The following is a 69,972-nucleotide window of genomic DNA, read 5'->3' on the forward strand; positions in this document are numbered from 1 at the left end:
TCAAAACATTCCGGTCTTACAGCTTCACTTCGCCTTCTCTCCCCGCTCCGCCCCAGAGAGCGCGCTTAGGCCCGACAGCGCGTCTCAGCTCAGCGACACAAGTCCACCCCGGCGGGAACTTCCGCGCAACGTCCCGTTTTTCCTCAATCCTTTTTTTTTTTTTTTTTTTTTCCGCCGTTTCCACGTCCCAGCCAAGCTCAGCCGCCCCGGGACACCTCCCGGCAGAATCTAGGCCACACCCCCCTCAAGAGGAGGCACCGGGTTGGCTCTAGGCAGTGTGGCAGGCCCGCGTTGCCTAGGAAACCGGGGCGGGACTTGGGAAATGACGGCAACTCCCCGCGCGGGATTTGCGCAGGCGCCTGGGCTGACCGCTGACTATCGCGAGAATCGCCTCCCGGAAGTTCCACGTCAGTAAGACGGCTGGTCAGCGGGTCGGTGGGTTTCTCAGGTCCTGCGTTGCCGGCAGCAAGTGAGGACGCCCGGCCTCGGACCGACAGAGCCATGGTAGGTCCAGACCCCGCAGGAGGGAGCGGCGTACCATCGGCTGCGGCCAGTTCCTTGGGCTCCTGGACTGAGGGCCGCGGTAAGCAGCGGTCTAGGCCGCCGCTGTGGCCGCCGCCCTCGGCCTTGCGGGGTCCGGGTCGAGTTTGGAGCCCAGAGAGGGGAGGGAGTGTGGGGCTTAGGAGACTGGAGTGGTTCTGGGAGGCAGTGCCTGCGAGTAAGGGGTTCCTGGCTCCTGTGGGACTTCACGGCTCTTGGCCGAGCTCCTGCAGTCTGCAGCGGGGTTCGTGGTGTAGGGAAAACATAAGGCGGCTTTAGTAAAACGGCTTAATTCTGCCTTTAAAAATGGTCACAGCTGATCTTGCAGTCCTGTTGGGCTGCTTCCTGTAGCGGGATGTGCTGATGGAAAACTAAAGCAGAGGAGCCAAGAAGAGAAAAAGTGAAAGTGTGTATGGAGGAAGGAAATGGAATTTCAAATGCTTTGGGATCCCGGGTGTTGGATTTCTAGGGGGAACGTTCCTAAAACCGGCCTGTTTGCGTTTGCCGGTGCAGTGCCTGGTAAGAATAGCGGTCATGGTAGCATCCTCCAGCAGGCCCCGAACTGCTTTCAGACAAGAATGTTAATAAGTAGTGCAAAGAGAGCCTTTCCAAAAGAAAGCGACAAAATCAACATCTTTATGCACCTTTTCACTTCTCTATTACGAAGCACAGGATCAAAGATTTGGGAGCTTGAGGAGTTCCAAGTCCCTCCTCTTGCAGTTTAAAAACAAAAACTCAAATTTGTACAAGGCTAATTGCCGTTGAGTTGGAGCTAAAATAGAAGCTGCCTGGTGAACACTGTGGCTGTTCCCAGAATGCCGCTGTGGGTACACTGTGGTGCCTTCACTCGCAGACAGCTCCCCCACACCCTCCTCATCCTGAGCTTTCTTGGGGCCCCAGGTTAAGGGCCCCCGGGCTGGAGACCCTGAGTCTCTCAGTTACACTGCTCCCTGTTAGCCACAGTCTGCTGTGGTGTGGGCATGCTGCGCTTGCGGCAATGGCAGTGGGCGTCTCTGAACAGGACCCTTGGGTCTGCCTTATTCGGCTTGTGTTGCAATCTTTGTATTTAAGGCTGCATTTTTCTGATGAAGCATTGCCTTCATTCTTCGATATATTTTAAATCCTTTGTGCAAAACACAGAGTGTGCATTTGTTTTCTCATTTCTGTATTTAGTACCAGCACTTTCCTAAACGTTTGCTACCCGATTCTCACAATACCTGAGAGAGAATTGTAAGTAATGTTTATGGTGTGACTACTATGGGCCAGGCACCATTCTTACTGCTTACCTCTGCATTTAATGTTCATTAGCATTGAGAGATATAGTGCTAGCCCTGTCTTACACAAGACAAACTTGAGAGACTGATTTACCTAGTGTTGCACATCTGAAATGAATGACGAAGCTGCAGTTTGAATCTAGTCTGACTCCATGCAGCTGGGTCAGGCAGGCTGTCCCGAAACCCCCGTATCCAAATATGAAAGCCCTGTGGCGTTGAAGGTGTGTGTAAGCAGTGACCTTGCTTTTACAGAGCATCCCCTGGGGAAAGCAGGAAGGGCGGGCTACACAAATGCGCCATGAATGGTTAAAATGAAGTCCTGTAGGGTTCCCTGTGAAATGGTATTTCAGGCTAGCATAATCATAAAGATCTTATTGGTGGCATTGGCATTTGAGCTGGGTTCTAAAAGCATCCAGCGTTTGGAAGAGGCTTTTAGAGGATCCGGTATGAGCATCTCGATCATTTTAGTCTCAGAGTGTCTTGTACGGTGTCTTATTCGAAGTGGCCGCCTGAATGTTGGGGGAAATCTCAGAGCCAGCTTTCGTGCCTGTGCTTTTTAAACTGGGATTTGTGTTTTGGGGGTGTGTAAAAAATATATGGGGATCCTTCTGGGTTCCCTGGCCCACTTCCTGGAACATCTCTTTCATAGAATAATCAATAGTTTTAAACATTTTCACACTAAAGCACACATGGTTTGTTAAGTGTCCAATCTCAGTTTCTACAGGAAGAGTATGAGACGTGCTGGCTTATGTCAAAGCCCCACCCTGGTCGTGGTGCTTTGTGTTTGTTGAATCTGAGAAGTTAAACTTTGTGGTAGTAATTAGTGGGGCAAGATTCAGAAATGGACAAAGTAAAGTATAAGATCTCATTTCCTTCCTGGCTTAGCAAGGAATATGATGGTGGTTTGACAGTAGAAAGTTTGAGAAGGAGGAAGATATAAGAGTGGAACCATTTGAGGCATTGCAGAGGTAAAGGTTTTTTCTTAAAAGTGGAGCAGGCGTGTATGAAGGTACTTCAAAAAGGGTGTGGAAAATGGAATTAGCAGATGAGTTTATTTTGGTGAGAAAAAAGTTTAAGCCCTTGTATAAGGGATTATTGAAAAATTTTGTGGAAATGTGTATTATGAAAAACATGCATGAATTTCAGTAGACTTTTCTCCACCAAAATAAACTTTAGGTACATTTGCCATGTACATGAACTTTAAAAAAATATATATATATGTTAATTTATTTGAAAGGCAGAGTTAAAGAGAGGCAGGAAGGGTGGGGAGAGAGAGATCTCTTCCATCTGCTGGTTCTCTCCCTAAATGGCCGCAACAGCCAGAGCTGGGCCTATCAGAAGCCAGGAGCCAAGAGCTTCTTCCAGGTCTTCCATGTGGGTACAGGGGCCCAAGGACTTGGGCCATCTTCCACTGCTTTCCCAGGTCACAGCAGAGAGCTGGATTGGAAGAGGAGCAGCTGGGACTCAAACTGATGTCCATATGGGATGTCGGCACTGTAGGCGGTGGCTTTACCCACTAAGCCACAATGCCGGCCCCCATACATGAACTTTTTAAAGTGCTCAAAAGAGCACTTATAAAAATAAAAGTAAGAAAAAAGTTTGGAGTAGTAAATAATGCAAATTTGATAGAGATCCAGACAAATGAGTAAAAACCTTGTGAAGCATTTGCTTTGTGTCGGGAAATTACCTTTCTTAGATCTTCATTTGTGTTGAAAAGTAAGCCTAAGTTTCTGTCCCATTCATGATCATCGTGGAAGATTACAACAGTTAAATAGTAATTTAACTTGCCATATCAGCTTTTAGTTATGTTTAAAACCTATTGAAAGAGAAATATATTTTAAATCAGTCTTTCTCAGCCTACCTCTAAGAAAGAATTAAACCTCCTGCCCTAAATCATCATTGTTTGGGAATGAATTAAGTCTTGGGAGAGTTAAGAAAATATAGGTTGAGCAACACTAATATGAGAGCCATATTTTAGAAAATCTGAAACTTTTTGGGACAGATATGAGACCACAAGAGGAATATTACACACCTGACCTCAGATATCATAAAATTGCCTTCAGGCTGTGTGTGAGTGGGTACTTCCAAAAGTTCATGGAAAGTGGAATTAAGAGGAAAGTTGGAATCCAGCAGGTTAGGTTACTGCTTGCCTTCTGGCATCCCATATCAGAGTGCCTGTTTGAGTACTGCCGATTCTGCCTCAGCCAATTTCCTGCTAATGATCCTGGGAAGGTAGTAGAAGACGGCCTGGGTGCTTGAGCCCCTGCACTCATCTGGGAGACCAAGATGGGGTTCCTGGCTTCTTCCTGACTGTTGGAGCCGTTTGGGGAGTGAACCAGCAGATGGAACATATGTCTCTCTCTCTGTCACTCTTTCAAATAAGGCTTTTTTTAAAAAAAATGAGGTGGCCATTTGGCACTGTGGTTATGCTTCGGACACCTGGGTCCCATGTGAGAGTCCCTGGATTCTAATGACTCTGCTTCTGCTTCCAGCTTTCTGCCAGTGTGCACCTTGAGAGGTAGCAGGGGATAGTTTAAGTACTTCGGTTCCTGCCTCCCATGTGGGAGACCCAGGTTGAATTCCAGTCTCCGTCCTGGCATTGACTTGGCCCACCCCTGGCTGTTTGGAGCAAAAAATTTTGAAATCCGCACATGGAGCACTCTTGAAAAAGTTCATGGAAGTGTATATTATGAAAACTGCATGAATTTCAAGATTTTTTGCACAAAAATAAATTTCTTTTAATTACATTTTTCCTTGATTTTTTTTTGAAGTACTGTTACATAAGATGTACGTAAAACAAATGTGAATTTCGTGTTTAGACTTGGGTCCCGTCCTCAGGATACCTCGTCATATAAGTACAAGTATTACAAAATATGGAAAACTCCAAAGTAGTACTTCCGAAACATTTCAGATAAGGAATTCTCAATTTGTAGTTAAATTGTTTTCTGTTCTGTGATTGAGTGATGAATCTAGTTTGAAAAAGACTGTTTTAGGCTGGCGCCATGGCTCAATAGGCTAATCCTCCACCTAGCGGCACCAGCACACTGGGTTCTAGTCCCGGTCAGGGCACCAGATTCTGTCCCGGTTGTCCCTCTTCCAGGCCAGCTCTCTGCTGTGGCCGGAGAGTGCAGTGGAGGATGGCCCAAGTGCTTGGGCCCTGCACCCCATGGGAGACCAGGAGAAGCACCTGGCTCCTGCCTTCGGATCAGCGCTGTGTGCCAGCCACGGCGGCCATTGGAGGGTGAACCAACGGCAAAGGAAGACCTTTCTCTCTGTCTCTCTCTCTCACTGTCCACTCTGCCTGTCAAAAAAACAAAACAAAAGACTGTTTAAACTACAAATTGAAACTTTATTATCTGAAATGTTTAGTATCAAAAGTGTTTGACATTTTGGAGTTTTTCAGATTTTGACTTATTTGTATAAACTATTTAACTTGAGATTCCCTAATCTAAAAATTTATATTAGAAATACTCTGATGAGTCTGCTCAGAAGTTTCAGACTTCAAGCATTGTGAAGCATTGGAGACTTTTGGGTTTTCTGATTGAGGATAAATAATCTGTATTAGTATTTTCTTAATCAGAGTATTTCATTTTTGATGAAAATGTTTCTAATTTTCTCGAGGTTCCTGTAACTTAAATGCATTAAACTATTGAATACATTCCCCTTGGCTCCAAAGGCTGTCATGTGGATAGAACTCTTACTGATCACCATTACATTTCCTATTATTTACTAATGTTTAAAAATTATTTTTTCTAAAGTAAATTTTTTCTCTAAAGAACTCCTTTAGTATTATGGTTACTAGTTATTTTAATTTAATGAATAATACTTCTTTAAAATATTTTTGATATGACACTCAAATCATAGATAGTATATAGTCAAAAAATTGTGATTTTATAGATACTTTAAATTTTGTTTACTAAATATTCTTAAGCCAAGGAGCTCTTTCTGACTACATATTTGTGGTATACAGTGTGATAATTTGATGCATGTGTACAGTGTATAAATATCGAATCAGATTCGTTAGCATTTCCTCCTTAGACATTATACTGTTTTTGATGAACACTCAATGTGCATACTGGTGTGGCACAGTGAGTGAAGTTTCCACCTGCGATGCCAGCATCCCACATCAGAGCACCAGCTGGAGTCCCATTGCTCTGCTTCCAGTCCAGCTCCCTGATGATGCTCCTGGGAAAGCAGAGGAAGACAGTCTCAGTTCTTGGGCCCTGCCACTCATGTGGGAGACTTGCATGGGGTTCCTGGCTCCAGCCTGGCTCAGCCCCACCCATTGTGGCTATTTGGGGAGTGAACCACAGATGGAAGATTTCTGTCTCTCCCTCTCTATCACTCTGCCTTCCAAATAGATCAAAGTAAATAGTTTAAAAACACTTATATGTACTTACAGGGTGCAGTGTGATATTTCAGTAGATGTAAACCAGGGACTCCTAAAGTTTGGTCTCAATCCTTAGGAGTCCCCAGTTACTCTCATAAGAGGTACACAGATGAAAAGTTTTCCTAGTTGTAAAACACTGTTGACCCTTTTCATTACGCTGATAATTGCACTGATGGTGTAAAAGTGATGGAAGGTAAAACTGTTGGCACACTGGTACCAAGTTGTACTGATGGTGTGGGTATTCTTCATTACCACATAGTTTTTTAAAAGCAGATTTCACTTCAGAATGTCATTAATGAAACAGTAAAAAAGTTTATTACATCTTGACACAAGTATCTTTTAAATGTGTGTGGTGAAATGGAGAGTATGCATAAAGTGCTTTTTTAAAAAATTATTTATTAGAGCTACACCGAGAGAGGTATCTTCTATCCATTGGTTTATTCCCCAGGTGGCTGTATCCACCAGGGCTGGACCAGGCCAAAGCCAGGAGCTACTTGTAGGTCTCCCATATCCCATATGGGTGGCAGGGGTCCAAACACTTGGATCATCTTCCACTGCTCTTCCCAGGCCATTAACAGGGAGCAAGAATGGAAGTGGAACAGCTGGGACATGAACCAGCATCCATATGGGATGCTGGTGCTGCAGGTGGTGGCTTTACCTGCTATACCACAACACTGCCTTATAAAGTACTTCTCTGTAGTGAAGTTTGATGGTTGTCTGAAGGTTATATGGTTTTAATTTTCAAATTTAACTTGAAACAGTGAGAAGCTGTGGTAGTTATTCAGGCAGGTTATTGGCAGACATTTTCTGAAAACAGAAGTTAGCTGGTTAGACGGTATGTTTTGCTGATAATAAAATTACACCTTTTAAGTTAAAATTAGAATTTTAGAAATCTATCACTGAACTTGATGGATTTATAATACTTAAAAAGTCTTACCATGAGGCCGGTGCCGTGGCTCCCACTTGGTTAATCCTCCGCCTGTGGCACCGGCATCTCATATGGCTGCCAGGATCTAGTGCCGGTTTCTTCTCTTCCAGTCCAGCTCTCTGCTGTGGCCCGGGAATGCAGTGGAGGATGGCCCACGTCCTTGGGCCCTGCACCTGCATGGGAGACCAGGAGAAGCACCTGGCTCCTGGCTTCGGATCAGTGCAGCACGCTGGTAGCAGCGGCCATTGAGGGGGTGAACCAACAGAAAAGGAAGATCTATCTCTCTCTCTCTTTCACTGTCTAACTCTGTCAAAAAAAAAAAGTCTTACCAGATGAGATTGATGAATGATCTTTGTTTAAAAAAATAATTTTGTTAGACATTTATTAGTCTTTTTTTTGGGGGGGGTGGGGCAGACAGAGTTAGAGACAGAGAAAAAGGTCTTCCTTCCATTGGTTCACCCCCCAAATGGCCGCTATGGCCGGCGCACTGCGCCAATCCGAAGCCAGGAACCAGGTGCTTCCTCCTGGTCTCCCATGCGGGTGCAGGGCCCAGGGACTTGGGCCATCCTCCACTACCTTCCTGGGCCACAGCAGAGAGCTGGCCTGGAAGAGGGGCAACTGGGACAGAATCCGGCGCCCCAATCGGGGCTAGCACCCTGGGTACCAGCGCTTCAGGTGGAGGATTAGCCTAGTGAGTCGTGGCACCGGCCCATTTAATTAGTCATTTGTTTGAAAGGCAGAGTGACAGAGGGGGTTAGGGTTTGAAATATAATACTTCCATCAGCTGATTCACTCCCCAAATGCCCCAACAGCCAGGGCTGGGCCAGGCCAGGGCCAGGCCAAAGCCAGGAACCCAGAGCTCCATTCAGGTCTCCCAAATATGTAATGGGAACCCAGTACTTGGGCCATCATCTGTTACTTCCCAGGTACATTAGCATGAAGCTGGATTGGAAGCAGAGGAAAAACTCAATCCCTGATGTGGAATGTTAAGCAGCAATAGTGGCTTAACCTCCTGGGCCACCAAATGTGATCTTTCAGTGCAGTATAGGCAACACTTGGAAGATCTGTATAATTCAATGGACTAGTGATTTCCTCAGTGCAGTACGTGATGTTACAAAATCCTTGCATGAATGAAAAGATACTGGCAAGATGCAGAGTAGACCAATCGATTTCAATATAACAATATAAAGGGTTCGTTGATATGATTTTAGGTTCTACATTGCAAGTAACTATTAAGAAACTACAACTTAACCAATTTTAGTATGATGGCAAAGAAAAATATTCTGTTATTTGAAAAACTATTAAAATGCCAGTCATCCAGCTACATATCTGTGTGCAACTGGGTTTAGTTTTCTTTTTGTTATGTGTCAACCAGAACAACAGCTCACAACATACTGAAGGCAAGAGCAGATATGAGAAGCTAATTATCTTGTATAAAGTCAGAATTACAAGTGTTTTGCAAAAATATAAAACATTGCTACTATCTTTTTGACTTTATAAAAATGTTAGCATGTTGTAATGGGTTTATTTTAAATTGAAAATATATAAATATTTTAATGTCTTGGTTTTAATTCTTAACGTGGTAAATATCAACAGATACTTATCCACAAAAACAAAAGCTATTTTTGTGTCCTCAAAAAATCTTAGGAGTGGAAAGGGGTCCTGAGACCAAAATGTTTGAGAACCACTGCTGTACACTTAAATATAGTGTTGTTTTTTTTTTTTGTTTTTTTGTTTTTTTGTTTTTTTTTTTTTTTTTTGACAGGCAGAGTGGACAGTGAGAGACAGACAGAGAGAAAGGTCTTCCTTTGCCGTTGGTTCACCCTCCAATGGCCGCCGCGGCTGGCGCACCGTGCTGATCCAAAGCTGGGAGCCAGGTGCTTCTCCTGGTCTCCCATGCAGGTGCAGGGCCCAAGCACTTGGCCATCCTCCACTGCCCTCCCAGGCCACAGCAGAGAGCTGGACTGGAAGAGAGGCAACCGGGGACAGAATCCGGCGCCCCGACTGGGACTAGAACCCGGTGTGCCGGTGCCGCAGGCGGTGGATTAGCCCATTGAGCCGCGGCGCCGGCCTTAAATATAGTTTAAAGTTTTGTCAGTATTTATACACATGAATGAACTAGTAGGTGCTATAGATTTGAAACTGTCAGCCATTTAATAAGAAAGTAAACCAATTGTTTTGTAAGAATGTTCATACAGTGTTTGTAGTTGAAATCTCAGATATGTTTTGTTTGGCTTAGCAGTTTAATTTTTAAAATATTGTTTCTCCTTAGCCTCTGCGACTTGATATCAAGAGAAAGCTCACTGCTAGATCTGATCGAGTTAAGAGTGTGGATTTGCATCCTACAGAGCCATGGATGTTGGCAAGTCTTTACAATGGCAGCGTCTGCGTTTGGAATCATGAAACACAGGTGGGAATTTTTAAGGACTTTATTAGAAATAAAGTGCTGCATTAGTCTGTGTTTATAATTAAAGAGAAAAATACCATTACAGAGTCTAGCAGCCGTATGCATGCGCTTTCTCAAGTAAACTGGTACAAAGTACTTTAAATAAAGAGAAAATACCATTATGAGGGTGTATCTTTTGGAAGAAACTGCTCTGGGCATTTTATATATGATATTTAAATACATTGATTGTGATTTAGGCAGTATTAGCTCTTTGAAATTTAGGGAACAGAGGCTTATCTGTAGGTCACTTGCTCTAGATTATGTATTTAATAGTTAATGTTATTTTCCATTATATGACTAATTTGACAAGAATGAAACTTTTAAATTGTATTTATTTTTTCCTCAAATGTTCCATGTTATGATGTGGAGATAATTTTCAACCAGCTGTATAGTTTATAGATTATAGTTATGGAGTATGTCAGAGAAATAGTTTGTCAACTTTTAGTTACACATATGGAAGGATGTATCTTACAAACTATCTGCCCTAATGCTTGACTCATTCTCTTTTGCCTAAATAAATGTTCAAGTTAGTTTGTCCTGTTTTCTAGTCTTCCTATACAATCTAACATTTTTCTTTCAAAGTGCAAAAATAGTATTGTATCACACAGGTGTTATGCATCCATCATAATTATACTCAGCAACTGAGGTGAAGTTCTTAAAGTCCTGATGAAATTCACATGTGAAAAATTGGAAGTGACAAAAATAGAGAACCAGAGTCAGAAGTGAACCTAGAAACACTCATTATAACAAAACAGTGATGACTGCCCACTAAACCAAGACCCCTTCAGTGACATGTCCTACTCACCAATGTTTTGTTCTTTGCTGTATCCCAATGCCTATAACATTACTTCACACTTAGTAAATATTCAGTAATTATTTGTTGAACTAATAACGATGCCGTTTATCACTAGTTCAGAATTTCTGTGTTATGCAACTTCAGATCTTCATATTAAGAATTCATTTTGATTTTGGTACAGATAATACGCATACTAACTGGTGCTTTCTTAGGGAGTGGGGATGTCTGTTTCTCCATCCAGATGTTCAAAACTTATCTTATACTTAACATATGTCGGAGTCCTTGTTTCAGCTCCATTTACCTCTCAGCTCTGTCCTTTCACTCCTGTGTGTTCTAAAACCCAGGTGTACTCTCTTTTTCTTTGGACGTTACTGAGTATACCTCTATTTACCTGAGTTATCCGTCCATTTTGCTTTCTTTTTCTCATTTAGACCCTTCTGTGCCCCCTGGATGAGTCCCCTTTCATAATTAATCTCATTGGTAATGTTGTGTGTAATTTCCTTCCTTCCCCCAAGACTGGAGGTTCTGTGAGGACAGTGATTTAGCCTGGTCTCATTTCCCACTGGTGCTCCAGTGCATAGGCACTGCCTGGCCCGGTGTCAGGCTCATGGTGGATACTCAGCATGATCGGTGTATCTGCGGTTATACCTGCTTCTCCCCCCACCCCACCCCCACCCCCATAGAAATTATTAGCTACCCATGTATTATCAGAGCAAAAATCTTGAGAGTGGAAAAGCCTTTTGAAGTCAGGTCAAATATGCTTTGAATTTCAAATAAAGTGCTACTATATATATATATATATACTCTGTGAAGTAGTGGATACAATGATTTAAAAAGAAACACAACATTTTAGGATTCAGTGCCAACCTGCAGGTTAAATTACATTGGCTAGCCTTTTAGCCGTGCTGAGTCTCTGTTTATCTAAAATGAAGATGATATTTTTGCCATCCTTCCATCACATGATTATCAAGAAGATCAAATAAAAGTAAATAAAATTGTGTATGAGACCTCTAAAGTAACACGCAGATATTAGTCATTGTTTTCCTAACTTACGTTGGGTATTCATTGCATTGAGTGGTAGCTCTTCCTCTTCTGTAGCTCTCAAAATGTGGAGACTATTTTTCATGTCATCCTTGCCAGCCACTGTACCTAGAGTGGTACTGAGCCATGAGTGTTTCCTAGATTTGTTGGTTCCCTAGATTTGTTTTTCTGCCGTATTGTAGATCACCTGTTTTGTCTGCTCTCGGTGTTAGTCCCACATTCAGCTGGTTGTGGCTGTACAAGTTATGGCTGATGTCCTCTTTCATTCAGACTTCGTGGGGTCTTTGGAGTCTGACTTACAGTGATTGTGAATCAGTCCCTGTTTTTTTTTTTTTTTTTTTTTTTTTTTTTTTTTTTTTTTGCACATGGTTAATCATTAAGTAATATTCTTATGTTCCTTAGATATATCATTGTTGCTGTCTGGTACAGAAAGAGGGATTGAGAAAGGATAGTTTGATTTTGTGGAATTTTGAAGAGCAGGCATCAAAGTGCGAGAGAAAAAAGGCACATTGATCTCTGTTCTTTCCAGGAGATTCTTATAGTTTTCTGCCTTTATCGTATGTACATAATTCCATTCTGAGCACCTTGAACGAACATCTGGCTCACCTTGTAAATTAATCAGCTTTTCCTTTCTATAACTAAAATATCAGAGGAGTGGGCATTTGGCACAACAGTTAAGGCTTCCCTTGGTGTGCCCGAATCCCCCATGGAATGCCCAGATTTAACTCCTGGCTTTACTTACATTTCCAATTTCTGCTGATGTGGACCCTGTGAGGCAGTGGGGAAGGGTTCAAGTACTTGGCTCACTGCCACCCACATGGGAGACTCAGACTGAGTTCTGGGCTCCTGGCTTCAGCCTAGGCAACCCCAGCTATTTCAAGCAGTTGGGGAGTGAACCAGCAGATGAAAGATCTCTTGTTCACCATTGCTGTCTTTGCTTTCAAATAAATAAAAATAAATAAAATGTTAAAGGTATATAAATAATTCAGTACCTGTGAGGTGCTACTGAGGAAGACTGTTCATTTTGGCTTGCAGTTTTGGAGGCTCACAGTCCAGCTGGGCAGCCCCCTTAGTCTGGTGTCTGATGAGGGTGGAGGTTGGCAGTCGCAAAGCATGTGAGGAGGAAGTATACACGGCAAGTCAGAAGGCAGGGAGAGAACCACTGAGCCTCACTCAGCTTAGAAAACCAACTGACCTGAGAGCAAGCTCCCAGTGACCGAAGACCTCCCAGGAAGCCCACACCTCCCAGACACTGTAATTGGCTCAAGTCTCTACCTTTAATCCATTAACCATTTACATAAAATGTTAAGGACCAAACCTTCAGTATGTGGCCCTTTGTGGGTTTTTTTTTTTATTTTTTTAAAAAGATTTATTTATTTATTTGAAAGTCAGAATTACACAGAGAGAGGAGAGGCAGAGAGAGAGATAGGGAGGGAGGGAGGGAGGGAGGTAAGTCGGTCTTCTATCCGTTGGTTCACTCCCCTGTTGGCTGCAACGGCCGGAGCTGCGCCAATCCGAAGCCAGGAGCTTCTTCTGGGTCTCCCACGTGGGTCAGGGGCCCAAGGACTTGGACCATCTTCCACTGCTTTCCCAGGCCATAGCAGAGAGCCAGGTTGGAAGTGGAGCAGCCAGGTCTCGAACCAGTGCCCAAATGGGATAACGGCACTTCAGGCCAGGGTGTTAACCCACTGTACCACAGCGCCGGCCCTAGTGTGTGGCCCTTTGAGGGATATCCAAACCATTACCTAACCATGATATCATGTTTTCATACTTACCAAGAAGAAAGAAATAGCATTTACATGAAAGCATATTGCTGAAATGTACAAAAGAATTACACCTATTTATGAGTCCCTTCTAAGGGTTTAAATTTAAAAGAAACTAAGAGCTAATTCATTCAGCAAATACACTAGAGTATGCCAGCCACTATGCTAGCTTCTGGGTACACAGTGCTGAATAAGATTTCTGTCCTTAGAAAACTTATGGGGAAGATTGAAATTAAACACATAATTATGAGGTGCTGTGTTGCGAAAGGGGTCTGTGTTTCCACGGGTAGGTTTTCCAGGCAAGGGAACAAGAGCAGAGGTGAGCAGGGAAGTAAGCCAAGGCTGAGGTTGGAGAGAGAGGGAAGGCCGTGGCACAGGGGATCTGGAATGCCATATTATGGATGTTTGCTTGCTCAAGTATTAAAAGATGACTATTGGCCATTTTTATTGGAATGCTGAGTTTTCATATTTTAGTCTGAGAATATTTTAAAATTAGAAGTCACCTAGTTCTTTTTTTAAATGAAATAGGTTTTTCAATTATTTTCATATGATTCAGTTGTGTATTCTTGTTAAATTTTAAAGACACTGGTGAAGACATTTGAAGTGTGTGATCTTCCTGTTCGAGCTGCAAAGTTTGTTGCAAGGAAGAATTGGGTGGTGACAGGAGCGGTAAGTAATATAAATTTCTAATCTTGTTTTCTGAATTGGTCAGTGATTGTGTAAATTAGTTGCAGCACTGTGATTCGAGTTCTTTTTGTTGATTAATGCAGTGTTTGGAAGCATGGGCTTTATTCCTTGAGCCTATAATATAGTTTTTTCATGCAGTTTAATTCGTAACGGGGATGACAGTTATAAATTTCCATTTCTAGGATGACATGCAGATTAGAGTGTTCAATTACAATACTCTGGAGAGAGTTCATATGTTTGAAGCACATTCAGACTACATTCGCTGTATTGCTGTCCATCCAACCCAGCCCTTCATTCTAACTAGCAGTGGTAAGAAATGATCTCTTGGTCATGTGCATCTCTTTGGAGAATTTGTTCTTTGTTTAAACATCTGTAGAAAAGCAAATTCATTTACCTGTTCATGAGTGAGTTTTAGGCAGATTGCCGTGAGTTCTAGTCAGTTTTATCTTAAGCTGTTTTGCTCCTTGGTATTGAGTATCAGAGTCTGAACCTTTTGGACAGCGATTAAAACGAGTAGCACTGACTTGGTAACAGCTCTTTGGAATGTTTTTACATTAAAAATTGAGTAATTCAAAACTTTTTAAAGCCAGTCTTGTATTATAAGAGCAAGTGCTTATTCTCTCAGTAATCTTTACTCTTATTATTCAGTCACACTTTGATTCCAGTCAAACTTGTATTGTTCTTTTGTCAGTCTTTAAAACTCATTGAGGTTTTCTTAAAATTTGTTCACAAAATGTTTGTATTTGTTATAGGATATTTTATCTGTATTATTCCATAGAAAGTTAAGTGTTTTTAAGATAAATAAGAACTTTGAAAAAATCTGTTCAGTTTTGATTGTTTCTGTAAGTCATGCAAAGTATGATTTCAGTTTGCTCCCTTAAAAAACATAAAGCCTTTGTGTATTAGTTCTGAAATGGAAAAAATATGTAATTAATATGAGACTTTCCTTCATCCTAGATGACATGCTTATCAAGCTCTGGGATTGGGATAAAAAATGGTCTTGCTCACAAGTGTTTGAAGGACACACTCATTATGTTATGCAGATTGTGATTAACCCCAAAGATAACAATCAGTTTGCCAGTGCGTCTTTGGACAGAACCATCAAGGTAAGGTGTCCTCTCTTTGGGTCAGTTATCATTTAGTGAAATAGTTGTTCTACTACAGGCTGGCCAGAAAGTTTCTCCTGTCTTAGAAGTTTCTCTCAAAACTTCATTTTTAAGTCGGAATAGGACTCCTCATTTTGACCCAGAAGGACACGTTCTATTTAGAAAAGTACTGTGGCAACTCATGGACCTTAATGAAGAATTTCTGTCTGTGGAAGTGACAGGTGGTAAAAATTTTTTAGCCTGGGAAACTCAGAATAAGGAAAATGCTGTTTTTTTTTCCCTAGGTTACTACTCTGCTTTCATTTTAGATATGGGTTTTTGACCTCTATTACTTAATAATATATTTTGTATTTAAATTCTATCTCTTCTCAGTCCTCTTTCTTCATTTCTGTGTAGAAACTGCCAGCTACCAGTTACCTAAACGTAAGATTCCATTGGCAAGTTCCAAATCTAAGGACAAAGTCCAGATACCTTCCTGTGGGATATAAGGATTTTCAAGATTAGTCTGGGCTAATGTGCCTACTCACCATCCTCTAGAGCTGCCATTGTGTTCGCAGAACCTTACTTATCCAGCTGTTCCCTCTGCCTGCGCTCTTTGTTCCCCCTCTTTGTGTTTTCCTGAGGAGAACCACCAGCTTCTAAGTCTTAGCACACATAGCTTTCCTCAGACATCCACATCACCCATGCACAGAGCCAGTTTTGTTCCTCTCATTCCTGCCATTGCTTTTTGCACCTATTATGGCTTTTCCACATTGTTATAATTAATTTGGTTTTGGAAGTGTTTATCCCCTGAGATTTTGGTGTTTGGGAAAGAAACCGTGTGTTACCTTTCCCAACACAGATCTCCAGTAACAACACAGTGCCTTGCTTGTACTGGGTACTTAATACATGTGACAGTGAATGAAGTTATATTTTTTCTGTTATAATAATTAAAGTATGTCTATATGCATAGATTTTAAATCACATTAACTTTTTTTGTTTTAAAGATTTATGTGTTAATTTATTTGAAAGGTGGAGCTACAGAGAGGCAGAGGCAGGGAAAGAGAGAGTCTTCTCTCTGCTGGTTCACTCCCCAAATGGCTGCCACGGCTGGAGCTGGGCAGATTTGAAGACAGAAGCCAGGAGCTTCTTCTAGGTCTCCATGCAAGTGCAGGGGCCCAAGGATTTGAGCCATCCTCTACTGCTTTCCCAGGCCATAGCAGAGAGCTGGATTGAAAGTGGAGCAGCTGGGACTCAAACCAGTGTCCATATGGGGTACTTGCACTGCAGGTTAAAGTTAATGTGATTTAAAATCTATGCATATAGACATACTTTAATTATTATAACAGAAAAAAATATAACTTCATTCACTGCCACATGTATTAAGTACCCAGTACAAGCAAGGCACTTTAATCACTGTGCCACAACTCTGGTCACATTAACTTTCTTTGGTTAAAGATTTATTTGAAAGGCAGAGTTAAAGATCTTCCTTTACTGATTGACTCCTCAAATGGCCACAATGGCCAGAGCTGGGCCAGACCAAAACCAGGAGCCTGGAGCACCCCTGCCCACATGGGTGGCAGGGGCCTAATCAATTGGGCCATTTGCTGCTGCTGTCCCAGGTACATTAGCTGTGAGCTGGATTGAAAGTGGAGCAGCTAGGATTCGAACCTATGCTCATGTGGGATGCTGATATTTTTGGGGGTTTGGGAAGAGGATGTCTTAACCTCCTGTACCACAATGCCTGCCCTCACATTAATTTTTGCTTAATATCTGTGTAATGTTTTTATTTGGTTTTCTTTTATGTAAAATGTTAGGTATCTGAATATCTTGAGATTTTGACCCTTTTCCCCCCTTTTTTTGCATTATCCTTGGTTTTGTCATAGATTGGAAACTTTGAAATTAGTTTTAAGGTTTCTTCACTAAATTGAGTTTATCTTGAGAATAAGAATTGTCATTGACTCTAGTAGAGTTTGTTGTATACAGTGAGTGGTAAATGTTTGTTTACACATCTTCATACTCCTCAGAGAGCCTCCCATGTGATGGGTACGCAGTAGATATTTGTAAAGACAAAGCTGTATCCTGAGCTGTGATAATTTTTTGACTACTTCTTAAATTTTTAAATTAAGCAATGAGCTTACCCCTTTGATACATCTTTCTAACTCTATTTTCATTAGCTTTATATCAGAATCCTTTCCTGTCCTTAAAGTAGTGTTTCTCAAAGTCTAAAAGCATCCTGGTTCCTGGGCTTTATTGTGAACTGACTAGATCAGAATCTGTAGGGTCAGAGCCTGGAAACTGCTTTTTCCTTAGTCATTCGGCCCTGGAAATGAAGCTAAAGTGAGAAGGAACAGACAGGAGAGTGAACAGGGGGAGTCTTTGGCTTTCTCTCCGGGTTCTGGCGTCTATGTAACGTGTTGGAAGTGTGGTGGAGCTGCCTTTGGGGAAGCCAGGCCCCGTGCTGACCCGTGGATGCTGTTGCTCTCTGAAGGTGTGGCAGCTGGGCTCTTCATCACCAAACTTCACGCTGGAGGGACACGAGAAAGGCGTGAACTGCATTGATTACTACAGCGGTGGCGACAAACCGTACCTCATTTCAGGTGCCGACGACCGTCTTGTTAAAATATGGGATTATCAGGTACGGTGCTTTCATAACTTACTTGCCACGTGTTAGATATGTTTCTTAAAGGATAGTTAAACTGTGTTCATACCTTAATAACTAATGCCACAGTATCTGTACCTAACACAAATATGTAACACTTGAGGTTTTTTTTCTTTTTTTTTCTGTAGAGGTTTATTTATTTATTTGAAAGAGTTACAGAGACAGAGGGAGAGACAGAGAGATCTTCCATCTACTGATTCACTCCCCAGAGGGCTGTAACAGCCAAGGCTAGACCAGGCTGAAGCCAGGAGCTTCTTCCAGCTCTCCCACATGGGTACAGAGCCCCAAGCACTTAGGCAATCTTTGCTGCTTTCCCAGGCCAATAGCAGGGAGCAGTGTTGGAAGTGGAGCAGCTGGGACTCAAGCCAGCACCCATATGGGATGCTATTACAGACAGGGGATCACCCACTGTGCCACAATGCCAGCCCCTTTCTCAAGATTTTAAAAACAAAAATGTCAGCATGTTTATTTTTTATTTAATAATAGGAATTAGACATTTTAACATTCTAATATTAACTTATACCTCACCCAATATCCTCATAGGCAGGTTTCCATTTATATTTGAAAACTTGCAAATCAACAATGTCATGACAACCATTTTACCACATGGATGCTTATAAACCTGGTTAGGAACTCTTCACTACTATGCTTTTTATCTCTGATATTTAAATTTCTATTTTTTTCTTACATTAAAAATTTCTATAACCTAACAAAATGAAGCCTAGAAAAAGCATTCTACTTTGAAACTTCCTCACATTTGTACTTAAATCTGTAATACAAATATTAAAGGCTAAAAGTAGTATTGTCTGCTTAGTCCACAGATGCTGTGTGCTAGTATTTATTTATTTTTTTTTTTTTTTAAGATTTATTTATTTGAAAGAGTTGCAGAGAGGGAAAGGCAAACAGAGAGAGAAAAAGGCGGGGCGGGGGGGAGAGTCTTCCATCCACTGGTTCACTCACCAAATGGCCACAATGGCCAGAACTAGGAAAGACTGAAGTTAAGAGCCAGGAGCTTCATCCAGGTCTCCCATGTGGGTACAGGGACCCAACAACTTGGCCATCTCCCACTGCTTTCCCAAGTGTGTTAGCTGAGAGCTGGATAGGAAGTGGAGCAGCCAGAACTTGAACAGCACCCATATGGGATGCTAGCGCTGCAGATGGCGACTTTACCAGCTACACCACAGTGCTGGCCCCAAGTGTCAGTATTAAGGGAGGAGATAACATTCAGTGGAAAATCTGGATATTTTTGTGTTTTTTTTCATCTTCAAGTTTGATAGTTATATTACCTGTTCTATGAGATATTTAGAGAAAATATATATACAAAAAAATTTCAAAAATTTCTGTATTAAATTTTTTTAATTAATTTATTTGGAAGTCAGAGTTGAGAGAGAGAGGTCTTCCATCCACTGGTTCACTCCCCAAATGGCTGCAGTGGCCAGAGATGGGCCGATCCGAAGCCAGGCTGATCTGAAGCCAAGAGCTAGGAGCTTCTTCCAGGTCTCCCACATGGGTGCAGGGGCCCAAGGACTTGGGCCATCTTCCACTGCTTTCCCAGGCCATAGCAGAGAGCTGGAATGGAAGTGGAGCAGCCGGGACTCGAACTGGTGTCCATATGGGATGCCAACACTACAGTCAGTGGCTTTATCCAGTACACCACAGCGCCAGCTCTTGTATTGGATATTAGCTTGTCACAGCAGTTATCATTTACAAGGTATCTGTGCATCAAAAAATTAAGGCTAGGTTACTTTTCAATAATAAAAATGATTTCTGTGTCTTGATTACAGAATAAAACATGTGTGCAGACATTGGAGGGTCACGCCCAAAATGTGTCTTGTGCCAGTTTTCATCCGGAGTTGCCAATCATCATTACAGGTTCAGAAGATGGTAAGTCAGAAGTATAACTGTATTCCTATCCTTGTAATATCTCTGGGATATTTAAACCAGGCAGGGTCTCTGCATTATAATTGGAAATTTCCAAGGACTTAGATATTTTTATTAGAGTATTAGACTTCAGCTATAGAAGACTTAAAGAGGCATTATTAGCATTGGTGTCACCATTCTAATGGATTTTTATTCTAATGGATTTTAATTCTTTTACTTAAAGAGGATACCAGATGGCCTAGAAACAGACTGAAAAAGCCCATGTTTCAGTTAGACAGACCTGGGTTCACGTTCAGGCTCACCCACTTTACGTATGTGTTGTCTAGGTAAAATATAAAATGAGAACACACATATACACTTCATTGGATTATAGTGAGAGAAGAAACCACCTGTGTATACAAAGCACCAGACACTGAATGAGCAACCTATTCAGGATATCCTGTTTTACACTGAAAGTAATATTTCTTAGTTTCTTAAACATTTTTAAAGATTTTTATTTACTTGAAAGGCAGACAGGCAGAGCTCTCCCATCTGCTGGTTCACTCCCCAAATGCCTGCAACAGCCAAGGCTGGGGGGTGGACTGTGAAGCCAGGAGACTGGGACTCAGACTGGGTCTCACATGTGGGCGAGGGAACCCAGATACTTGAGCCGACACCTTCCTGCTGCTTCCCAGGGTGCACATGAGGAGGAAGCTGGAGCCAGGAGCAGAGCAAGGGCTCAGCCCAGGCACTCCAGTATGCAGTGTCTTAACCAAACGCCCACCCGAAAAGTTTGTTGTTATGTTTACATTAATTTATAAAATCATTCGAAGACTATAGACTCCCGCCACCTTCCTCCCCCACCATTGTCATTAAACTGCCAGGAAATGTTCTGTGTTTGAATACAAGATCTTCATGTGGCTTATTCAGCTGACACACTTGTGGATGTTTGTATCAAAAGGGAATATTCACACTGTTCTTTATAGGGACAGTGCGCATTTGGCATTCAAGCACCTACCGGCTAGAGAGCACGCTGAATTACGGAATGGAGAGGGTGTGGTGTGTGGCCAGTCTGAGAGGCTCCAACAGTGTCGCGCTGGGCTATGACGAAGGGAGCATCATTGTTAAGGTATTCAGACTGTTTTTCTAAATAGATGGACTTAGGCAAAGCTGTTTTTCTTGTATTTTAATACTGTCATGTTCTAAGTCACCAGTCTTATTAAACTGACCCGTAAGCAAGCACTAGAATTTAAGCAGTGGACATTAAAGGTGGAAGAAAGGAAAGAGCTTGCTGTTAAGGGAAAAGAGTGTCTGATTTTGCTGTGGTTCCACTTGGTTTCCTTTCATTGCTAAGAGCCACTTGTCATTCGTCAGCTTGGTCGAGAGGAACCTGCGATGTCCATGGATGCCAATGGAAAGATCATTTGGGCCAAGCATTCAGAAGTCCAGCAGGCAAACCTAAAGGCAATGGGAGATGCTGAAATTAAAGATGGAGAAAGGCTGCCACTGGCAGTGAAGGATATGGGCAGTTGTGAGATATACCCTCAGACTATTCAGCACAATCCCAACGGGCGGTAAGCCATTGCTCAGGTCTGTCGCTGAGCTTGTGTGTGTGAGGTCACAGTGTGCGGAGCCACAGCCTGTTCCATTTCTGCCCTGTGGTGGGCATCGCTGGTCATTCTGCACCGAGCCCTTGCCCTAGTCTCGTAATCCTCAGCACAGCTGCAGCAGGCCTGCCACTTGATCAAGCTGGCATGCAAAATGTTTGCCTTCTTGGCCCTGTTCTGCAGCACACAGACTGTAAGAGTAAAGTAGTATTGTTTACTCTTACTTCTCGTGTGTTATGCTGTGTTCTTTTGAGGCCAGGGTCTTACCTTACCCTGAGACTTAGTAGGTGCTCTCTCAGTATTTTCTGACTCATTGCTCTTAAGAAGAATATTTCTCTTAATACCTGAAATATTCTTTGCTGTAAGCTTTTTATTTTGCCATTACAGTGTTCTAAATGCTGATTTTGAGTTGTTTTATGTGTATTGACAAAAAATTTTGTTTATGCATTATCTACTCATTTAAATGTTAAAGTACTCTTGAGAAATTTAACAAGTCATTAAAAACAGAGTTAATATATTTTCATTGCTTTGAAAGATCAACTTTAAAATGAAGAGGGTCTTAGAATAAGACAGTGCCTTCTTGCAGTGTGTTGTGAGTTATGTCCTGGGCATCTTGGTGCTCAGCAGATAGCAGCTGCAGAACTGAATTCCGTCCTCTGCATGTCTAGTCCTTTTCACCTTCCCGTCCCCGGCCTCCTCTGTTGATAAGAGGAGACCATTACAGTGACATTTTCAGTAGTAATCCCATATTTGTGATTTGCTTTTGGATTTGTTGGCTGGAATATTTTTGTCTGGCTTGTATTCAAAGATTGTATTGTATTTCAAAGATAAAATTGTAATTATTGGTTGAAATATTATTTGCTATTACAGTTATTTTACCATAAAGATGAACTGTTGTTTCCTAACTCCTACATGTCATTATTCCTCTGTCCTTCCCTCCCTGGCTTCTGTAATTTCTAGGTTTGTTGTGGTGTGCGGTGATGGAGAGTACATCATCTACACGGCAATGGCCTTGAGAAATAAGAGCTTTGGGTCTGCCCAGGAGTTCGCATGGGCCCATGATTCCTCAGAGTAAGTTCTGACTGAGATGCAGCTTGTCCTGGTTACAGATGCATGCTGAGAGCTGCTGTCCAGAAGAGGTGCTGGAGGTGCAGGGCAGGCTGTGCTTCTCGTGGTTAACACAGTTCTTACTGAAGCAGTCATCGGAAGTTAGAATCGGGGGCAGCTGCACTGTGAACTGACCTTGCCCTCCCTGTATTCACTGTTGGGCCGACTCTCAGGCTGACCCAGTAATCCCACTGCACTGAGCACCCAGCACCCATTTCCTTGATGGAACCCTAACAGGACCTGCTGCTGATGCCCCTTAGCCCTTGGCAGGCCCTCCTGATCACGTGTGTCCTAAAGTACTGCTGCTGCTGTTTGGACAGATGCTTTGTGGTTTGATGTCATCCTGATAAGAACTTTATTCAATTTTTAAAAAAGACTTAATTATTTGAAAGAGTAAGAGGGAGAGACAAAGAGATCTTCCATCTCCTGGTTCATACCCCAGGTGACTGCTGGGGCAGGCCAAAATCAGGAGAAAGGAGCTTCTTCAGGTCTCCCACATGGGTGCAGGGGCCCAAGCAGTTGGGCCGTCTTCCACTGCTTTCCCAGGCACATTATTAGCAGGGAGGTGGATTGAAGTAGAGGAGCCGGGACATGAACTGGCACCCACAGGGATGCCAGCATTGCAGGTGGCTACACTTATTATACCCCTATTGAATCTTTTTAAAAGCTGATTTTCTGTGTTGTTAACAAATCAGATTTCTGTCTGAAATCAGAATGTTGATTAAAAGAAAGAAATCATTTAAGTCTCAAGTTGTTTTACTAGATAGTCACAAACTCCAGTTCCTTTTTGACTCCTGTTTGGTGCATGTAATAAACATTAGGGCTTTGGTGTTTTCAGACCACATAGCTGAATTACGTCTTCCTAGTTGTCTTAGTTTTCCCCATGTTTTGTGTTGCCTTCTGCCACCAAACGGTAGGGTGACTTGAGCCTCTTCATAATACGATATATTTAAAAAGTTTTTATAGCACCATTTACTGAGAGATGGGGAATTTTTTTCATCTTTCCATGAATTTCTTGAGTAGACGCACACACACACAGTTCTGTGTACCACAGAGCAGAGCTGCAGTTCATGACTGCTCTCACTTCTCCAAACACACCTCCCCCTTTATTTTGATAGTTGCCTCTTGGCAGCTTTATGCAGCCAAGACCTTGCCCAGCGTTGTCCTCAAACCAACAGCGCACTCACCCCAAGCACAGTTATCAAATATCCAGTGATAGCTCTGAGCCGCTTTCAAGGCAGAGGCCAGAATAACCACTTTCCCGAGTTGTTGCTGAACATGGCTGACTGAAAGCCGCTTGTCACAGTTTTTCTTTTGTTTTTGATTAGCTTCATGGGGTATAATTTGTGCAGGACAGTGTACCACTTTCAGTGTGCATTTCAGTAAATTTGGACAAATGCACATTCCCAGCCACAGGCAGATACTCATTTGCTTTTTGCCACCATATGTAGATCAGTCTTTTTTAGAGGTTAATATAAGTGCAGTCCTAATGCCCTGATGTATCCAGCTTCTTTTGTTCAGCAAAATGTTTCCTAGACACAGCCTTGCGTTGCCTGGATAACTAATCAATGTCTGCTGTTTGCAGAGTAATACTCCATTTTATGAATATATCACAATTTGTTTAATCATTTGCCTACTGATTGACATTTTGGTTATACCCAGTTTCTAAATAGTTTATAAGCCCTAGTAATTTGTGTAATACACAGTATGAAATCCACTCATTGTCCTACTGTAAGAAATTCACTGGTCTCTTAAGAAAAAAATACATCAGTCTTTAAATACTCATATTTTTGCATAATTATTCAAAAATATTTGAAGATACTGCTAACATTTGATAAAACTGTGGTTTAGTATATACTAAATATGCTGTTTACTTTCTCTTTCCCCCCGCCCAGATATGCAATAAGAGAGAGCAACAGTGTTGTAAAGATATTTAAGAACTTTAAGGAAAAAAAATCATTTAAGCCAGATTTTGGAGCTGAAAGTGAGTGATATTTATATATGATACATTTTTAAACACTTTGCAGAGCTCACAAACATCTAAACAAAACTGTGTTTATGTTCTGTTAAGGCATATATGGAGGCTTCTTACTGGGAGTCAGATCTGTGAATGGCTTAGCCTTCTATGACTGGGACAACACAGAACTCATACGCAGGATTGAAATTCAGCCCAAACACGTGAGTTTTGACTCCATTGTCGCCATTGGAATGTTCGTCTTTGTGACAGATTGTGGGTCCCTGAGACCAAGAAGTAGCCCTGCACTGTCCCTGTTCCCTTGAGTTGGGCAGAATACCATTTACCTCAGAACTGCTCAGAAAGTCAGGATTGTGGTATTTGAATGAGGCAGCTGACATTGAAGATTTTTGAAAAGTATAGAAATTTATCCAAATCTCAAGATGCCATTCGTGTTTAAATGTTTTTTGATGGAGTGAAAGAGCATGCTTTCCAGTCAAGAAGTCCGTTCAGACAGCAGCTAGTGACGGCTGAGTACTCTGGAGGTGACCACTCAGCACTGCGGCACCGAGTGTCTGCCTTTGCAGTGCCTGCTGCCTCGACAGCGTCCACCGTGGGGAAAAACCACCTCTTGGGTCTCCCTTCCGTCTTCCAGAACCTGCATTCTCAGGAGAGGCAAAACTGGTTCCTGGTGAATAGGAACCAAAAAAACCCTTTCTCTCTTTATGTATAAAGTGCAGTTAGGTGTATATATGTTATATACACACTCGTGTACCCCATATGTATGCATTACCTGGGTATGAACAGTGTATCTGTGGTATTAAAATGTCACTGGGAGAGGCAGTTGGGATAAATGTCTACAAAGGCTGCGGAGGGGTGGCAGATAGTGGAAAGGACGAGGAACGTGTCTAGGGCAGTATGCTGGAACGCGTCTGCCTGTCTAGGTGATAGTACACCCAGCATGCACTGACTGCTCTCCTTCCTGTCTTCACATTGCTAAGCTAAGTAGAACAGCCCTTCCCTGTCCACCTCCCAAACATAGGTATAATTGCACTTTATAAATTATTGTGTACTATCTTAATGTCAAAAGGTAATTCTTGTAAGAAATAAAGTATATGTAGTTTGTCATATCTACTCAGAAATGCAAATCGCTTGTCTCTATCTTTGCCTGTTGCATTGCAGATTTTCTGGTCAGACTCGGGAGAGCTCGTCTGCATTGCCACTGAGGAGTCATTTTTTATCCTTAAGTATCTGTCAGAAAAAGTCCTGTCTGCACAGGAAACACATGAGGGTGTTACCGAAGACGGCATTGAAGACGCCTTTGAGGTAACTGCAGCAGCATAACCACTGCTTTGTTGTTAAATGATTTGTATTCTTACAACACACACTACTGACTGCAGCACTTCATTATTAATCAGGATTGGAGAAACTCATCATTTAAAGGTTCTGGTGACATGTGAAAATTAAAAATCTTGGCTTGAGAGTCAATCTGAAAGCAAATAGGTTTAAAAGAGGCTTGTGCTTTGATTTTAGGACATCTGTAGATTTCCACGGATATTTTTCTATAAGGAAATTTGTGATTGTTTTGGTTCTAAGACTGTTTAGCAAGAATGGTTTAGGTGAGCTCCCAAATATTAAAGATAAGTCACCCATTGTGGAGAGGTGCCATGAAATACTTAACATTCCAGTTTCCTGTGTCTTAGAGGGTTTAAAATAATAATCTCTCAGACCATAGTTTTGACCCAACAATGAGATTTCACATTACAAATACTCACCTAGGAATTTGTGGTTTTTAATTGTACATTATGTGTTTATGTATTTCTTGCCCAGGTACTCCCAAGTGGTGTTTGGTAAGCAGTTAAAACCCCACTTGGGATTCCTGCATCCCTCATCAAAGGGCCTGATTTGAGTCCAGGCACTGCTACTGATTCTAGCTTCCTGATAACTCACACCTTGAGAGGAAGCAGATGATACCACAGATAGGTAGTTCCCTGCCACCCATGTGGGAGACCAGAATTGAGTTCCTAATGCTCCCAGCTTCAGCCTGCCCTAGTCCTGGCCATTGTAGGCATTTGGAAAGTACAGCCGATGGGAGCCTCTCTCGCTCTCTGCCTCTCAAATATTTTTAAAAAGATTTATTTATTTATTTGAGAGACAGAGGCAGATAGAGATCCTCCATCCGCTGGTTCACTTCCCAAATGCCTACAATGACCAGAACTGGGCCAGGCCAAAGCCAGGAACCAAGAACTTCTTCTGGGTCTCCCATGTGGGTGTGGGGACCCAACTACTTGGGCCATCTTCCCCTTAACAGGGGAGCTGCCATGGCCTAGGAAGCAGTAGAGTATGGCCTAAGTGCTTGGGCCCCTGCACCCACATGGGAGACCCAGAGGAGGCTCCTGGCTTTGGATTGGCTCAGTTCTGGCTGTTGTGGCCATTTGGGGAGTGAACCAGCGGACAGAAGACTTTTCTCTCTGTCTCTCCCTCTCACTGTCTATAACTCTACCTGTCAAATAAATAAAATCTGGCGCTGCCAGAACTTGAACCAGCACCCATATGGGATACTGGTACTGCAGATGGTGGTTTTACTCACCATGCCACACTGCTGGCCCCTCAAATTTTATTTTAAAGATTTATTTACCCACTATGGTGCAGTGCCAGCCCCTCCTCAAATTTTTAAAAAAATTATTTTACATACTACTTTTACTATAATTTAAATGAAAACCAATGCACTAATTACAAATTAGGCTCGATGTCATCTTCTGCTTTGAGGCTGTTCATGTTGGACAACATTAGTTAGGAATTTTTTATTTTTTTTAAATTTATTCATTTTACCTGAAAGGCAGAATTGCACAGAGAGAGAGAGAATCTTCCACCTGCTGGTTTACTCCTCAAATAGTTGCAATAACCTGGGTTGGGCTAGGCCAAAGTCAGGAACCCAGAAATCCATCCTGGTCTCTCACATGGGTGGGCAGGGACCCAAGCACTTCAGCCATCTGCTGCTTTCACAGGCTCATCAGCAAGGGGCTGAATGGAAAATAGAGCAGCAGGAGCTTGAACTGGCCCTCACAGGGGATGCTGGATTTGCCGGCGGCGGCCTAACCTGCTGTGCCGTAACACCAGCCCCAGGAATTTATTCTCTTGAGTGAAGAAAGCCAATGAAAATTCCAAGGAAAAAAAAATTTTTCCCCTTGAAATAGGATTTTATTTTGTGTACCTTATTCTGCCATATCACTCTAAGCGTTTTGTTACAAGTTCCTCATGTTGGATAAGATAGTAATAGTTTTTTATTCTCTTGCTGCAGGTTCTTGGTGAGATTCAGGAAATTGTGAAAACAGGGCTTTGGGTAGGCGATTGTTTCATTTACACAAGTTCTGTGAACAGATTAAATTATTATGTCGGAGGAGAAATAGTCACCATTGCCCATTTGGACAGGTAATGTTAAATTGTTTTGCTTTTGTCTTAAGCAACCTAAAAGTGTGCTGGTTTTTTTTTTTGTTGTTGTTGTTGTTTGTTTTTGACAGGCAGAGTTAGAGAGACAGAGACAAAGGTCTTCCCTTTTCCGTTGGTTCACCCCCAAAATGGCTGCCACAGCTGGCGCGCTGCGGTCGATGCGCTGTGCCGATCCGAAGCTAGGAGCCAGGTGCTTCCTCCTGGTCTCCCATGCGGGTGCAGGGCCCAAGCACTTGGGCCATCCTCCATTGCCTTCCTGGGCCATAGCAGAGAGCTGGCCTGGAAGAGGGGCAACCAGGACAGAATCTGGCGCCCCAACTGGGACTAGAACCCCGGGGTGCCAGCGCTGCAGGTGGAGGATTAGCCAAGTGAATCGCAGCGCCGGCCAAAAGCGTGCTTTTTAAACAAAATCTGTAGCTGACTTGTAGCAATGGTAGGCTGATCTTTCAGTGTTAAAAGTTTCAGTAGGTGCCTGTCATTCACTGAAATTGCCCCAAATGGAAAGGTTTTGAGCAAGAGGCTGTGTGTGTGTGCATGTGTAACTGCAGATTTGAGTTTGCTTCTGACTTGGTTTCTGGTTCTGTTATAGGACAATGTATCTCCTGGGCTATATTCCTAAGGATAACCGGCTCTATCTGGGTGATAAAGAATTAAACATTGTAAGCTACTCCCTGCTGGTGTCAGTCCTGGAATACCAGACAGCTGTCATGCGGAGGGACTTCGGTATGGCTGATAAGGTCCTTCCCACCATTCCAAAGGAACAAAGGACCAGAGTTGCACACTTTTTGGAAAAGCAGGTAAGAGGTTTTTTTTAAAATCAGCAATTTGAAAGACTGTTAGTGTGGATTTCTCAACTGCCAAGCCGTCCCTGTAGTTTTGGTGTCAGTTCTGCATTTGTATGTACACACTGTGAAAGCACGTGGTATACTCTCCTTAACTTTCTCTTAGTGTCTTTTGTACCCCTTTGAAATGTTAGATGTAGCATCCTCCTGCATACTTCTTTTGTAGTCTTAATATTTTCATTTCTGTGCTTCCTTTTTCTCTGTATCCCACCTGCCTCAGTGACATGCCTTTTTCTTAATGTAGTATCTGTCAGTTATATATGCACAAAGTTCTCTAAGACTGGAGATAAAGCGGCTCTCCCTTCTGTCCTTCCTGTTGCCTGGAGATAATTCCTTAACTCTTGTTGTATTTGTTCCACATCTCTAAATAACATAAAAGTCAGCTGTTTCTTCATTTCCTGTGACTTCCCACAGGTGAAGGCTGAGCTTTCTTCTGCTGTGCCTACTCCTGCCCCCCAATCTGCAATACACGTGTCCCTTTCCTATGCCTTGTCCTAGGTATGTTCATATAATTTTGGGTGCATCAGTCCTTGACATTTGTTGTTAGGGCTATGTAAAAGGCTCACAGGTGAGCCGTGCAGTTAGGGCTGACAGCTGCACGAAAGAAAGCTCTAAGAGTTCTCTAGAGTCTGTAGTTTTCTGTGTACTTAAGGTTACATCCCCCTAGACTCTCTCAACTCTCCAGATTTCTCGCGCTCTCCTTTCAGTTTATTTAGTTGGCTGCAGACTGAACTGGCTTTTCTGCTCTCATCATGGATATCTCCCCACCATCATAGCCAGGCTTCTCTTGGCCTCTGTAGAGAAGAATCCATTGTTTCCTGTAATCCCGTCGTCTTTCCTGGTTGATGCCCTCATTTTGGTGGAGCAAGTTCTTCAGTTTCCCGAGAAAGGGTCGTTAGTGGGAGGTCAAGTTTTTGAGGCTTTGAATATATGAAAGTACCATTGTCCTACCCTGTAACATACTGGCCCATTTAACCAACTATACAACTCTAGGTTGGGGGTAATTTTAAGTTTTGAAGGCACTGTTATTGTTCCATTGCCTTTTAGCTTCTAGTTGTTGAAGTCTAAAGCATTTTTATTCCCAATTCTTGGTATATGGCCTGTTTTGTTCCTCTGAGGAAGCTTTGTGGATGTCACTCTTGGTGGGCCTTGTAGAGATTAGTTTCATTTGGTCTGTTGGGTATTACATGAGTCCTTTGGGAAAGTGATGTCCTTCACTTCTGAGAGATTTTCAGGCATCATTTTATGGTGATTTGTTTTCTGTATTCCTTCTCAAACTGTCAAACATTGGACCTACCCCAGCTGATTTTCCTATTAGTCTATGACTTAATCTTACTTATAAAGATGAAAATTTATCTCTGAGGCTATGAATTTTTTTGTTTTTTTAAAGTGCTTCCTTCAAGTTGCTTTTATTCATTTTTGATCTCTGTCTTTCAAGAGCAGAGGTCCAAGAAACACATCAAAAGGGCTGAGTGTGTAGGGTGTGGATGGCATTGTGTGATGTGTTTAGGCTGATTAGGGAGCCTCACTGTCATTACCTTCAGCTAATGAACTTAATAATCATGTATTTATTCAGTTAATTTAATGAGCACCTAACAATGTACTGGGCGCTGCTTTGGCTGACATACTGCAATATTAAAAGCAGCTCCCCAGTCACCATCTTTCTTGGGCTAAGTATAAGACGACTTGGGAGACTTAGCATGTAGCATTTCATTTAGTCCACACATCCCTTCCCAGTGTCTCACTGAGCCTATGATTTTCCCTTTGATACTCAGTACTCCCTTTGGTGGGATAGGCATTCCCCCAGCTGGAGATGGTCCACTTTACCCTGTCCAAGGAGTAAACCTGCCTTCTTTATGCATCAGGGAATGGGGGGGACCAGTCCTGGACTAACTGCTGTTAGGGCGATTGTTTCAGTGCTGACCCTTCATGTTCTGCAGTACGAATTGGGATGTTTCTTATGCTGTCCTTACTCCTTAGGAGTAAACTAGCCCTGAGCTTTTTGTCTGACACACTATATCCCTAAAGCTGAAATATGTGCCCATAGGGCAGACCCATCCATACTGTTTAACTTAGGAGAGAAGCTAATTCATGCATTACAGGTTAAAGGCCTATTCCTGATGGCTTAACAGAGCATGAGAAAATCTGACTTCTGTCCTTTGGTAAACTTGCTGATTTAGATAAACTGGACATGAGACCAGTAAAGGCATAGGTGAGCCACCGTACAGGTTTATGGACCTGAATACAAAATGTTTGCTAAATGACCTACAATTGGAAGAAACTTGGAAGATTTTTATTTGTCCATTTACCACTAATAGACTTATCCGTGAGATAAGGGACTAGACAGAGGACCTCTAAGGCCCAGGTTGTTGATTGATTTTCAGCAGCTACAATTGTGCCACTGTGCCTGTTCTCTGAAATTGCTCATAGATCAGCTTTTCTAATTTTACAAGTTGTTTTACTAGAGTAGGATTGACTAGCCGCCATTGTTTAAAAAAAAAAAAAAATTTATTTGAAAGTCAGAGTTACACAGGGAGAGGAGAGGGAGAGAGGTCTTCCCTCTGATGGCTCACTCCCCAACTGGCCGCAACAGCCAGAGCTGCGCCAATCCGAAGCCAGGAGCCTCCTCCATGACTCCCAAGTGGGTGCAGGGGCCCAAGGACTTGGGCCATATTCCACTGCTTTCCCAGGCCATAGCAGAGGTCCAGATCGGAAGTGGAGCAGCCAGGTCTCGAACCAGCACCCATATGGGATGCCAGCGTGCCTGGGTTTCGAGCCTCAGTGCCACTTCTGATTCTAGCTTCCTGCTAATGTGCACCCTGGGAAGCAACATTTGATGGCTCAAGTGGTTGGGTCCCTGCCATACACGAGAGAGCAGGATTGAGTTCCTGGTTCCTGGCTGCTGCAGGTACTTTGCTGAACCAGTAGATGGGCGATCTCTGTGCCCCTCAAGTCAGTGTAAAGTAAAAAATCCTCTAGAGGAAAAACCATTTGACATTACACAGATGAATATCTGCTCTCACCTAATTTAATTAGTCCTTTTTTCTGTCTTCTCATTAAAAGGTATTATTTATCTAGTAGGGTTTGTCAGCAATATTTTCAGTATGATAGATGAATTGTGTATACACAAAGTGCTTGTGAACATAAATCTCACATTTGGTGTTTTTCATCTTTAGGGCTTTAAGCAGCAAGCTCTCACAGTGTCTACAGATCCTGAACATTGTTTTGAGCTTGCTCTGCAGCTTGGAGAGTTAAAAATCGCATATCAGTTAGCAGTTGAAGCAGAGGTATGTACTAACATGATTTTTCTTAACTGATGGAAAGATCAGTAGGTACTTCTAGGTGTTGGTAATTTCAAATTACCCATTTTGATAAGGTTACCTCTGGTCTTTAAAATTTGTTAATCTTTAGATTATATTGGAGATATTCTTAGCACTCTAATGTGGTTGAGAGAAAGTATTTTCATATTTTACATGAAATCTGTTTCATAAGAAGATATAAAGATAGTAATTAAACTTGTCTGGAATTTTCAAAGAACACAGAAATAATTTGCCAGTAACCCCAGGTAATGAGAAAGATGGTTTTAGAGAAAGGTTCTGACATTTTCAGAGACAATTTAATGACATTTTTGTGGAATTTTTTGTATTAAGGACCCCCCTGTTTTAAAATCTAGCATTTACTGATGAATTTAGGTGTGCAAAATATATTCTAGCCAGATTATCCAAATATGCAACATTTTGATTTCTGAAAGATTACAAGTGACAGTATCTTTGGAAAATGTAAACACTTTTACATTTTCCAAAGAAGTAGCATTCTCCTTAAAATAACTGCAGTCTAATTAGATGGTTATAGGTTGATTATTAATGCATTATTAAACTGATTTGTGTTTGAATTAGTTGTGTATATACAACTAACTTCCATTTTGTGCCATTCTTACTTGGGTAGAGTCACCTTAACTAGCACAACTCTATAGAATGGTCTTCCCTGGTCAGTACAGCAATAACATAATGATGTTAGAAGTTTAAGTGTTTATTCCCAGAGCTGTTTTAACTTGGAAACACTGTCTTGCAGTCAGAACAGAAGTGGAAACAACTTGCTGAGCTGGCCATTAGCAAGTGTCAGTTTGGCCTGGCCCAGGAGTGCCTGCACCACGCACAGGACTACGGGGGGCTGCTGCTTCTGGCCACTGCCTCTGGAAACGCTAGTATGGTGAACAAGCTGGCAGAGGGTGCAGAGAGAGATGGCAAAAATAACGTGGCCTTCATGAGCTACTTTTTACAGGGCAAGTAAGTGTTAATCGAAGGCCTAAAAGACATTGGTAAACATGGTAACTAGAGTTGTTTGGGCACTTACTGTGAGTGGCATTTGGAAAGGAGTGTGGAGAATGAGCCCTGCAGAGAACTGATGGCTGGCTGAGGGGCGGCAGCAGAGGAAGGTGCTGCCCCAGTGGTGGCTTTCAGCAGGAAGCTCTAGTACGCTGTTCCAGCTGGCCCCAGAGTGGCAGAGCACTTTTCTGTGAAGAGATCAACATGGGTAAACAATAGAGGATGAGGATGCCAGTTTAAGCTCAACTCTAGAGCGTAAATTTTAAAACTTGTCCTGGGGACAAGTTGCTGTGTTAGGAAATGAAACACAGCAGTATTCATTAAATCCTGTGATAAAACTTGGAAGTGTGCATCCCAATAAGAGTGCATTTACTGATTAATATACCTCCAAAAATATTTGGTGACCTGAACTCTGACATCCATTTGTAGTTGTTTTAAATATTTGGCTTTTTGACACAATGTATAGGACATGTACTGTAAGTAATTGGAAAATACAAGAAATTTTTTGGATTCTGAACCACATTATCCACCATAAAACTTAGGGGGGAAAAAAAAAACCACAAAGGTAAAAACTGAAGGAAAATTGGCCTGTTGGCCACCACTGGGTCATCTCAAATCCCCTGTATGACCGTAGGACAAGTAAAGGGCTCAGCGAAAGACATGAGATGCCTGTGTGTGTGTTGGGGGGGAAGGGGGAGTTAGGTGGGGATTTTGACTTTGCGTCTAGGCTACATTTCCTAAGGTAAAGCAAGTGCCACTTCTTGGTAGTAGTGCCTCTCCTTTTTACTCTGTAGGCTCGATGCTTGCCTGGAGCTCTTGATTCGAACTGGACGACTGCCAGAAGCTGCCTTCCTGGCCCGAACTTACTTACCCAGTCAGGTTTCAAGGTATGGACTTGTAGTTTTAGAAGGATATGTTTCATATAAAAACAGAGCGTACTTACTCTCTGGTTCCATGGTGTTTATTTTAGGGTGGTCAAACTCTGGAGAGAGAATCTCTCAAAAGTTAATCAGAAAGCAGCAGAATCCCTTGCTGACCCGACTGAGTATGAAAATCTCTTCCCTGGATTGAAAGAAGCCTTTGTTGTTGAAGAATGGGTGAAGGAGACACATGCTGACCTGTGGCCAGCCAAACAGTACCCACTTGTCACAGTGAGTGCGACTCCCGGGGGAAGTAGAGCTGCTGCTGGAGCAACAGCTACTCTGTGGGACCCAGGCCAGGTTCATAGATGAATTGTGATTTTTATTCTCTGGTAGCCAAATGAAGAGAGAAATGTTATGGAAGAGGCAAAAGGCTTTCGGCCCTCAAGATCTGCAGCTCAGCAGGTCAGTGAGTACTCCATGGGACAGCAGTGTTGGTCTTCAGTGCCCTCTCCTACATCGTAATCCCGAGCACCCTTCCAGAAAAATGCCTTTGTTTCACATGTGCTTCCACTCTGGCTTTCAGGAACTCGACGGGAAACCCCCTTCTCCTACTCCTGTTATTGTGGCCTCCCACAAAGCCAACAAGGAAGAGAAGGTAGGTGGACAGGACATACCCAACCTCCTTTCACCAGCCAGAGATGGCGGCAGAATGCACCGTCTCTTCAGTTTCAGGAGGAATCTTTTCAACTAAAAAGGAAGCATTAGTGCTTGTTCTGGGATGGGGAACCACATGTAATAGTACTGTAAGTTTATCACCCTCTCCTTTTTGTTTCAGAGTTTACTTGAACTAGAAGTAGATCTGGATAATTTGGAATTAGAAGATATCGACACAACAGATATCAACCTGGATGAAGATATTCTGGATGACTGAATGTGCTACTACAGATCGTTATGTGTTTATACATAAACACTGTGGACTGCTGAACACTGCCCTCTGTCTGAAGAGGAGCTTATGTGGAGCATTTAAATTGCTGGTTTCCGCATTAACTGTCATTGGACCATATCTCATAAAATCTTTGGAATTAAAGATTGTTCGGCTTCCTTTTAAGAAGGCTGAGGCAAAGCTACGTCACCTGGGGATCAGTCACGTTGTTCTTCAAAATAGCCATGCCCTGTTTCTGTCCTCAGACTTCATCTCTAAAATCAAACCCCTGCCCCTCTGACCTCACGAAGCTGGGCCATGTCTGCGTTACCTGCTGGCCTATTTGGGAAAACTGAGCGCGTACTTAAATCTATAACCAGGCACTGAAGTGTCAGCCCTTTCTGGCCTAGAAGTAGAACAACAAGTTTTACTTGATATGTCAAAAATAAAAAGTAACTTTATAGAAAACTATAAATATACCTTATTTAATCTTGACATTTTTAAACATTCAGCATAATATTAACAAAGAGAAAGGTAGTATTTAGTAAAATGGAATGTATTTTACAATTACTTTCAGGAAGCTGCAGAATGGCTAACGAATGCTTCTTGGTAAGCCTGCAGTGTTAATTCTATGTATGCCCCCTTCTGTGCTTCTGTTTTTGCAAAGACCTGTTTGAAAAAAAAGAACAGATAGAGCAGTAAGACATGCTGTAATTTGTCACTACATAATTGTCTTAAATTCAAGAGCTGTGCCAGGTTAAAGAAGTCTTTTTATAAAGGTATGTATAAAAAGTACCTTACACAGTCCAGGCAATCCTAGTTAAGATAACGCTGACATTGCCCCTTAGGAGAATTTCTTAAATGTTTGCTTTATCCAGCTTATCACAGAAAATTATGTACTAAATCCTATCTGCTCACTTTAGTAGTCCTGGTAACTGCTTTGCAGCAGGCAAAAATTACTACTGTGATAGGAGTCCGTTCCACAAAATCATTTGTTCTGAGCATTAGAGAAAACCTATCCTTCCTGAACAACCTGAGCATTTAACAGGTAAAACCAGGGGCTCATTACAGATTGGAGAGGTGTGCAGTTCCAGAACTGGAATACAGCTAAGACGTGACACCTGCTCACTCCCACCAAGAGGAACGTGAACACACGGAAGGACAGGAGGGAAGTGTGCTGCTTCCTTCTCCGCCCTGTCCTGCCCTTTCAGCGTGAACGCAGGGGCTGCCGGGCTCTCTGGCCTTCGGCTACCAGCCCCCCACCTCACTTCTCCCCGGCACCACCCTGCTGCCTGTGCTGAAGTTTGGGAGCTCTAGTCGCACTGAAACCACAGGTAGCCCATACTCCAATTGGTTAGTTATCATTAAGTGAGAATGTTCCCCAGTGACCACCACAAAGCAGTGCAAAGAGCCCCCTCACCTTAATTAGGTTTACTCCCTCAGCCGCCTGCCCTCGGGCCTCCTGGGCTGACTGGCCTTCGGGATGCACCATGTGGTACAGCTGGACCAAGCTGGCAGCATCGTCGATCCTGAGAGAGAAAGGGCCTCGTGTTAGGCACAGCTTTTCATTGCTTGCTTCGGAATCACATTTCATGCTCTTCACACTGAGAAGGTGGGGGAGGCCTTGAGTTTATGGTTTCAGAAGCATTTTCAGGAAAGTAGATTAATTTAGGCCTCACATCAGCCCCATGAGGCAGGGGTCTGCAGGAAGTACCCAGTTTGTAAAACTGAACACGTTCTAGATACGGCTGTAGTCTTTCTGGCCACAGAGCACTCTGTGGACAAACATCCCTCATGGTAGATGATTTCCAAGGCAGTCCATTTCACGGTGTAATCTTCCTCAGAGCGCAGGCACGGCACAGTCCCACCTAAGAGGCTGCTTTGAGGTCTTAAGGATGCCAAGGTCATTTGCATTTTCATCAAGGCTCGATTAGTGGATAAATGCCCCCAAGACCCCAAATATAGATCTCAGACCACCTGACTATTCACAGGAACACATTCATTGAAGATTAACCTAATGGAGCAAATTTGTGATCATGACTGTCAGACAAAAGGAAAGTCAAGCTGTACACCCGCAGTCTCCACCTGTAGTGTCACACAGCCACCTAGGATAAAGCCGTAACAGGGATTCAGTTATGGTTGTATCATACGTTTTCAGAAATGCCCAAGTACTAGCGGAGATTAAAACCTGTCTAGCCTTCTCTAATCACTGTCTTCTCAGTCGACACCTTCCTAGCATTTCCTATTGCAGAGCAGAGTGTCTAAAAACAACCTCCTCCGAGATTTGGAGGCTCTGGCTTGTGTACTTACTTAGTGAGCTACTGGCTTCTGGGGTGGGGGTGAGGGGTAAAAACACCTGTCAGTCTCCTCCCGCTGTCACTCTCCAACCTCCCAGGCTTCTCCCAGAGCTGGGGAGAACAGAACAACTCAAGGCCTCCAAGCGATGGCCTTGGAGCAATGCTCCGGGCTTATCCTAAGGCCCATCTACTCCAAAGGCCAGCTCTTCGGAAAACAGGAACTGGAAGTGTTCATGCAGAAGCTGTTTTTATGGGGAATAAGAGGATCAAAAATGGTCATGACAGGGGCTGACACTGTGGCACAGCAGCTTAGGCTGCCAGCTCCCTGCTAATGTGCATGGAAAGCAGGAGATGCTCCCCGTACTTGGCCCCTGCCACCCACGTGGAGACCCCCAGGAACTCCAGGCTCCCGGCTTCACCCTTGCCCAGGCCTGGCTGCTGTGGCCACCTGGAGGGTGAACCAGCAAACTCTGCCTTTCAAATCTTTTTACATGATCATTACCAATCTATTGTGTTTGCCATACTCTAACAACATCGCAACACAATATCTCCCCCAAAATAAAAGATAAAAAGAATTCAGAGATTAGGCAGGTGGCCCTATTTAAATAACTAGGTTTCTACATAATAGATTTATATTAGGGTTTCATTAAGTTCATGTTAAAATATAATGTTTCAAACAAGTTTTAACATCTGACACATACTTGAAGTGAATCAAGTTACACTTTCTATGAGATTCTGAAAGCATCTTACATAAATACCACCAGTGGGACCGGAGTCAGGTGAATGTGTGCGGAATCCTAATTGTGGCCTGAGCCCCCTTCGGGGGGAGGTGCACCCTCTACTGCCCAGCCCCAGCTTTGCAGTTCATTTGCATCACAGAAGGGCACCTGCCTTTGCACAGCAGGGAAGGTGTAGCAAGTACCTCTCCCCCAGTACAAGCTGCTCCAGAGGCCAAGCTGACATAAAACGGCAACACTAAGACCACACACTAGCGCACCTCAGTGCACTTCCATTTTTAAACTTATTAGAACGTAGCACAGAATGATTACATTTGAGAAACTTAGGCAGACAGTTCACCACTGCTAATGCACAAGAAGGCCCCTCCGTCACCCACCCCTTGGGACGAAGGTGGATTTTGCTTCAGATCAGATTGCACAGCATGTCGTGGGGAGGTGGGCTGGCCCAGAGACCGCCACCAGGGACAGTGCCGTGTCTGAGGAGGGTTTGCTGTTTCCCCACGTGGGCTGCACCTGTTTTGCAAAACGTGTGGAACCCTGACTTCCCAATGTGTCACCTCTGTCCTATGGCTCGGATTACACATAGGATGCTGTCAGCTACAACTGTTAACCAGTCTGATGCTAGCAATGATCACGAAACCCTGTGCGCCCAGCAAGGGCTTCGTGTGGGAAGTTGACTTTCTTACCAGAGCCATGCCATAGTTATTTTGGCCTTCGCAACCCAACACAATGTTCTCATTTATCAAACAGAACATTCCAGGCATACCTCAGACATGCAGGTTCTATTCTAGACTGCCACAATACAGCAAGCATCGTGATCAAGTCAATCACACCGACTGCTTGGTTTCTCAGTGCAAATAAAAGCTATGCTATTGTCTATTAGGTGCACAACACAGTATGTCGAAACAGCGTACATACCTTACATACTTTGCTCAAATATGCTAAGCACCTGAGAAACAGCACCAGCAGACGTGCCCAATGCATGCCTGCCACTAACCTTCATTGTGTGTGAAGCACAACAAAGCCAAGTGCAAGGGCACTCAGTAAGCTTGTTATTCCCAGCCAGAAACCTGGGAGCATGGCCGCTGGATGCCAGAATACAGCAGATACTACTTCAGGCCATTCACCTAACTATGAAGGCCACAAAGTCAAAGACAGCAAAAACAAAAGTGCCTTTATAAGGTAAATGATAGCTTTTACTAGAAAGCCCTAGAAATAGTTCTTCCAGAAAACAAGCACCCACCAGCATTTACGCTCCTTTACATTTCCTATCTAATCCCCCTCGGAGTATCCGGAAAGTCCACCGATACCCAGCAGCACTGGCAAGCCCGGGATAAGTCGATATTCAGAGTACACAATACAGACCAAGGCCACTTACTCTTTCAAAGGCTCTAGCCCTGTTTATGCCTCAGAAGCAAAGACTAGGGACAGGCATTGTATGCAGAGGGTAAAGCTGCCCCCTCCAATACCAGCAACCCACATGAGCGCCAGCTCCTCGGCTTCCAATGCGGCTCCCTGCTACTGTACATGGAAAGCAGCAGGAGATGGCCAAGTACTTGGGCTCCTGCCACCCATGTGGGAGACACAGATGGAGGCCCAGGATCCTGATTTCAGCCTGGCCCAGCCTTGGCTGTTGTGGCTATTTAGGGGAGTGAAACAGCTGATGGGATCTCTGTCTCTCCCTCTCTCTGACTCTGCCTTTCAAATCATAACAAGAAAAAGCAAAGACTGGGAAACCTGGTTATGCTAGAAGAATAAACCCAGACAGTAAGTGAAGCTTCAATGATCATTGGATAGTATAGCTATTGTAAAAATATCATATCTAAAACAGACTTTCCCATTAGGGCAATAAGAACGTTTCTTTTATAACTGCTAAGATCATACTTACAGATCTCTCTGAATCTGGTCGATCAGCAAACCATCAATCTTTTTCTTATTTACAAAATACCAAGCCATTCCACCAAAGTGCCTCGTTGAGCGTAGAAGGTCGTACTTTCCATGTTTGTCTATATCTTCATAGGTCTGGTGATGAACCTATCCGCATAAAATGCAACTCTTTAGAAACATGAAATAAACTGAGTGCTGCCAAAGGGTGGGGAAAAAAAACAAAACAAAAAAAACCCAGGTCTACCTGCAGCTGTGTCCACTAGTTTTACCCTATAGGTCCAATGTAGAACACCCCTACAATTTGTTAAGATGAGTTGGTCTTTAGGATAGCAAATGGGTGCCACTGTCCATCGTGGAAGTATTGTGGCAGCCTGTAGTGAGTTCTGGCAAACACAGCCACATCAACTGGTTTTCTGCAGCCAAGGATTATTTATTAGACACCTATTTCATATTTGTAGACTATCAGAAATAATGTACCATTATTCTGTGGTCACTAGGGTAGAAAAGAAATCGAGTATTTTCTACTCCTTCCCGTGTGCCCTACTCCGTCTCATCAGCTAGCCCATTCCGTCCTCTTAACTGATGTCCCCTCAGCGCTCTCTCGGGAGTCCTCAGCCCGGCCTCTGAGGTCACATGCTGTGGTTCCACCCACCTTTCCAGCTTCATCTCCCACCGCTCCCCTGCACGCAGAGTGCATGTACGAGCCAGCCAGGTGACCAGTCATTTCTCCTGCCTGTTGCTCACTGAGCAATCTCTAGCCGAGACAGCTCTCCTCACCCACCTCCACCTGCCGCAACACTCCCCGCCCTCTAGAACCTGAAGGCCCGATGAGGATTCTCCCATGAGCACTTTGTAAGCTGCTATTAACATCTAACATGTTAGATCTATGATGGTAACTACCCGTCAGCTTAGCCAGCATCCTTCCCCACCGTCTTTTCTGGACTGCAGGCCTTGACACACACCAGCCTCATTCATGGTAGCACCTATCCACCTTTGGTAATACGTCAGGCACACAAGTGACTTGCTAGACACACACACTGCCCTCTAGCAGATGTTGAGTAAGCGATCTTGTTCCCACATAGCATTGCTGATAAGAGAACAGGTTTTGTCAAGTTTGCATCCTAATCCCTACCACATCTAGGCACACAGCTCTCAGCAGGCCACTTCCCTGTCCAGCTTCGGTTCCCTCAGCCCGAAGGGCGATGGCCAGGATACAACAGACACCTGCACACACTGGGACTCAGACTTGCAGATAGTTCCCTTCCCCTCTCTGTAGCAAAGCTTACAATCAAACTCACTGTCCAGACGAGCAACCTTAGTCACACAGAAGCCCGTTATAGAAACTGTAAAGTGCGCTCACCTTGATGTACTCCGTGGAATCTGGCTCAAACTGGGCAACGCAGAGATTGAGGACGTCCACATGCCGGTCCTGGCCATACATGGTCTAAAACCGCACGGCAGAGTGGGAATCAGATGCGACCGGTCCCGTCCCCTTGAAGATCCTGCCCCTCCACATTCGGGCCACGTCTGTGCCCATCAAGAGACCCAGAGAAACAGCTCAGGCTTGTTACACCTGCATTCAGATCCCAGCTAAGCCACTTCCGAGAGGGGGGATCCTAATCAGGTTACCACCAGCTGTGTTCACCTACCTCTGCCAATGCCAAATGCCAAGCAGTGCCAGAGCCAACAGCTTCTACAAAGACATTAGCACCACTGACCCTGGAATATATAAAACCCAAGTCATATTACCTTAAGATTTTCTTCCTTGAAAATTATTGGTGGCAAAACTCTTCGACCTTCTTTTGGGAAATACACTTGTATCATCCGATCCCGTTCTTCCCAAGAGGCTTTGCGTAGTCTGCCACTTGGTTCTCTGACGACAATGAAACGCTCCTGAAATACAGAGTTAGCCAAGCTGAGTTTATGAAGACTTGTTTTTAGTCCCTGCGTCCCACCCACTAAGACCATCAAACAGTCTTCAGTCAACAATACAAAATGCATCAGGGAAGCGAAACGTAATCAAGCCCACGAGAGCCTGGTGGTCCCAAGCCTCCAACACCCGGCAAGGCCTGAGGCCTCTCACCCTCACTGCTGGATACCGAACAATCCGAGCTCTCACGTGATGTCATTTGGTAACAAGGAGCTAACGTGAGTTCAATACGTAAAATGGTTCAACTGGGGGAAAGGAAAAAAAGCTGATGCGAGATTCACTGAGTCCATTTTAAAGGAAAGATGTGTCGTAAGAGCTTTTCAAACTGTTGCCCTTCTTCATGCCAAAGTCTCAACAGGTTTTCCTACTTTACGATCTGTTTCAAATCCTTGAGGAAAAAAGCACAAGGCCAACGATGTAGAATTCTGCACCTCCGATTTCTCTTATGGGCATTAGGCATGGTCACGACAGAGACCCTGACCGGTCCACCTGCCTCTGACCACTTCTCTTCCAACCGCCGCATCCTGGGCCAGGGGGCTGTGCGTTCCTCAGAACTCCATCTGCTACTGGGCCAGACTGTGATTTATCGTGTGCCAGATTTGACAGCTCTCAGGTAGTACGTAACTGGACCAAGACAGGACATGGGACTGTAGTCCTTTGCAACACCGAGGGACAGACACGGAGCTCTGCACATTGCTGACAAATGATGCTCACCTGAGTAATATACAAATCAGATGGTATCGATTCTCAACTTTTCAAAGGTGTACAAGTCTGAATATGTTCTGAGGATAAAATACAAGCAAATACAGGGGGAAAAACAGACCAAAAAAAGTTTTTCCTCAGATTTGATAATTTGAACATGAATTCATGTTCCTGTCTCCCTTTCAAGCGATTAAGATGCTGCTACGATCAGCCTTCAAAGCACGGAAAACGTTTATTCACAAAACAAAAATGCAAATTCAGATGGAAACTAAACGCTGTTCATTTCATCAGTTACGCAAGTGACTGGTGTATGGACATGGATGTCTTTTTTTTTAAAAAAAAAAAAGAATTTTATTTGAGGCAGAGTTACAGACAGAGGGAGAGACAGAAAGAGGTCTTCCATCTGCTGGTTCACTTCCCAGATGGCCACAATGGCTGGAACTGGGCCAATCCAAAGCCAAGAACTTCTTCCAGGTCTCCCACATGGGAGGCAGGGCCCCCAAGCACTTGGACCGTCTTCTCCATCGGAAGAGCAGCAGCCAGGACTTTGGGATACTAGCACCCATGTGGGACGCCGGCAGCGCAGGTGGAGACGGAGTCCCCTGTGCGCCAGTGCTGGTCCCATGCACGTTTTGCGGCCCTCCTCTAAACTCAGCTCAGCATTCTGCAGCATTCTAATACATTCGGTGAGCTGAACTGCAAACTCTCTTTACTCGTAAAGGCTGAGATCCATTGTTAAGGTGCAGGGTGTTCTTTTAAACTGACAAAGGGGAAGAAGAGCCAGAGACTGGCAACAACCAAGAAGTAGTGACACCTGAAAGTTGTCTGAGAAACAACGGTCATTCTTACTGAAAATTCTAGAAAATGAAATCCTGGGTGAAGCCTGAGTCTCTTGGCATCATCAAGGAATTTTCAGGATCAAGACACTCCATCTGGAGGGCCAGCACTATGGCGTGGTAGGCTAAGCCTCTGTCTGCAGCACCAGCATCCCATACAGGTGCTAGTTTGAGTCCTGGCGGCTCCTCTTCCAATCCAGCTCTCTGCTATGGCCTGGGAAAGCAGTGGAGGATGGCCCAAGTGCCATGTGGGAGACCTGGAAGAAGTTTCTGGCTTTGAATAGGCCCAACTCCGGCTGTTACAGCCATCTGGGGAGTGAACCAGCGGATGAAGACCTCTCCGCCTCTGTAACTCCACCTCTCAAATAAAACCTTAAATAAAAAAATAAAGACTCCACCTTCTTAGCAAGTTTCCGGTAGGAAATCAGGCTTAGGTAAAATAAGATCCCTCTCCCATTGCCTTGTATATCTGTGCCTCCCTGTGGCCGTGGTGGTGTGTGTATGTGGGTGGGTGGGGGGGTCCCCTGCCTGTCTGATACCCCTGGGCCCGCCCCAGCACACTGTGCGCCTCCCTGCAGTCGGTTGGCTCGCCCTGTGGGCGCGCTCTGCAGGGAGTGGCGACGATGGCCTGAGGCCTGCCTGCACTTCCCATCTCTGACACTGTTCCTTCCAGAAGGGTCTCCCGGAGCTGCAGACACAGCCAGGTCCCTGCATCCCCAGGCCCATCTCCACGTGGCATTTCCAACAAAAGCCGTCCTGCAGTCAGATATACTCACGCGGTGCGGTATGCTGTAGGATATGTCAGTAAACACGTATTTGGCCGTTTCTGTTCCTTCCAAAATCTTATCTTCAGCCAACACATCATTTATGGGCACTCGTTCTTCTAGAACCGGCGGCATTTTCAGTCGTATTTTAGCTGCCTCTACTGCCTTTCTTGTAGCCTAATGAGACAAAATGCAGCATCCTAAACAAAGTCCTAAGGTGACCGACCAAGATCATCCGACAAAAGGATGTAGTAATTAAAAAATGCTGAAGACCACAAAGAAAAAAGTTATAGGCATGACAAAAGCTGCAGACATGAATCAGTGAATGAAAAGCCAAACTGGGAGCCCGGCCCTGTTCTTCAGCGCCGTGAGGCTGACGGCGCCACCTACAGGTTCAACCACGATCAAAACCGCAGAGGACTGCACGGAGACAGCCAGGCAGAAGCTGCTCAAAGCGCTCCCGCAGGCTGGGTATCCACGGCCGGGGGCCTGCAGGCGGAGGCTGTTCAACAGGAGCTCGCCGTCTCCACAAAGCTTCAGCCCCCAGACACGCACAGCACAGTTTCCCTAGAAGGAAGCCGGGCAGGCAGGCAGAGGAAGGGTGCTCGGGCCGCTGCGAGGGCAGCTGTGGGGTTCCACTTGGCCGCCCAGGCTTAAGCCTTGCGCCGCAGTCTATTCGACTCCAGCCAGGTCCCTGCTCCCTCCCGCCGATCCTCACCTGACCCACACATCTCCGCGCCTGCTGCTCCCCTCACTGGTGCCCATGGCAAAGCAGCTCTAAGCATCTGCAGAGGCCCCTGGAAATCACGTTTAGCTCGGGAAACGAGGTACCCCCCGGTATTCCCACATCCGCACACCTCTTCCAACTGCGCCTGCGTCATTAACTTATAGGTGGGCGGCTTCAGTTCTTGTACAGCTGGCTTAAAAGTCTTCTCCAAGTTCAAGCCTGTCATCTTGATGAGTATGCTTTGGACTTCCTCATCCATAAATGTAGGTTTCTTCAGCGCTGAGCTGCCAGGTTCTGTGAAAGTGGGTTTTAGCACATAAGAAGTCAAGCAAAAAGTGACAAGCAAGACCTCTAAGTGGAAAAGTCGACAAGAAAACCGTCAGCACAATGTCTACCCCGGCGCTGCATAATGGTAACAATTCCACTCGCCAGCTTCCCCTACAATTTGCCGAGCGCTCACTATAAGGATAGAGACACAGACTCTGCCGGAAAGCTCGCTAGAGGAAGCAACGGGAAGAAAAGTGATGACGACCACACAGCTGTCTCCTGCACGCCAGGCCCAACACGCACCTTTAGGAATGCTCTCAGCAACCCCAAAATGTGTGTTGCTGTCCGAGTCTACACATGCTGCTGAGCCTACTCAGAACTGGCTGGTCAGCGACGGAGCCAGGATTCAAACCTAGCTTTCTCTGGTTCTAGACTCGAGATGATTTCCAATAGCGCTCCTCACTGGAATGCGCCACACAAGGAGGCCTGGGGCTGCATGACTGCAGACGAGGTACTGACACAGCCTGGGAGTAGGAAGGGCACGCCAGGGCCCCAGCTGCCTTCCCTGCCACCTGGGCTTCAACAGGGCAGAGAAAGAGGGGACGAGATTCTAGGCTGCAGGGTTGCACCAGACACAAGCTGAAGGCCCACGTGGTGTCACAGGAAAGCCGTGAACAGGAGACGGGACTGAAAATCTCAGCTCCGCTTCAGTCTTCCCAACTCCCACCTCCACTGCCGTTAGGAACAAAGAAAAGGCCATCTGCTCCCATTCCCCCCTTCCTCCGCTAGCCCCGTGGGCGCTGGGGTCCCGCAGGATTCTGAACCAGGTACTTTCTCTTCAACCCTCTCACTCTCGCTGGGTGGTCTCGCGGCCTCCCAGGACTTTAATCACCTTTCTATGCGGGAGATCTGAAAATCTCAATCACTAGCCATGAGCCAGCGGCCACCCCACCGGCCCTCCAACACTGCCACATCAGAACCCAGCACCCTCCTCGTCTCACACCTGCTTCTCCTACTAGTCCCCAGCTCAGCGCCGGCCGGGACCCAGTCATCCTTAACTTCTCCCTCATCCGCCACACCCAGCCCAGGCAGCAGTGACAGCAGCTCATTTACTGGGTATCTACCACGTGCCAATACCGACTAACGACCTTACGTACTCAGCACAACACCCCACGAGGTAAACAGGATTACCCCTATTTCTATACAGGAGGCACTGACAGCTCATCAATCTCTCTAAGCCTCCATTTCTCCTGCGATTACCCTCGTGCAGACCAGTCAGCTCACTTCACTCACTACAGAGACCAGCACTAGGCCACCTGCTCTGAGGGCCACACCTGTCTTCCGCAGGTCCCGCAGAGGCTCCAGCTCGGAGCAGGCGCTCGGCACCACTCTCGGCCTCCATCTCACCCACTCGGCCAGCTTCGGGGACCGTTCCCCTCCCCCGCCCCCCATGTCCCCTGGTTTCTAGCTCACTGCTAACTGAACGCTTGAATTTCAAAAGCGCCACAAACTTAGTATGTCCCAACCCAAGATTTACTTCTACCTCTTCGCTTCATCCACCCCCTACCAAAAACCGCCCTTAATTAATCCCCTCCATCTCAGCATTAACTGGGCCAACCTCCACTCAACTGTTTTTTTCCTTTGAAAACTAGACCCCAAGCCATGACCACGGCTTCGCAGTCCTACCTCCAAAATCAATTTCCAAAAGTACTACGTGCGTTGCGTTATCACCTCTGCACTTTTCGCTTCCGCCATCACCGCGGCCGTGACAACCACGTCTCGGCTGTGGTCGTATTTTCCAACCATCCTTCCCCACCCATCCAGCCCAGCCTGGCGCGGATGTCACGGCGCGAGTCACACGCACTGCCAGTTCCCCGGGGCCCACCACTGCCTCAGGGAAAACCCCAGGCCAGTCTTCGTCGCCGTGCCCCCCAGCCTAGCCTAGGGCTTGGCAAGGAGCAGAGCGCAGGCACCGTGGCTGAGTGAGCGAACGATCAAACGCAGGTGATGACCCACCCGGCGGGTCTGAGGACGCGCTGAGCAAAGAGCCAGAAGCACGTTCCACGTCTCCCAGGGAAACGTCCCAGCGAACGTCCAGCAGGTCACTTACCGGCCTCGGACGTGAGCAGGCGGCGCGGCAGACCCACCTCAAAGGGCCGGGGCAGTGGCTGGAACAGGGCACCAGGCCGGGGCTGGGTTCGGGCCCTGAAATAAGCCCGCTTCGGGCCGCACGGACCTATCACAAGGGGCCATAGCGACACAGGAGTTCTAAGGTTCGCCATGATTAGGAGGCTCCAAGCGACCGGAAGCGGATGGGAGGAACTTCCGGGTCACGCTCCCTTTCTGCATTCTGGGAAATGTAGTTTGGGTGGGAGCGAGGAAGTGGGTGTTCCTGTCCCGCCCTATTCTGAAGAGCTAAGGTTAAGGCTTATAACCTTTCCGCATAGATGCCTTTTTTCCATCGTTCTTAATAATCAACATCCACTTCCTGCCCAAGCCTTTTCTCCTATCGCCAGGTTTAAATCCATATAAACTTCCCCAAAACCAATTTCTGATTGTGAGCTTTGACGACCACCTACCAATTTTATATACCTCATCCTCTCATAACTTAATTCCTCCCTTCATGTGCCTTTTCACAATTTTTGATTATTTTTATCACTTATCTGCTTATGTTCTTCACCCAATGGAGAAAATGACTCTACACATTTTACTATAGTATTGTAATAGCCTGGTATCTCTGAGTGCACAGCAAACATTTGTTGGACGATTAAGTGCTTCTGTTATGTTCTTTCCGGTGGCCCAGCTCTTGGTCTTCCCCAAACTGTAGGTTGGTTCCTGTGAAGCACTTACCAAGGTGTGGCAGAAGAAGGTTGTTAACAATTGAATTAGCTAGACAGATTCACCTGCTAACCTGGCCCGCCCCCATGCCAATTAAGAGCTCATTTCCTATGTGGGTAGGGAAGGGGGAAGCCCTAGGCTCAGCACTGAGCCAGGCCTGAACAGAGCCCTGTGCTCCCCAACTCTTCCTCGCACACCTGCGTGACAGGAGTGGGGTGCATGCAGCTGTCTCCCAGCCTGTGCCTTTTCACTGAGAGTGGATGATCTGCTCCCCTTCCATAGCCCCTGCAGAGAGCGAGCTGTCAATGGCTGTGTTTTTCCAATAAACAACCCCTCCCTGACACAGCTGATTGGGTAGACACTTAATACAACCCGCATGGACCCGCTGTAGTTTCCTGTGGCTGTTGTAACAATCACCACAAATTGCATGGCGTCACAGAAACGGAGCAGGCACTTAGCTCAGCAATGTCGACTCCCCATCCCATCTCAAAGCACCTCGGTTCACTTCCCAGCTCCAGCTCCCCGTCGATGCAGACCCCGGAGCAGCGTCGCGGCTCAAGTAATTGCATTTCTGCCACCCACATGGGCGACCTGGAGAGCATTCTCAGTCTCGACTTTGGCCCTTGTCCAGATCTAGTCATTGCAGGCATTTGGGAAATGACCCAGCTAATAGGGGAGCGTTCATTCTCCCTCTCAAATAAATTAAGAAAAAAGAGAGGCTGGCACTGTGACATATGAGTAAAGCCACCGCCTGCAGTGCCAGCATCCCACATGGGTGCCGGTTCGAGTCCTGGCTGCTCCTCTTCTGATCCAGCTCTCTGCTATGAAAGCAGTAGAAGATGGCCCAAGTCCTTGGGCCCCTGCACCCACGTGGGAGACCCGGAAGAACTCCTGGCTCCTGGCTTCGGATCAGCGCAGCTCTGGCTGTTGCGGCCATCTGGGGAGTAAGGCAGCAGACGGAAGAGCTTTCTCTCTGTCTCCCCCTAACTCCACCTCTCAAATAAATAAATCTTAAGGAAAAAAATAATAACAGAAACTTCTTCTCTGAGGATTTTCCATGTCAGAGATCTGAAATCAGTTTCTCTGCCGAAATCAAAGGATCAGCAGAGCCTTGCTCCTTTTAGAGGTTCTCAGGGGACAGCCTGTCTCTTGTCACTTCCCACCTCTGCGACCACAAGCGCTTCTTGGCCCACAGCCTCACCCAGCAGCCCACGTTCCTTGGCTTCTCCTCTTTGTGCCCAATCTCCCTTCACTGCCTCTTTAAGGTCACAAGTGATTGCATTCAATGACCAACTCCTGAGAACTGTTAATTTAATTACACCTGCAAAGACTGTTTCTTGATAAGGTAGATAAGGTAACAGTTCACAGCTTCCAGGGATTAGAAGGTAATTACCTGGGCTCACTTGGTTAATCCTCCGCCTGCGGCGCATCCCATATGGGCGCGGGTTCTGTCCCGGTTGCTTCTCTTCCAATCCAGCTCTCTGCTGTGGCCCAGGTGGGCAGTGGAGGATGGCCCAAGTGCTTGGGCCCTGCACCCGCATGGGAGACCAGGAGGAAGCACCTGGCTCCTGGCTTTGGATCGGCGCAGCGCTGGCTGTACAGGCTATTTGGGGAGTGAACCAACAGAAGGAAGACCTTTCTCTCTGTTTCTCTTTCACTGTCTATAATTCTACCTATCAAATAAAAAAAATTTTTTAAAAAAGAAGGTAATTACCTTTGGGGAAGCGGGGAGAGAGATGGGCATTTTTCAGCCTACTCTAGCTGAGCAGGCACCAAACATTTTCTCTCAGCAATTCAAACTATATATATACACACACACACACACACACACATGAATTTCCACAAAATTTGCACCAAAATAAACTTATCTTCAGTTCCATTTACCCATGGCCTTTATGAAGGACCCTCTTGGATGAAAGTGGCAGCTTTAAGTTAACAAGTTTAGTGAGAGTTTGGGCTAAAGCAGCCCTTTTATATTTTATATTTTTATATTTTTGTTTTTATTTTTTTGGCAATGTGCTCACTGATGGGAGAGCAGGAAAAGCCAGTTCGTAAGAAAAGCAGGAAAGGGGCCAGTGCTGTGGCGTGATGGGCTGAGCCTCTACCTGTGGCACCAGAATCCCATACAGCTGCCGGTTTGAGTCCCGGCTGCTCCTCTTCCCATCCGGCTCTTTGCTGATGCAGTGGAAGAGGGCCCAAGTGCACCCAGGTGGGAGACCTGGAAGAAGCTCCTGGCACCTGGGGTCGGATCTGCCCAGCGTGGGCAGTTGGGGCCATCTGGGGAGTGAACCAGTGGATGGAAGATCTTTCTCTCTGTCTGTAACTCTACCTCTAAACAAATAAATAAATCTTAAAAAAAAAAAAAAGGCAGGAAAATGGAGCAGATCTTCAGAAGCTGAGATGGGCACCTCAGCAGGGAGCGAAGTGGAGGAAGACGACATCCTGGCCAGAGAACCTCCCGTTTGCCTCGCACTAACCTGCACTCAGCTGCAGTGAGTTCTGCCGACAGGCAGTAACCACCCCTCTGGGCTCAACCTGGAGCAGAGCCCCCACCTCCCAGAGCCTTGGTCCTCACTGCAAAATTGGTAAAATGACAGTGAGTACCTTGCAGACCTTGAAGGAAAAGCAGTTTGCAGTGGAAAGCAGTGGGAAATGGCCCAAGTGTTTGGGGCCCTGAACCCACATAGGAGACCTGGCTGAAGCTCCTGATTCCTGGCTCTTGGCTCCTCGCTCCGGCCTGGCCCATCCATGGCCATTGCAGCCATCTGGGGAGTGAACCAGCTGGTGAAAGATCTCTGTGTCCCTGTCTCTGTCTCTGTCTCTCTCTCTAACACTTTCAAAATAAATGCATATTTTAAAAACTATCATAAATGATTTCTCAGTTACCCAACTGACAGTGGCTTAACAGGGTTAGGATCTTGTCTGAGCTTGTAAAATTCAAGATGGTGTTATAGAAGGAGGAGGATGTCGATTCTTGTCCCACAGTGCAGAAGGATTTCCACGTGGACAATGATAGGGAGCAAAGCAGTTTTGTTGCAAGCATGGCATCTCCGGATGTCGCAGTGAGGAGGGAGCGAGTTGCCCAAGGAGCTTGCAAGTGAGGCTCGTATCACACAAAGTGGAGCGAAAAAAGACCGTCTTGCTTTCTGATTGGCTAGTTTAAAGGAAATTAAAGACCCTCTTGCTCTTTGATTGGCTAGTTTAAAGGACTGAAATTGTGTCCAATTGGCAGGGCAGAAAGGGTCATGGAAGCTTACACTTGGATTGGTCTGTGAAGGGAGGGATAACAACCGGCCAAGAAGCAGGAATAGAAAGTATTGTCCCACCAGCAAGCGACAGGTCTCTGCTCATCCCCAGCGCCAGAGGCACAGCTCCGGGCTTATCTCTGATAGAGACCCGGTTCTTCACACACCCTCCTGATGAAGCCCCAGGAATGAGCGGGCGTCTTCTTCCCCTAACTTGCAGGGACCTTCCTGAACCGAACCGCCTATTAGCCCATCTGACTCCGCCCAGTGGGGGTGTAGCCCAGAAGTCAGGGAGAGGGATAAAGAGAGAATGGGGTCCCAAGGGAGAACATGACGGGCCAGACAACCCAAGAACCCCTGCCGTCTCCAGCAACACCCTTGACCCTTTAGTACAGGGCCTGCAGCCTTCCCTCAGGGCCCCGTTGGCCCATTTTTTGTCTTCACCAGAGGTTTTTCCTCCTGTCTCTGTTCTGAATCCCCCCTGCCACACACACACACACCTGTTCTGACAGACACACATTCCATTGTCAAGGCCTCTTTATGTATGGAAAAGGGGCCTGTAGCAAGGGAAAGAATAGAGACTCCAGGACAGCATTGTGGCATAACAGGTAAAGCCACCGTCTGCATCGCCGGCATCCCCTATGGGCACTACTCCATGTCTTGGCTGCTCCACTCCTGATGAAGATCCCTGCCAATGGCCTGGGAAAGCAGCAGAGATGGCCCAAGTGTGGGAGACCCAGATGAAACTCCTGGCTCCTGGCTCCTGGCCCAGGCCTGGCCACTGCAGCCATCTGGGGAGTGGGGAGCGTGCCAGTGGATGGAAAGTCTCTCTCTGTCTCTCCTTCTCTCTCTCTGACTCTACCTTTCAAATAAATAAATAAATCTTTACAACAAGAAAGAGTAAAGACTCCAGGAGAAATACTATTTGTTGTATTGTTTACTTAGTGTAGAGTTCATCTTATGAGTATAAAGTAAACTGAAAATAGATCTTTGTAAAAATTAAGAGTGGGACTAGGAGAGGGAGGAGGAAGAAGGGTGGGCGTGTGGGCGGGAGGGAGGGTAGGGAGGGAAGTATCGCTATGTTCATTATTCTGTATATATGAAACACATTGAACTTGTATACCTGAAGTAAAATTGCAAAACAAAAAAGAGAAGGGACAGTGGTGATGGAGATCCCAGGGAAACGCCAGGGGATGAAATCCTGAGCGGAGACATTGGCAGTCGATGAGAAAGGGCTTTGGTACAGGAGGCAGGCAGCTGAAGACGGCGTGAGTGAGATGAGTTTGAGGATACAGGTGGAATTGAGGGTCCTTCCTGCCTCGCTGCCTCTCTTTTCCTGAGGGACAGGAAGCAATGTCATTGGCTGAGGAGCTGCCGGGATGCGCTGGGCGCTACTGGCACGAGTATGTGCTGAGACAGACTTGCAGCCCGCCCGTGTGGCATGGCGGCCAGCGCTGCCGGAGAGGAGCTGGCAGCTGGTAGCCAGCAGGCTCTTCTGATCATTCCAGAGGAAGAGGGAAAACAGGAAGGCAGGCCTCGGAGCCTGTGCAAGGCCGTGTGTGAGCAGGAAAGCCTTGAACAATGATGGGGGTGCTGGAGGAAGTGACCCAGCGCAGCCCCTTGCCTCTCTCTCGAGCGCTGCCTGCCCATTAGCCCCCGCGGCCATCATGGCGAATGGCAGGGCAGGTGCCCGATACGGGGGAAGCAGGCAGGGGGTTAGGTAGGAGTAGGCGACTTGGAATTTCTACCAGCTCTGCATTGTAATTCTACCCCCTTACCTGCCAGTCTTGTACACCTGCTCTCCCATGATACACGTGTGTCTCATTCGGGACCAGGAAGGTGGATACGCCATGATGGCCATGTGGAAGCAAAGCCCCACAAGCAGGTGCCATGAGCCCCCCAGAAAGTCTCAAGCACTCTAAACTGTAGCCAGTCCATATATTCAGTTAGGGCACCATTCCCCGTCTCAGGAAAGAGACTGATGACGAGGGAGAGGCCCTTGGTTCATCCTGGGCTTCAGAACTCTGCTCACATGCCCTCCTCCGGCTTCCTCCTCTCTCTGGCCCACTCACGACTGATACCTCCCCAAGTGGGGTGCTCCCCTTTAAATAAACCCTGCGCTCATTTGTACACTGTGTGGATGCTTCTGCTTTGAATCCTGATCTCTAAGGGGCCAAGGACCTGGGATACAGGTTAAGATGCAGAGGTCTGTCTCAGCGCCATGTTCCCATCTCTCTGCGCACAAGCCAAAGCGTCAGAGTTAAGGGTTTTGTCCAGGACCAGTCACTTATTCCATGCAGGGACAGGACCAAACTCTGGGGCCCCTGGCAAGAGGTATGATGGGAGAGCTCGGGTTTGTATGTGTCCCACGGGGTGAAGGAAACCCTTGAGACTCGCGGGAATCCGCTGGTCGGTCTTGCGCGCCAGGATGTGACCCAAAGGAGAGCAAGAGGGAGTCGGCGCGCCACCAGGAGAGGGTGGGGGTGGATGAGTCAGTTCCTCCAGCCCTGGAGTTATCAGCTGATCTGTAGCCTCCGCCCGACACTGTTTCCTTTCTTCTGACAGCATCCACTAAAGTTCGAGTGTACCCCAAACCGAACGCTCAAACCACAAGGCAATCACCAGAGACCAAGGCTGTCCTGGCTGAGATGACTGACCCCTCTTAGCACAGGGACGTCAACATCAAAGGCACAGGGGCTGGCTCCTTCCTGCCACCCCCGGCTGCTCCCACAGCGACTCAGCCCCGGGCCAGCGCCCCATGTTCTGGCCGTCAGCGACGTCGTCTGTAATGGATGACACTTGGCTCCCTGCTCCACAGCGCCGGCTTGGTATGTGAGACGTTTTGTCTGAGGGACACGCTGGCCGGCGTTGAAAGTAATTTCCGTCGGCTCAGAACCGGGTGGTCTGTCAGGAGGTTATTTTTCAGTCCGATCTGGACTCGGACAGTCCTTGGGACTGAGCTCGCGTCTCCAAAGGTTAATAACCTGTCAGAGATTGCTTTCATGGGAAAACGGGGGCATCTGATCGGCCTGACTTGTGTGCCGTCCCCAGGTCAGGGTCCCGAGCATCATTTCCCTTTAGAATTAGGAGTGCCGTGTCCTGAAGGTCCCTGGGACCTGGGCTGGCAGGGGCGGGGGAGGGGAGGCGCTGGCTGTGAGAAGCAATGGTCACTGCTTGTGAGAAGCCAGAAGCAGAGGGGTGGCAGGTACATTCCCGGGGTGCCCTAAGTGTGTGCCTGCGTTTATGTGCACGCGCAGCTGTGTGTGTTTGGCTGTATATTTCAGTGTGTGTGTGTGTGTGAGTGTGTTCAGGGGAGATTTGAGCTCATGCATTTCTATATGTATATATATGGTGATTTTGTATGCATGTGTTCAAATGTGTGCCTGCATACTTGTATACAGTGGTTGAGGGCATGCATTGGTTTGTGTGGTCCTTTCCTGTGTGTCAGGTAGAGACATGCCTGTGCCCACACACATATGTTGGTCCAGGACTGGGGACAGTGTAGTGGGAGCAAAGGCTCTGGAATCAGAGAGACATGGGTTCAAGGTGTAGCCCCACGAAGTGTTAGCTGCATGGGTCTGTTACTCAGCATGTCTTAGTTCTCCCACTCTGAGATGGGATTGATGTGGATGAGGCATGGAGTCCAAGGAGCCAAGGACTGCCAACACCCACACTATGTGCACCACCCAAATCCCAACAGCTTCCACGCGGATGCAACGTGGCTCGGCTCACCCACTCTTCATCATGCCACTAAACCTCACCTTCCATCATGCTCCTGCTGCCCTGACACCTCCCTGGAGACCACCAAGTGTGCTGAAGCCCCTCCCCCAAATCCTGCCTCCTTTGCACCTACAGCACCCCCTGCCCTATAAAAGGCTGACCCCAGGGCAATTCTCTCCTGCTTGCACTCATGTCAATAAATTCTGCCTTTCTTCGCACCTCTGTCTACATCTCCTGGTTGTATCTTACATGCAGGAAGACAAGAACCTGGACAAAGTCTAGCCTAGGGTCTCTCTGAGGCCAGGCGGGGCTCTCAACCCCCACAGCAGGATGGTAATAGCTTCCACTAGGGCGGGGGTGGGGAGTCACAGGCATGAAGCACAGAACGCTGGGGCATATAGCGTCCACCAGCAGTAAATAGTGCACTGTTAGCATCATTATCATTGCTATTGTCTTCATCATCATGGCCGCGATCATCTTGCCTTTTCCTGCCATTTATTCTGCCTCCGATGGAAATGGTGCAGGGCTGCAGCTGTTTCAGATGGAAATGAACTGACTTGACCCAGCAGGCCAGAGGAGTGAGTGAGCACACCAAGTGCCCTCGCTGCCTGTGACTTGGGCTGCATCAGTAAGGCACCCATCCGAGGAGTGGTTCCAGTAGACATCCCAGCCCAGTGACTTCTTCCTGTGGCCGATTGTCCTGTAGAGGGGACAGTAATCAGATCCTTGTTGGCCACCTTCTGCACACCCAGGCCTGGGATACACAGAAGAAACTACACATATCCCGACCTATATGATTTCCCAATGAATTTGACTTCTTAAAAAATACAAACACAGTTAAACAGATTCAAGCATAATTGGCATGCCATACACCGTCCATATTTAACGCATGTAATGTATTGAGTTCTGACATACGTTCTGACTTATAACCATAGCCACTGTCCAGGTAATAAATATAGCCAGCCCTCCAAAAGTTCCTTGTGTTGCCCCCCCTAAATCCTTCCCCCTTCTCCTCCCACGTTAACTCTTCCTGCCCAACCACTGCCTGCTTTCACTGTAGATAAGTTTGTGTTCTCTGAAGTTTCACGGGAGGGCATCACAAGTTTGTGTTCTTTTTTTGTCTCGCATCTCTCACCCAGCATAATTACTTTAAGATTCAGCCATGTTGTCCCGTGCGTCAGGAGTTTGCTCCTTCTTGTTGCTGGATTCCACTGTGGGGCACTGCCACACCTTGTCAGTCTTTCACATGATGGTGGACTTTTGGGTTATCTCCAGGCTGTGGCTATTACAAATGAAGCTCCTCTGAACATTCGTGTGCAAATCTTTGGGTTTATGGCTTCATTTTTCATGGATAAATATCTAGGAGTTGAATCCATGGTAGGTAAATGTTTAACTTTTTAAGAAACTTTAAAACTTGTGAAGTGGTTGCACCATTTTATATCTCCACCAACACACACCAACAGTGCGTGGGAATTTTTGTTTTTTCAGCCTCTGTGCTTGATGTAATTGTTCTGTTTAGTTTTAGCCATTTTATTCGGGTGCTGTGGTATGTAATTGTGGTTTTCAATTTATATTGCCCTAATGACTAATGATGATGCATATATTTTATGTGCTAATTTGTCATTCATCTATATTTTCAGTGATTTTTCTATTCAAATCTTTTGCCTATTTAAAAAATTCAGTTGTTTCTTATTTACTGGTTTTCTGGAATTCTTATACATTCTGTATACAAGTTTTATTTTTGAAAATACGTTTTCAAATATTTTCTTTCAGTTTGGTGCCTGCCTTTGTATTCTCTTAACAATATATTTTAAAGAAAAGAGTTTAATTTTTTTGAAGTCCAATTAATCAAAGTGTCCTTTTATAGCTTTTGCTTCAGTTAAACCAGAGTCACAAAAGTTTTTTTCTCCGTGTTTTCTTCTAGAAGGTTCAAAGTTTTGCACTTTATATTTAAGCCTACTGTGCATTTTAGTTTTTTCTATGGTGTGAGCTGGGAATTGAAGTATATATGTATTTGCATATGTATACACCAATTGTTCCAGAATCATTTGTTGGAAAGGCTAGTCTTCCTGGGATCAATCATTTTTTGCCAAAAATCAGTTGTCCATGTATGCGTGGGCGTATTTCTGGAGTCCCTGTTTTTCCCACCAGTCTTTCTATTTTTTTATGACAATATTATACTGTTTTGATTACTATGGTTTTAGAATATGTTTTGGAATCAGGTAGTGTTACTCTTTCAATTCTGGTCTCTCTTTTTCTTTTTTCTTTTGGCTACATTAAATCCTTTTTACTTCATTTAAATTTTAGAATCAAGTTTTCAATTTCTACAAAAATCCTCCTAGAGTTTTTATTGAGAGCATATAAAACCATGAATAAATGTGGAGAAATTGATATCCTAATACTATCGAGACTTCCAACCCATGAATAAGGCTTGTCTCTCCATTCATCTCAGACTTCTTTTTGTTTTTCTTGGCCATGCTTTTTAAGTTTCAATGTACAGATCACTTGTCAGATTTATCCCTAAGCATGGCGTATTTTCAATGCTATTTGTTTCAGGCAAGTCTGGCACCTGTTGCTCTCTCTTCTTCAATGGGGGCAGGAGGATAAGCACACCTGGATGGCACCATGAGGGAACAGCTCAGGATTATAAGACACGTGCTTTCGGGACCCAGGCTGTTTTTCTTCTGATTGAAAAACCATAGCTTTCCCCAAAGGCTCAAAAATGGAAGTTTTTTTTTTTTTTAAATCAGTAATGGATGCTGAATTTTATCAAATGCTTTTATAACATTTAGTGAAACGATCATAGGGTTTACTTTTATCAGTTGTTAACATGGCAAATTGAATCAATTGGGTTTTCTGTGCAAATCAACCATACATTCCTAGGATAAACACCACTTGCTAAGATTGTGCCAAACTTTTCCAATATATTATTAGATTGATTGGAGCAATACGTTTTAGAATCTTTCCTCTCTATTCACGACACACAGTGACTGGCTACCCCTTGTTGTCAGTCAGGTATTGGTATCAAGGGAATGCTGACCTCAGAATGATTTGGGAAGCCCTTTAACCCCTTCCACGCCCTGACAGGCTGTGTGAAGAATTTGGATTTATTCCTTCCTTCAATATTTCCTTCAATTCACCAGTGAAGCCTTCTTGGTGTCAAGTTTTTGTGTGTGTGTGTGGGGGGGAAGGTTTTTAACTATCATCTTGCCATTTGGTTTTCATTTGTCAAATCTGTCCTTGTTTTGTTTTTCCTCTTTTTCTGCTTTCCTCAAATTAGTGGAGTATTTTTCATTTTCTGTTTTATGTCATTTGTTGGCTGGTTATCTTTTTATGTCAGTGGTTACTTTAGGATTTATAGTACATGAAAGGTCTTTAAAAGATCATGGAAATGCATATCATGGAAAAAACTATACAATTATGTTAAAAAGTTTCTGCACAATAAATGTATTTTTAAATTTCATTTTCCACAAACTTTTTGAAATACCTTCACATAAGAATCTTACCATAGCAGGCTTATGCTTTCCCCCCACTGCCTTTATGCTATTTTATCACATATTTTAATTTTGCAAATCAAGCTTTATAACACCTAGAGTGCATGTGACTATTTCAGTTTAAGTAACTTTCTTTTTGATTTTGTGTTTGTAACAAGTCAATTGTCTTTTTAAATCAATTACATTTTCAGAGCAGGCTGGCAAGCCTTTGGAGATCTCGCTCCGCCTCTTGGCTATTCGGTTTGGACAATTCTAGGCACCTTGTTTTCCCTGACTTCCAGAACCATGTTCTGGACTCCCGGAGTTTTCAAGGGCTACAGCCTGGAAAGTCCCTCACGATGGTAAGTTGTGAAAATTGTAGGCATCATCTTGTTTGTGCCCAGCCTCTCAGGGTTCTCTGTCCTTCAAGACACCATCCAGTGTTTTGAAGACCATTGTGTCACACGCTCTGTCTGCTTCTCGATCGTTTGTTTCAGGCAAGTCTGGCACCTGTTGCTCTATCTCCTTCAATGGGGGCAGGAGGACAAGCACACCTAGACGGCACCACGAGGGAATAACTCAGGATTACAAGACACGCGCTTTCGGAGCCCAGGCTGTCAACGGATGTTTTTCTTCTGATTGAAAAGCCTTCCCCAAAGGCTCAAAAAGCAACACAAACGGCGAAGCGACTCCAAGACAGCACGGCATTGCAGGCAGTGGATGGAGGTGCGTGTGGTCTGGCTGCCCAGAGGGAGCACACGGCCTGAGGCTGCTCCACTGCCACAGCATCCCAGCCCTTCCTCCCGGCGCTGGTGAAGACTCAGGTCGATAGTTAGGAGTCTACGCGTTATCTGTTTCCCCTTCCTGGCTACAGGCTCCACAAGGGCAGGCCTGGCACTATTTCTTTAGCACTCAGCCCAGTGCTTCACCTATACTTGGAGCTCAATGGATACTCGTGGAGGAAATGAGTAATGAGGAGCAGAATTAGGAGGGAAAGGTCCAGGCTACCAAGAGAGTCAGCAGCTCTCCCAGGAGCTGGAGAGCAGCAGGGACGACAACCCAGGGCAAACAGTGCCAATGGAAGGGGCTCAGTATGTATTTGTGGAATATGTAACATGGGTGGTGATGGCCGCTTCTATTCAAGCTGAAGGGAGAAGAAATCCGAACACGGCCAGAAAGTGTAGGGTCGCTGTTGCAGTATTGTTACTTTCCCTATAAAGCAGATCGGCTTCTGGTACACATGGTAACTCCAACAAATATTTGCAGGAGAATTGGATTTTTAAGACTTTTTTTGTGGATAAGGTCTCTTTCACTGTCATAGGTAACCAAGTACCTGCCCAGGGTCCATCAGATACTTGCCTGAGCCTATCACATCCCCAAGAAAGTGAAAAAGGGATTATGGATGAAACCAGGTAATGGGATCTAAGGACATAGACGTTCCAACCTCTGCCACCTGTTCACAGGCCATCTGGAAAGTGGAGGTGATCTTGACCGTCTGGTAGGGCTCCCTAAGGGTTGAGATGATGCAAAGAAAGTGCATGGGTTACGGGAGGTACTCAGTAAATGGCAGGAGTTTTTAGAAATTATTCAATAGTAAATGACCACTTTGAGTGAGCTGGTGCCATGACACGGCTGGGGTTCTGCACACGGAGGGGACCTGGGATACCGTAGGGGCAGCTAGGTCCGGGGACCACCAAGTGTTGCCCGCTCAGCAATATTCTCCCTCGGAAATGCTAACATGCGGATGCCGTCTTCACCACGCCTGCACGCACATGTGAGGGAGCTGCACGAAGTTCACGGCCACGGAATGAAAAGACGAAGCTGTGCTGGTGTAGAGACTTGAAAACCATGCATAGGAGGGATCTTCAAGGAGCCCTTGGAGGAGGGACAAAGGGTCCGTAGTATGCTTGTGCACCGCCTTGTGAGCCGCGAGGAACCTCTGGCCAGGCGGAGGGGGGTGGGAAGTGCAGATGCAGCGTCAGGTGGGGATGGGGACAGGTCGATGTCACTCAGCCTGGGTCAGATGATTTGGGGCTCTTGGCCGAGCTGCAGGAGATCAGGGAGTTGAGTGATCAGCCAGGAGGCCTCCCTGGAGGAAGAGACAGGAGCTATGGCAGGAGGGGAGGGCACTTCTGGGGAGAAGGTGCAAGAGCAGGCTATGCAGTGGTTGTCCTGGGCCAAAGAGGTGCTGAGTGGCCGGGCGGCTATGAACTCACTTCTGCGTGGCAGCAGGCGCCATGCGCTTCTCCCAGAGCAGCGGCAGGAGGAAGACAAGGATGGTACCAGCGCCGGTTTCTGGGGACATTGGGACTGGTGTGAGCCTCGTCCGCGTTGTTCCTCTTCTCTGAAACTCGACTCTCCGCGGTGAAACAGGCTGGGGGAAGCCCACGTCCGCGAGGCTGGGGGCTCCATGTCCAGAGCGCATTAGCACCCTGCACCCGAGACGCACTCGGTGCGGCCCCCGGAAGGCTCCCCATGACACTACTGCCCATTCCTTCGCCCCCAGGACGACTTGGGAGGGAATGGTCGGGCTGACAAGCCGGGGCAGCCCGCGCCCCGGGACAGTGCCCTCCTCCGCGGGGCGCGCGACGCGTGTTCTCCCGGCGCGGCGCGAGGTGGCGCTGTGGGACCGCGGTGGAGCCGGGGACCCTGGGGGCGCCGAGCATCCTGTCCGCGGCTCAGCCTCGGGGCAGGCAGGCCAGTGCGGGCTCACACAGAGCCTTTCGTGGCTTTGCAGGCAGTTTCGTGCTACCTTCTCTAAACGCCCTCCTTCCCGCCCCGGGCTGGGGGTGGGGGGCGCTGGGAGCAGACGGAAGCTCCCAGTTATGGGAAAGAGGGTGGCGTGGCGGTAGAGACCTCCCGACGCCGCCACCGCCCCATGCCCAAAGCCCACATTGGGGCACGCACAGATAAAGCTAGCAGCTTGGGAATACATCTCTGCACGCTGGGCTCAGGGGAGTGGCCGAGCGTCTGTTTAGGATCTGAATGCCGTTTCTCTCCCACCCGGCGCTTGGCCACCCTACCTGTGCGCACGGCTTGGCCCAGGACCTCTCAGGGCGAACTATGGAGGGCGAACTCAGCCGGCCAGAACCTGCGATTAACTTCAGCACTGCGGAGGGAGTTTCTGCCAGGCTCCTAGGCGATGTGGGGAGCGTGGTCCCTACAGGAGGCACCCCTGTGCGTGCCTTGGGGCCGCGTTGCCTGTAGGCGGGCTCCGGGCACCTGTAGAGCGTGCTGAGACGCCTTCCAAAGGGCACCGCGGAAGGCAGGCGCGGGCCGGGAGCCCAGTGGTCAGGAGGGAGGGGCTGGGAGGGAGTGGGGCACCCGTGGGCGCAGTGGTTGCAAGGTGCAGGCTGCCGGCCGGCTGTGGGGCTGGGCAGAGGGGTGTTCAGTGCCTGGATGCTGAATCTGAACCTGGCACTGTGGCCTTGGGGTCTCCAAGAAGGGGCAGCCCCTGGAGGGACCCCAAGGGTGAGATGGATGAGGTGAGGAGGTGGCCGGAGGCTCCTGTGTCACTGTGCATGTCACCCTGTCATTGTAGAGCGCTGTTCCCCCTTGGACTTCCGGCCACTGCGAGGAGTGTGAAGGCCGCTGCTGCTCACCCTGTCTCAGTCTCCAGAGGCCGGGCGCTGGGGAGCACCGGACCAGTGATGCGCTGCCGTTCGTGCACCCATTGACACCATGAGAGCGTTCCTGAACTTCACCTCTGCTCCCCAGCGAGGCAGGCAGCCCAGTCCGGGGTGCAGCCGAGCTATGTCAGGAAGGAAGCTGAGCCCGGGGACCACGGCAGGTGCACAGACCCAGTCCAGCGTGAGACATGTGATAGACACGGCATGGCTCCTCCGGCACCCAGAAGACGGATGTGCGCGCCAGCCCAGCCTCCTGCCCTCTGTGTGGGGCGACCTTGTCTCTGCATCTGGGAATTGAGGGCCGGGAGAGCTTGGTTGTTGGCCAGAGACCTCGGGCAACCTTTCAGGAATGCCAGCATTTACAGGGGTTGTTGTTGATGGCAGTGGTTGATGAAACGGTCCCTGAGCCCTAGCGGCAGAAGAAGGGCGAGGAGCTAGCTGGGGCTGCGCGCGGCTATGGGGCTCGCTCTTTGGTTTATTTCCATGCATTCAGAGCCTTCCTCCTGCAGGGGGAAGGCAGAGGAAGAAGGCAGGGCCTGAGACAGGGACAGTGTTGGTTTGCTGGGTTCTGGCCCAGCAAGGGTTCTGTCCTGAGACCCAGGAGCAGCCTCACATGCCACGTGATTTTTTTTTTCTCTCTCCAGGTGACAACCTGGTCCTTGAGACAGAAAAGACCGAGAAGCCAGCTCCCTTCTGTGCTGCCTGGATGGTTGTACGCCCAGTGCTTTTCACGTCAGTGTTCCCATCTGCAGTATGGGGACAGCAGTAGACAGGGTGGCCATGAGGATCAGCAGGCAGATGTGAAAGAGTGGGGAAAGGGCCGTGTGCTATTTCCTGATGGTGGCATCATCCCCACCTGCAGTGGGAAAAAGAAGCAACCCAGTCTCAACGCCTAGCTGGCGAACCTCAGTCCCCAGCGCCAAGGGAGTCTACGACACAAAGCTAAGAGCCGACCTGGAGGCTGTGGCTGGAGCCCTCTGGGAGGAGGACTTGGATGTGGGGCTAGGGCAGCTCCCCACAGGCTCAGTTGTGGTTGCACACACGCCCCTACATGTCAGCTTGCAGCTCTGCTCGGCTATTCACTCCCAGGGCTGGCAGCTGTGCAGAGTGGCAAGGGTCAGGGCTTGGAACTAGGGTGCCTGGACCCCGGTGCCAGCCATGCCCCAGGCTGACCCAGCACCCATGGGGGAGCCACTCACAACTTTTCCAGGACAATGTGGATGGGAGCAGCACAGAGCTCCTGTTTAGGGTTGCCTGGTTTAGCAAGTGAAAACACAGGGGGGCCTCGATGAGCGTGAATTTCAGACAGCCTCAGACTGTTCAGTGTAGGCATAGCCCATGCAGTATCTGGCGCATACCAAAAACTGTATTCAACGCTTACCTGGAATCAGGTCATCTTCCAGGAGACTAGATGGAGAGTAGCATGGGTGGAGGGGCTTCAGCCCTGAGAGTGCTTTGCACATACGGTGTGGAAGGTACTCTGGAAAGATGGAGATCAAGAATGACAGCGACCCAAATGATCCTTCCCTTCAACCCGCCCCCAACACCTGTTCCATCTCTGCCCCGCCCCAGTGAGATGTCTTCATTTCTCTTTTAAAGATTTATTTATTTGAAAGGTGGAGGTGGAGTGTGGGGAGGGAGGGAGGGAGGGAGGGAGAGAGAGAGAGAGAGAGAGAGAGAGAATGAATATATTGCACCTGCTGGTTCACTCCCCAAATAGCCGCAACGGCCAGAGCTAGGCCAGGCTGAAGTCAGGAGCCTGGAACCCCATCCAGGCCTCCCACATGGGTGCAGGGCCCCAAGCACTCAGAGCATCTTCCACTGCTTTCCCAGGGGCCGTAGCAGGGAGCTGGGTCAGGTGGAGCAGCCTGGACTCAAACTGGTGCTCATATGGGCTGCTGGCGTTGCAGGTGCCCGCTGTTTCCCAGTGCTGCCCACCCCGCCACATCTCTTCCTTCTACATAGCTCCCCTGCCCCTCACACCCCTGCCCCCGCCCCCTCTGGCTCTCAGTGTCTGCTCCTCCCCCATCCCAATCCCCAGGGTCCCCGGGAGGCACTCTTGGGTTCTTGGAGGCCGCTAACGTTATTTTGGCTTTTCTCACCCCTCCACCTTAGCTTGAGCTGCCAGGACAAAACTGGGCGACTTAAACAGCAGGGAGGACTCTCCTCACAGCTCCGGAGGCTGGGCGCTGGTGGTCAAGGGGTAAGCATGGCGGCTAGGAGGGGGGTCCCTCCTATTCTCCGCGCTCCCAGAGCCTTTCTCTGGGGCAGGTGCGTGGTCAGAAACAGATCTTGCTCTCCTCCCCTTCTTACGAGGCCATGGTCCTGCCAGATCAGGGCCTCACCCTTTTCTAACCTCAGTCACCTTTGAAAGGCCCTGTCTCCAGCTCTAATCACGTTGGGAGTTAGGGCTTCAACATAGAATTTAGGGAGATGCAATTCAGTGCACACACACACACACACACTGTTGTCCATGTGGTTGTCTGAGACTGTGTGGGCTTCAAGGGGTGGCATGGGACAGTGGGGGTGGCTCACGGGTCCAGTTAATAGCTGTGCTACCATGTGTGCTGTGCCGTAGAAGCTGGTGGCCTTGGAAGGACTGCTCTGAGCTCAGGGTCAACATCCCAACCACGGAATGAAGTCAGCCCATCTCAAAAGGTGTGTGCTTGTGTGTGTGTGTGGGGGGGGGTGTGAGATGATGCTAGTTAAGCACCTACTAGGGGCCTGCACACAGTGGCACTGAGTAGGTGCACCTGCTAGTCTCCACCACCACCTTTCAACCGCTCCCCTGCCTTGCTGGTGGCCTGAAGGCAGTCACCACGTGTTCTGGTTGAGGGGAAGGTGCTCCCTCCCACTGCCTCCCCACCTGTTGCCACTGTCCCTGGCACTCCAGGCTACTGGCTTTGCCAGGTGCTGCTTTCCTAGGGCCTTCCCACCTGCCCCTCTCCAACCCTCTCTGGAAATGATGGGAACCCTGTCAGTGCGACTGCTGGTGAAATATGGCAGAGAAATAGACACGCTCACACCAACGGCCCCTACCCTCCTGTCCCCGGCCATGGCCTTCCAGACAAGGCTGAAGAAACAGGGGCCTCTGCCCTGCCTCCCCAGGAGCCCCGGGCCCATCCCTGAGCCCTGTTGGGCTGCAGCCTGAATCGTTCATCCTGTCATCCAACCCAACTTCTGCTGCATGGGACACATGGGGTGGGGGAAGGGCAAACCTTGTTTCCGCAGGGCCTTCAGACCAGAGGGAGAGATAAAGACAGAGGGGAAGATCTGGGATGGAGAGGGCTGGGGGTATTCAGGACAGCGCAGGGGGCAGGCTCCCGACAGGGTGCGGATGAAAGACAGCACTGACAGAAATACAGAACGTACACATGCTAATCTAAAATCTACAGTAATAATGTAAGATGTGCATCGCACCAAGCAAGCAAACATACGAAAGCTGGTCCCTGCAGGTGCTGCCATTGGAATGTCACACCCTGCCGTGAGAGGCCAGTTCAGTACAACTACCCGAAACACCACCGGAGAGGCCCACTCCCCAGCACCCGGAAATGCCACCCCCAGGAACTCAGGTACAGGGACAGTCCCAGCAGCATGGCTCACGGGAGCCCCACAGTGGGAAGAGTCCCCAAGGCCCTCAGCAGCCCTGGGCTGTGAGTGGATACGCGGGGGCAGGTGCACAGGCAAACGCAAGGCTTGGGCGACACCAGCACAGTGCTGAGTGAGAGAAGCCAGGCACGGAGGAGGTGGAGCCCTGGGGTTCCGTGTCTGTGTAGCTGTAGGAGGCCAACCAAAGCTGCGCCGCTCTGGGGCACACACGGGGCTGCAGCCCTAAGAGTCAGCGCCAGGTGGGTCATGTCTGGCTTAGCTCCAGGACAAAGTGCCAGCTTCCTCTGGGACAGAGGCCTTCAACTCGGGAGGGGGTTGTGCCCCGGTGATATCTGACAATGTCTGGGGACATGTTTGTGACAGCAGGAGTTAGGGCCTGGAAGACACCGCTGGTGTGTCCCAGGTGCTCCAGGTCAGGGATCCCACAGTGCCCAGGACAGCCCCAGCCTTCCCAAATGTCACGGTGTGCATCTTCAGACACCCTGATCTGGGAGCAAAAGGGAGAGGCTCGCCGGAGGATTCTAGGGTTCTGGTCATTTCAAGTATATCCTCCAAATCGTTATCACACACACCCCCAAAAGGATCACAGAGGAGGCGAGTAGATGCCCGTGTCTCTGGGTAAAATGGCCAAGCTAGCGTCCAAGGCACAGCAGTGGCTACTAAATAATGGCCGGGCCCGTGGTCATGGTTAGAGGCAGCATAGCAGCTGGGAAGCACCCCTGGCCACGTAGAGGTGCAATTTAAAAAAAAATTAGTCCTTGAGGAACCAAGGAAAGAGACTGGGGTCCTGCTGCTCCCTTGCATGCTTCAATCCCACAGCAAGATAGTGGGCAGGGGGGCCATCCACGCAGGTCCCCCAGTCAGACTCCTGGACACAGAGCAGGATGGGGGCAGCGAGGGGCTACAGAGCACCAAGCTCAGCAGGACTCCAGATTTCATGCAAACGGGGCTCCATTTCGGGGCTCCCCCTGCAGATGTCTCCCTGCCTCATACACCACAGAGTGTGAAGACACACTCTGCTTCATGTCTGGGTGACACGTCTGAAGTCAACCTGATTGAGGGGTAACTGCCACCAAAGTGTGCCCATGCCAAGCACACTCTGTGTGTGCACCCACGTGGGCATCGCCACCATCGGCACAGAGAGCGTTCCCTCCCTCTAAGGTCATCTGAGCCCTGCCCACTCTGCACAACACCCTGACCTCGGTTCTCAGCAGCAGCCACTGACCGAGGTCCTCATTACACGTTCCTCTGTCTTTGCTAGAGATTTCTATCCATGGACTGAGTTTCTATCCTCCCCCTGATTTGGAGGTTCATCCACGTTACTGTGTATGCCAGCTCTCCGCTGATGTCATTGCCAGGTTGGTATCCTCTTGTGTTCATATGTCACAACTTATCCCTTTAAACATTGAAGGGCATTTGGGCCGTTTTTTAGTTTTTTTGCTATTGTGAATAAAATGTGTTTGTGAACACATGCTTGCAACACTATATAAGGATTTACTTCTATTTTTCTCAGCTAACTATCTCTGAGTTGGATTTCTGGGCTATATTGGATAAGGGTACTTCAACAAGTTCTTGGAAAGTGGAATTAAAAGATAGATTTATTTTGGTGCAAAAAGTTTTTACAATCATACATTGTGGGATCTTCAAAGAGATCATGGGAAATGTGTATCATGAGAAAAGGCACATGGTTTGCAAGATTTTTTTCACCAGAACAAACAACTGTTAATTCCATTTTCCATGAACTTCTAACTTTGGAAGAAGCTGCAAACCTTCTTCTGAAATGGCTGCAAATCTGCGGGTTCCAGTTGCACCACCTCCCCGCCAACACTTGCTGTCTTCAGTGCTTTTAAACTTAGCCAGCTCCTGGACGGGGTGGGTAGTGATAGCTCGCTGTGGTTTCATCTGGATTTCCCTCTGACCAGTGGAATTCGGCACGCGCTTCTGAGCCTCTGGGCCTTTCCAGTGTCTTCATTTGCAAAGTCTTCCTTCGAGTCTTTAGCCCATTTTTTTAGTTGTTTGTACATTTATTATTAGGTTATTTCAGTTTATGGTGCGTCTCTTCATTTGCTAGTGGTGCATTTTGAAGATGAGAGATTTGGAATTGGTCACTGAGGCCCATCTAAAGCATGAGCTTCAGGCTGTGTGGGAAGCATCTGTGTCCCTCCCCCTGCCCCACTGGGAGGCAGGGAGATGCAGACCCCAGTCTCTCTCCTGTCCCATGCCATCAGTTCTTGCAGAATGGCCTGGCTGGAGAAACCACCTCTGTGTCAGACAAGAGGAGCCGGGAGAGAGCCCTGCTTCTACCCCCGGCTTCAGACGGACACCAGGGGCTGCTGTGAGGGCCACAGACAGCGACCCCCTCAGAGTCCTGACCAAGTCCTCGCTGGGTGCCAGGTCTGGTCCAAGACACCTTCACATGCGTCCTCTCCCTACGGAGGCACTGCTAACCAGGGATCACGAAGGCAGGAGCAGCAGGGATACGATTAAAACGCTCTTAGGATCCCATAACAAGAAAGCAATCCAGTTTCTAAAAATAGGCAGCTGATTTGCACAGAGAAAAGAGACAAGAGGCATGAAGAGTCACTTCCAGGCACCCCGGCGCTGGACCACAGATGAGAGCCTGGACTCACCAAGATGGAGGCCTGACTGGTCGAGACCCTTGCCTCTGAGTGACGTCTGCGAGGATGCAAGAGGTGGCTCTGGGAGCACGGGGGACACTGAGCTGGGCCTCAGGGCCCTGGAGGTTAGGGGAGACAGACCTGAGGGAGCAGAGCCTCCTCCCCTGCAGCCCTGCAGGCCCCCTTGGCGCCCCTCCTGGCACCAGAGAGTCATAGAACAGCATAGCAGGGCACAATAGCCCTGCAAAGCCAATCGCCCAGGGAAGACAGCTCTTAAAGGGCGGAGCTTTGATCCAGGGCATCTGCTCTGTGGCCAGCGACCAGTGGGGACTGAGATGGAAGACCTGCCAGTCCCAGAGCCCAGGCCACCACTGAGACTTCTGAGGTGTGGGCCCTGGGCAGGAGCAGAGGCATAGACAGCACCCAGGAACTAAGTCTGCGTCCCCAAACACAGCCAGGGCTGCCAGTGAGGCCATACGGGGTGGCTCTGAGTCGAGCGTGGGTGGTCAGGAGGAGACCCTTCACCTGACGGATCTGCCTCCACCCCTCTTTTAATCTTTCTCTGGGTGTGAAGCTGCTCAGCACAGCTCCCAGGCACAATCCTCTGAGACGGCCCCCCACTGAGGAGCCCTGAACCCCAACTCCCACCTCCCCTCTCTGAGTAGGAATCGTACCCAGTCTGATCTCTGAGCCATGGCATGCTCAGGGATTAGGGACGCCAGCTTCGGGCTCCTACAGATGCGGTTCAAACTCACACTCTGCCAGAAGCCCCCTGTGTGAAGTCACGTAAAACACTCCACCTCTGTGCACCTGCTGTGTCATCTGGTGATGTTAGCAGGCCCAACCGAGGCTTGCTGGGATTGGACGAGGTCAGGCATACAGCTGGTGCTCAAGCAAGGAGCTGCCGTCATCAGAGTTGGCTTCCAAGAGAGGGCTTCTCCTGTCTCCTCCGCTCCTTCACCCACCTCCTGGGCGTAGGCATCTGTGCTGCTCAATCGCCTACACCAGCCCTGCAGGGCACGGTGCTCTTGCCTACGGCCTCACTCCATCCTGCCCTGCCAGCCAGGACAGGAGACTGATTCCTTGGCCTGGCTCGAGCTGCTGTGTTCAGGATTTGGACCAGAGCAGTCACTGATCCCATCACAGACACTGGGCACTGGGTGCATCCTGGTGCCTAACTGGTCTATGGCTCGTGGCCAGAGCCCCTGGCCTGCAGCTCGCAGGGCTGCCAGCCAGCAGTCCCAGCGGGCCCTGCCCATGCTCCACGCCAGCATCCATGGGCACAGGGACGCCCACCCCCCTCTGCTTTGATCGGGACGGGGTGGGGGGGTGGTGCTCAGCGGTTGGTTTGGGTCCATCTCTGTGATGCATTCTGACAGCCTTAGCCAGCCATATGCTTTAAATCCCAATGAGAAAGGGTCTTTGTAAGTGGAAAGGGAGCCCACCGCAGCCTTCAAAGGGCTCGCTGGACAAATCAGGGTGGACACAGAAGACCTCTGGCTTAGTCTCATCCTGCCGCCCGCCCCCAGGTGCAAGCTCACTGAGACTCCAGAGTGGACGCTTGACCTGTCTTTGCCCTCCACAGGTGACAGCGGGGTCGAGTCATGGCCCAGCTCAGTGTCCCCTCCACAGGTCAGCCCCTCGAAACCCTTTCCCAGGTTCCCCTGGTCCCGATTGCCACTGGTCCCTCTGACCTGCCCCACCTTGGTCTTGGTCGCAAACTGTCCTCAGCCAGACCCAGCACTCCCTTCTAATGGCTTCAGGAGTTAGGCAATTTGCAACGGACTCACCTGGAAAAACTTAATGAGACTTCAAGTCAGTACTTAGGAGAAATAAATGACATCCAGCCTTGAGGACTCAGAAGATTCCAGACACAGAGACTCCACCCTTTCATTCTTCCTTTGTTATCAGTCCCTGGTTCCAGCGGATCCAAGCATCTCATCTGGGCGCAACTGCCACTCCAGGGTCATGGCTCGGCCCTGACAGCAGGGTCAGCCTCTCTCCCTGGAGGTGTTCAGAGCCAGGCTGGGCCTCTAGGGAGGCGGCGCACGAGGCTCCCCTGGAGCTGGCGGGTCCTTCTGTGTTTAATTTTCCCATAAGTCAGCTCTGATTATGGGGGACGGCCTCATGTTTCATGCATTCAGAGCTGAG

The 69,972-nt window shown here is 47.1% G+C and overlaps 2 protein-coding genes and 1 long non-coding RNA gene across 7 annotated transcripts; 2 read left to right on the forward strand and 1 right to left on the reverse strand.

The window, feature by feature from the left end:
* Positions 1-405: 405 nt before the first annotated feature.
* Positions 406-35,017, forward strand: COPB2 (coat protein complex I subunit beta 2). Its single transcript, XM_008266237.5, has 22 exons — positions 406-504; positions 9,405-9,542; positions 13,761-13,847; positions 14,048-14,174; positions 14,823-14,971; positions 17,442-17,588; positions 19,397-19,496; positions 20,459-20,601; positions 20,847-21,046; positions 22,040-22,150; positions 24,082-24,170; positions 24,258-24,364; positions 25,323-25,466; positions 27,442-27,572; positions 28,180-28,387; positions 31,609-31,719; positions 32,504-32,718; positions 33,552-33,644; positions 33,728-33,908; positions 34,014-34,082; positions 34,204-34,275; positions 34,456-35,017. Exons 1-22 carry the CDS (start codon positions 502-504, stop codon positions 34,549-34,551), a joined length of 2,721 nt encoding a protein of 906 aa, XP_008264459.3. The 5' UTR covers positions 406-501; the 3' UTR covers positions 34,552-35,017.
* MRPS22 (mitochondrial ribosomal protein S22) lies at positions 18,950-47,029 on the reverse strand. Of its 5 annotated transcripts, XR_011388390.2 has the most exons (10): positions 46,800-47,029; positions 44,553-44,716; positions 43,708-43,872; positions 41,213-41,356; positions 40,824-40,907; positions 39,465-39,610; positions 35,963-36,071; positions 35,114-35,211; positions 32,786-32,945; positions 18,950-19,327 (listed from the first exon to the last, which is right to left on the reverse strand). XR_011388390.2 is itself a non-coding variant. In XM_089331158.1 (9 exons), exons 1-8 carry the CDS (start codon positions 46,969-46,971, stop codon positions 35,116-35,118), a joined length of 1,080 nt encoding a protein of 359 aa, XP_089187284.1. In that variant the 5' UTR covers positions 46,972-47,029; the 3' UTR covers positions 32,716-32,945; positions 35,114-35,115. The 5 variants fall into 5 exon arrangements, 3 of the variants coding, with proteins under 3 accessions (XP_089187284.1, XP_002716598.3, XP_008264461.3); XM_089331158.1 differs by lacking the exon at positions 18,950-19,327 and having other exon boundaries at positions 32,716-32,945; XR_016232776.1 differs by lacking the exons at positions 18,950-19,327; positions 32,786-32,945 and having other exon boundaries at positions 35,000-35,211; positions 40,824-40,990; positions 41,113-41,356; positions 46,800-47,027.
* Positions 47,030-53,318: 6,289 nt separating this feature from the next.
* LOC127482796 (uncharacterized) lies at positions 53,319-57,440 on the forward strand. Its single transcript, XR_007908649.3, has 2 exons — positions 53,319-53,600; positions 57,049-57,440. It is a non-coding gene; the product is annotated as an uncharacterized LOC127482796 (long non-coding RNA).
* Positions 57,441-69,972: the final 12,532 nt, after the last annotated feature.

Source organism: Oryctolagus cuniculus, chromosome 4 (assembly GCF_051225735.1).
Source record: "Oryctolagus cuniculus isolate XC-2025 breed Fujian yellow rabbit chromosome 4, ASM5122573v1, whole genome shotgun sequence".
In the NCBI taxonomy this organism is placed as follows: Eukaryota; Metazoa; Chordata; class Mammalia; order Lagomorpha; family Leporidae; genus Oryctolagus; species Oryctolagus cuniculus.

What these genes read in the sequence shown, in the direction of transcription:
- COPB2 (XM_008266237.5), top strand. An exon ending in GCATTGAAGACGCCTTTGAG is followed by an intron (nt 25,467 to 27,441) that starts GTAACTGCAGCA and finishes CTCTTGCTGCAG; the next exon opens with GTTCTTGGTGAGATTCAGGA. An exon ending in CAAGATCTGCAGCTCAGCAG is followed by an intron (nt 34,083 to 34,203) that starts GTCAGTGAGTAC and finishes TCTGGCTTTCAG; the next exon opens with GAACTCGACGGGAAACCCCC.
- MRPS22 (XM_089331158.1), bottom strand. Translation starts at nt 46,971, where the DNA reads ATGGCGAACCTTAGAACTCCTGTGTCGCTATGGCCCCTTGTGATAGGT. An exon ending in TCAAGGAAGAAAATCTTAAG is followed by an intron (nt 40,908 to 41,212) that starts GTAATATGACTT and finishes GTGCGGTTTTAG; the next exon opens with ACCATGTATGGCCAGGACCG. An exon ending in ATTCCACGGAGTACATCAAG is followed by an intron (nt 39,611 to 40,823) that starts GTGAGCGCACTT and finishes TTATGCGGATAG; the next exon opens with GTTCATCACCAGACCTATGA.